Below are 72,089 nucleotides of genomic sequence, written 5' to 3' on the forward strand. Positions count from 1 at the left end.
AAGGAAGGGAAAGACAACAGGCTCAATCATCTGATTATGAAAAGCTGCAGGAGCTTCAGCAGAGGAGAAAAGCTTACTTGCAGGTTTGTGAACGACGTATATTTACAGTATTGTGTAATCATAACCATGACAAACTTTGGCATGAGGATGAAAAAATTAGATGCATGTACGGTTAGCTCTGGTGTTTAAGGGGAGCTCAGACTGTTGTAAAGCAGCGCTCTAGGTCACATCATCTATTCAGAGCCGGATGCGCAGCTCTCAAGTTACATAGGCGAGTTTTTGAGAAGGACAGCCTGCACTGAGCATCCATACACAGCAAGAGATATATATTGACCTGGAAAATCATTTAAAATATCTCAAATTAAGCTAATATTTGAGTCAAAACCTAAACGGTACCGCCTATGGAAAGGTAGAATGTTATTGTTTTATACTTTCAAGCTACGTAGGTTTTCTTACTATACCATATGACGATACATGACCTCCAAAAAAACAAACAAACAAACAGGATCTTACTCATGAGAGTCTGAGAGAAGCAGCAAACAGATCAAAAAGTAATGAATTCACAAATTACACTATCTCTTTTACCATTTCAATCTCTCCTCTGAATTTAGTCATACTTGTTGAGTATTTCATAATATTGGATTACCGAATGACATCTTGACAATTCAATCCAATCCATCCGTTTAGATCACATAGTGCCAATTCACAATACATGTAATTTCAAGGCACTCTACATAGTCAATTAAATCAAATCATTCAGACAAACTGGATAAAAAGTCTTCTAGCTAAGGAAACCCACTGCATCGAGTCAGTGACAAGCACAGTAGAGTCACAGTGGACAGTCGGCTGCATTGTCTATTTGAATTTGCAGCAATCCCTCATACAGAGCATGCATGTTGCGACAGTGGAGAGAAAAACTGCTCTTTAACAGAAAGAAACCTCCAACAGAACTAGACTCAGTGTGAACGGCCATCTGCCATGACTGACCAAGGGTTTGAGAAGACAGAGCAGAGACACGTAAAAAGAAAAGAGAAGCACTGATCCAGGAATAGTTTTGTGTTAGAGAGGGTAATGGAAGGCACGCCTGGGAATGAAACACAGCCAAGCCCTGAGCCAGTTCCCAGGTCAAGAAGATGAAAGAGAGCACAGAGTTATTTGCAGTAAAAGCTCAGCCAACAGCTATGTCTAAGAGAGAAACGGTTAGACTCTGAAAGACAGGACCAGCTGTATCATCTATAACATGAAGTTGTTAACATCAGTTTGGTGTATAAGAGGTTTGTCTTTGCTAATATGTATGTTGATCTGCAAACTTGACCTGCTTCCCATCATGTTACAAACACAAAAAGTAATATATTACATGAAATAAAAGATCAATTAAAAAAGAAAATGACGTCTTATTCAACTTACGGTTATTGTCCATCCTAATTTTATCTCTGAGTGTCATTAAAATGAAGGAAACGTAACAAGCAACATGCATTTTACAATTGTTTTGTATAGCCATTTTCTTGGAGCAAAATTATATTCTAATACTGTTTAAAGTGTTGAGCCCGAATGAAGAACCAAAGAAAAGATGAAAGTGGGTTTAAGGGAGATACCTCAGGGAAGAAAGCTCTATTCAGATGTTCTGTTCATTTCTCTAAATAATCAAATGCAATTATCTGCTGTGCTGTCTAAATCAAAGCGTACATAATGGAGCTTAAATAACACAGACCGAGGCGAAGAAGCAACCTGGGATCTGAACTCAACTTGTCACTGTGCACTGCACGTGTGTGTAACTGTGTGTGAGGTGTTGCATGGCTTCCTTTCTTTAGATATTATATGCTTTATGGATTTTCTTGTTGAAGTTCAGGTTGATGTCCGTTTCTTCAAGCTGGCTGCAAGGGACCTCAACAGCGGCCTGACCACAGGCAGGGTTTATGGAGTTGTGATCTTCTTTCTGGATAGCCGGGGATAATCCCAAACTATTACAGTAGCTAAAGCTTCCCCAGTAAAACTGTTTACGGATTTGGTGCCTCAAGATAGGATTCAGAAGGCATTCACACAATGCAGTTGCTCAGAACTGCCAAAACACATTTCCTCAAAACTCTCACCTTTTTCTCTGAACTGTAGGGGGAAAACACAACTGTCAAACTGTTCTCACAAAATTTCCTCTTGGAAAATGAAAGAGAATTGCCTCAGACCTTCTTACATCTGTGCAGAAAACAAAGACTGCCCTCGCAAACATTTAAAACTGAAAGCGCTCCACTCAGTACGTTCATGTGTTTATGTTAACTATTCTGGTCATTTCAGTTAAGTAATGATTTAAAATACACGTTCACGCGCCATCTTCCACATGAGAGACAGTTTTCTTTTTTATCTGAGAAGAATGCACAAACACACAAAAGAAACTATGAACACTCAAACACAAAAGAAACCTCCAGCTGAGGTATTCCTGTGACACTTATCCATACGGAGTATGTTTAGCTCTGCAAGCGGCACATGGAAATGAGAGCATAATCATCTGCAACTTGCCATGAAGCCAATGCTGCAGTTAGAATGGAAAAAAACTGCTCAATGCTTAGTATATGCATAAAATGACGGTCATAAAAACTCTTTTTCAGCCATTTATCCACCCTGACTGGAACTACTGGATGGAGAGGCAACACATCTCTGAAATTTGCACGCACAGTTACTGTTTTACAGAAGTCAGTTATCCTTGTTGCAAAACCCTATGCCTAGTTGTGAACATCCAACACAAAGATTTAATGTGTTTTTTTTTAATCTGTGCTGCTTTTCACATTGGAAAAAAATTACTAATATTTTTTTTTTTAAGAAATTACATTTTAGACATTGAACTCTTCAAAACAGAAGAGGACAGTTTGCCATACTGTTTTTTTTAAACTGGCGCAAAGCTACAGAGTGTAATTTGATAATACAAAAACTATTTACTCTCCAGACCTATAAATAGTGCAGTTTTTTTACATATTAATATTAAATCAAATTTCATGATGAAAGATTGCCTTAAATTAGACCTTAGTAAGCTTTAAACTGGTAAGCCAATGGAAGTTTATTTATATACAACTTTTCAGTAACAAGGTGATTTAAAATGCTGATATACTGTAAGGTTCTGCATAGCTCAGACCCAACCTTTGTGCTACACACGGTCTCCCCGCCTTCAGCACAGGATCCCACATCAGCCTCACTTCAGTTGCCAACTCTATTTATGCAAAAGCCCTAAAGAGGCTGCTTCATGAAACGACAGCAACAACACAGTGCGACAGCACACCGAATAAACATAAAAGTGAGAAATATGTCATTATCACGGTCATAAACATAAAAACAACAACAACTGTTTAGTTTCCTTCAAGGGACTGTGCACTCTCCCTAGATTTTCTCAATACGAATTTCTTTTTAATCTCCCCCTGCAAACATTGGTACATCTAGTTCCCATTATTGCTGGAGAACATGGCAAAAAGGCTCATTCGGTGAATGTGGCAGTAAAACTGTTGAGGGGAATGATGTGAGCGCGGTGAAAGGCTAACAGTCGGCTTTACCAGGCTTTCTGAAAGGAGAAGAGTCAACTTCAGTGAAAATATCAGTAATAATCCTTGTTATAACGAGAAAGGAATCATTCTAGATTACGTGTACTATAAATCATTCCTAATCGGATGTAATGTACACAGGTATTTTTGAGTCAAATCTAAAGTAAAAAAATACAGTATATTAGTTTTTTCATGGCTGCATTAGGTCACAATGTGTCCTTTCACCATAATCCAGAGAGAGCAGCACTTTGAATTTGCCAAGTCACATATTTATTTATTCTCAAAATGTCAACATCCTCTGCAGAGCCCTGTCTGTGAACTGTGAACAAATACTGACTTGATCCCAGCTCTCAACGACAGTGCCAGCCAGCCAGCCAGGATTTAAGACTTGGAAACTAGTGCCCTCTAGTGGTCACACTCTAAAACACACCCACACGTCCACAACTCAAATCCAATCTTCTAGTTATAAATAACAACAAGGAAAATCTTCAATAAAACATTCAATTGATGTTTTTTGTATAATTCTTGCTATATTGTATAATATGACATCACTTTGACAACATAATAAAAAGCTTTGATTAATTATGTGCACAAAGCATGGAGATGCAATTGGACTGAACATTGCCATTGTTCTATTATCAGCTCCTTTCAGATGGGTTTTAATGTGGATCCTATAGTCTACCTAATGAGGCTTGCCACAATTACTGAGGGAGTGGCAGTAAAAAGGGGGGAAGTCAATCTCTTCTCCTACAAATGACCAGATCAGTCAGTCTCAAACGTTCTCCGCCCGACCGATGTCACCTCACCTGCTGAAGTTATATCAACGCAAGGTCAGGCTGCCATAATCCGTTACGAGAGCGCAAGGTGATGTGCATCTTGCCCCCGGCGAGACAAATTTCTCTGTCATCTTTATAGCCCTTTGGACATAAGAGATGAAAATAGGAACATATTGTTGTCGTTATAATTAGACTCATCCCGTTCTGCTTTTGATGGCGGTGTCTTTGCTTGCAATTCAACACCATCTGGCTAAGTCGGTGCAGTCGAAAGCTGGAAGCTGTTAGAACAACCAGTCTTTATTCAGAATGCAATCATTGCTTTTGGCATGTTGGCATAACCCATTAATTATGAGCGTACCCAGTTAATGAATTAATATTTTCTTGTTATCTATTCCCAGAATGATAAGCACAAAAATAAAAAATAAATAAAAAAAATATAATAAAAATATGCTGCTTGATGAAAGTCAAAACGTTATCTTTTTGTCCATTTGCCAAAGACCACTGAACAGTTTTTGTGGCAGTGAACTTTCAGGTTATCAGTCGTGTCACTGTGTGCTCCAGCAAACAAACAGTCCTGTTAGGTCACCAATATCAGACAAACACAATGGGTCATGCAGACCTGGCAAACATTTGCTCTGTTCTTTATGCAACACCCCCCACCCCTCCCCCTCCTAAAAAGAGAGAGAAAAAATTAGCATTCAGGGTTCAATTTGCAAATCCAAATTTCATCCCTTGCATTCACTAGATGTTTAGATGAAAACTGGACCAGCTAACAAAAAGGTTTAAGCTGCCAAACTGGCAGGTAAAGCAGAACGCCTTGCCAAACCATTCAGATCGTTTTGTGTTTTCACAGTTTACACTCCATATCTTGAATATTAAGAGGGAAATGTTTTGCAAGTAGACTATCCTATAAATAGTTTTTACTTTAAAGCTTTGTATACAGTCTGAAAGATACTGTATAAAGCATCGGACAGCCCTAACTCATTAAATTCTTTTCTTTCTTTTTTTTTAGCATGCAAGGTTTCATGATTTCATCTGAAGTATTTCAAACAATTTCATCATCTCCAGTGATCATTGTTCAACTTTCTGCTGTTGTAAGGCACTTGTTAACTACCCCCAGAGTGTAAACCCGCCAGTGTAAAGTCAGATTGCACTGATTTGGTCACAGTGTAACATTTATTTCATCGACAAATGGCAGGGAAGTCGCAAGCTATTAAAAGAGGCAGATTAAAAGAAACAAAATTGTTGCTCTATGTTTTTTTTATTAGTAACTTTATTTTCTAGATCGAGTACAATGTATGTACTCACAGGAAAACATTTACACCAATATTCTTCACTAACGTGCTCTGTAATCCAAACCCCAGTTGATCATTTAAAAACCGGTGACATCTGACGGACTGATAATACGCTTTAGGATGCTGGCTTTCATTGCATATTGGCTGACGTTGTTTGTCCACAGTGGCACATCAGACATCTGGCTGCCATCTGGGTTCTGCAGTTTTTCTGCAACAAAAACAGAATCTATGAAGAAAACAAAACAGTCTCTTGGCATTAGTCCTTTCTCATCTGCTTTTGAGAAATGAAGACAATGGTAAAAGGCAGAAAATGCTTATGTGGTGTTCACTGAAGCTTGGTTCAACTTAATGAGATTACTTACATGTTTTTATGCTTGTGTAAATTCAATATAATGTTGAGTTTGTCGTGTTATGAGGCCACTGGCTACTCCATGGGACTGGAAACGACATAGCCCGGCTGTACACTGTATACTTTTAAAAACACAAGAAAAAAAATCATGTAAATAAATAGTTAAATATGACAAAGGTGTCATTTCAATATGCACAAAGAGGTAAGTAGAAATGTTTAATGATACCTCGGGGAGTTTAATCTTCACATCAATGCTGTCTGTCCAGGCAGCAACGACTGTTGCAGACACTTCCTTCTCTGGATTTCTCTCATTTTCCTGGGAGAATCCATAAAGGAACGCCATACCAGGGATGTAGCGTTCAATTCTTGAAAAAAAAAAGATTAGTGTTAAACAATTCACAGTTAAACATGGATTTTATTTGTATAAAGGGGAAAGATAAGATAACATAAGAATTACTTTAATAAAAAGTAAATATTTCTCAGTAAATGTATTTACAGTGGGTCCTTTGAGGGGAAATTCACAACAGATGTCACTAACTAGAGTAATGCACGCAAAGTAATCAAAACAAATTAGCCTATCAATGAAGTGTTGTGTAATAAATTGGAATTACACAGGGAATACCATGCTGGGGAAAAAAAATAATATTGACCTTAACTTGAGCCAAGGGAGGCCTGCAGGGATACTGTTCTTGTTTTTATTTAGTTTTTATTTTTTAAACCTGATTGAGTCATATGCACTTTTGGTTATAAATTTGGTAGGTTGGCCGCTCCTGGGAAGGTTCCCCGCTGTTCCATTTTTTCTCCATTTGCATATAATGGGTCTTAACGTGGTAAACTTGAGTCCCAAAGTCTTGGAAGTTATTTTGTAACTCTTTCCAGACTGTTAGATTTGCAGGTTTTGGAGACTTTTGTTGCCTACTTTATGTTGCTAGACAGATTCTGGTTTACCCCGTAATACCTTTATTTACAAATATGTGTTTTTGCCATTTGGATTGGTGAATTAACCACAGCACACACAAACTACTCTGATATTTACTTTTTATCTTTTATTCTTGCCGTTTCTTTAGAGCTAATTTTAGATCAGACTAATTATTGGTAGTGTGTATATCACTAAAATTAGTCATAACTTGGCAAAACTCTGGAAGCTAGCTGGCTGGAAAGTTTATGATGCTTGTGGCTTCGAGAAGTCATGACAACAGTCTAGAAGATGTTGAGTGATTTTACAGGTCTGGCAAGAAAGCAGAGCGGGGTGTGATCTGTGGAATTGACCTTAAAAAATAAATTATTCACAGCTAATTGATAGATTAATAGAACAATTGCCTTGTTGGGTTTACAGTCATAAACCCAACTTGAATCTCTTGAAAGGTGTAATGATCAAGGGGCAATATTCAGAAGTTCTGTTTGGAAGAATGAGCAAAAATCAATCAGGGACATGTAACTACGTAGTTTCTCCACAAATATTGCGTTTGTCATCAAAAGGTGTGGTATCCAACAAGTATAGTTCATAAACTTTCAATACTTATTCCCACATTATTCTAAACGGCTTAATAGAGTGAAACTTTAGTTTTGATTTCTTTGTATGTGTGGATTATTTATGTTACTAATATCTAGTGACTTTTACGTCACTATCCTTATTAGAAATATGTTTGCTAAGAAACACAATTAATTATTTCCCCTTCTCTTCATCGTACACTTATCTTCACACTACAATTTCTCTTTCTTCACACGCGCTTTGTTCTGAAAATCACCTTCTGCCAATCTCAGCCATGTATTCTGAAACGCTGTTCCATTGCACTTTGGCCTTGACTTCTGGCTTGGAACCGTTGAGATATGCAGCACTGGCTTTCATGGACACGTCATAGGTCTGACACTCAGCGCCCCATCTAACATGTACCTACAAGAAAGGCAAGAAGCTCAAAATGATAAAGAAAATGCACAAACCAGTGAACGGAGCTGAAAATATAAAGAAAGTAAAAACTGATCTGTCTTTTTCCCCCACCAACCTTTGCCTCTGCATCCAGCCTGGTATCGACACACATCTTCCAGTTGGTGTTTGCTCCGACTTGGGACACAATTAGCTGGGCATTTTGAATGCTTGCCTCGGGTGTATAGTACATAGCTGCTTCGTAACCCTCAGGCTTCTGGTTCTCACTAATGGCAAAAGCTTTGAAGTTCAAGACAGCTTCAGTTGTTGAGTTCTGGGCCTATGAATCGAGTCCAAACACATGCCATTACTGCTTGTTATGTACAGAATGTTATATATTGCAAATACTGAACTGAAACTAATATATGCTGTATGTCGCATGTGACATGTCAGATAAATGCTAATCAAAAAAATGGCTGCTGCTTTAACAAAGAACCTCTCATTTTAGAGTGATGGTGGAAGTAAAAAGCACAGCTGAGACATTTTCCTTCACGAGCTTTCTCAGGTTAAACTGTGTCACAAATTGTAATAAGTTTGGAGATTTTTTTTTAGCCTACTTCCAGAAAGATGTTGGCTAAAAAAAAAAGAAAAAAAAGAAAAAGAAAAAAAGAGAAGAAAAAAAGTAAGGAAAAAAAGGGTTAGGGTTAGGGTTATGGGAATCTCTGCTTCTTGGGGCTGAGTCAGAAGACAGATTTATACGTTGTGTTGCTTCCTGTAAACACAGTTTGAAAATTTAATGGAATCACCCACCAGAACAGGTGCTGTGATAATAACATTGTGTGAGTTGCCAAATACCTTGGAAAGCCTCAGAGTCGCGAGCAGTTGGTGCGCACTCTCTGGATGTCTGCTGGGACCAGCGTCAAGCTCAAAGTGGATTTTGTCAACAGCTTTCATTGTCTGGGCTAATAAAAGTGCACATTTCATTAGCACAGCGTTAAGCAAAATGTGCAGCATGGCCAGCAGAATAACTTGAATACTTTTGGTTTTGTGAAGATGATAGTTCAAATAATAGCTATGCCAAATCGTCTAAGAAACAGTGTTGATGAAAAAAAAAAAAAAAAAAAAAACATTTTTATATGGCTTTTATCTGTTAATTTTTTTAGGGTAAAACATGTTCACTACTTTACTGGGAAGAGGAATAGGTAGTTTGTTGTGATGAGAATTGGGATTCCTTTCATAGTCAAACCAGAGAATGCTTGTTACAGAAGACCCACTTTATCTCTTGCTTCCTGATGTCCTAAGCATGCATTAGCAGGCATTAAATACTATTGATATTACTACATTTCGAGTGGAATACTACATTTCAGAGATATTTACAAGCAATTTTTTCAAGTATCAAGTATCTCAAGTCGCTAATGGTTAAAATAAATCTAGTGCACCTTTAACCCTGTATCGCTGTAAGGTAGGAATCCAACTCTAATGTTTGCCCATAGGCCGCATCAACATTTAATCATCTTTCAATCTTTTATTATTTATCAACAGCGGTTCAGAAAATGGATGGATGGAGTTATCTTTTCATCATTTAACATTTAATTCACCATATAAAAAATACTGCAGAAGGATACTTTGTATTGTTTTATATATTAATCAAATGTTATACCCAATTCAAAGCCAAAAGACACATTTATGCTAAAAAATATTTTATTTTCTTAGTAATGACTAAGTTAACACCTGTTTTCCTCTGTCTTAATACTATCCACTGCTTTATTGTGTATTGCAATAAATAGGCTTTGGATTGTTTTCTTCTCTTATCTCTGAACCAGAGAATTTTTAAAATACTGTTGGGAAGCTATTTTCTAAATCCACATTTCTTCTCAATTCTAAATTGGAAACGTGTTCAAATTTAAGACATAAATAACAGCATCATGAACAAAGCACACTTCAGTGATTAAATAGTAAACTTCTGAAAGCAAGGAACAGGATATGATTTCATTTAAATATTGTTTTAGCCGGAAGTGTCCTAGTAGTATCACAGCTGTACAGTGAGAAAATGGTGGTGGTATTCATTGCTATAGCGCTACAGCGAACAGATTCTTATGAGCTGTAAACAGCCCAAAATCTACAACTGTCTCCATAATATATCCTTTTATAGTAAATGATGCTAGTTCTTGTACTGGCTTTCTTTTACTCTTCATTACGTGAGATCAAATCTGTTGATGAGACTCAGACTTGTCCCCTAAAGACTTGAGACTTTGACTCCAGAGACCTAAGTCAAGTCTGAAGTTTTTTACTTTTACCCCTTAAATGCAAGTCAGACTCTCAAGCTTCAGTTGCTATCTTTGCCAAAGGCAAGGTAAGGTAACTTATTAAGTTTGGGGTTTATAGCAGCCCCTGCCTTACTTTGTTATAGTATGTGATTATTTGGAAAGCCAATGAACAAATAAAAGAAAAAAAAAACAATAGCTCATGTACATCATTTCATCTAGATATTGCCAAACATATTTGTATTTTTAAAAATGCACTTACACACCTGGAACCATTTTCAATGCCATGTTGCTGTATCCAAGGACATAGTACAAGGGATATTCCTCATAATAATACTGTCTCTTCAGTTCGTACTCCATGCAGAGACCCATTCCAGAGACGGGGCACTTATAGCAGATTCTGGAAGAAGGATGCCACGTGTTGGGTTTCAGGACCTGCTTGGGCAAAATCAAATCAACAAAATGAACCTGCTTCCAGTGATGTGAGTCGTTATTGTGTTGAAAGCACTTTGCTCTGACTCAAGTCTTACGTCATCCCTGGGGTCATCAGATGGGGGTATTATCGAGGTCATTTTGGCCGAATCTGGCTCTTCAATGTTCCTGGACACTGCAAACAAATCTGACCTGTTTAAGACAATAGAAGAGATGCATTCTGATACTTGGTGTTGGTAAAACATATTCACTTTCAATGGAATGTGGTACTAAAAACTGTTTTAGATGAGCAAATATTGTTTGATGTGGAGTTCAGCTTTGCAGGACAATTATAATGTGAAAATCAAATTATTGATAGTTACCTCCCTTACATTGTTCAATGCATTCAATAATTTTATAATCATATAAAATTACCTAATTGAAAAAAGTTGTAGCTCCTCTTTGCAAGGGGGAAAGTCTAGCTCAAATTTCATTTCCGGTATGTTTATCTTGGCAGATAACTTCCATGGAACAGCAGTGGGATTCTTAGTCTTTAACTCCGAGCCACTCTGGAAGAGCTTTGTGTTGATCCCGTAGAAAACCCAAAAGTCTTTGGTGACACTACAAAAGAACATTTGATACAATGTTGAATAAGTGATTTGAAATATAAAAAAATTAATGACAGCTACTATAACATGGTTTCAGTTAGGAAAATACAATATATACCTTGGAATTTATGACACAAAACGTGAACAGAAATATATAGTTTTCTTTCATCACTGAAGCAATTAATCAGTACCAAGTTAAATAACTTTATTCGTTGTTGTAAATGTAAATATGTAAACATTTAGGGTTATCAGTCAATTTTACATAAATGCACCATTAAGTGTGTTTATATAATAGGTGGACTGACTTTCAGCTGTAAAAAAAAAGCATTGTTGAACATATATTAAAATATTAAATACATTAAACAGATGTCAGAGGTTTTGGGTTAATCAAGGAATTAACCCAAGGAATTATTTCGGCACCTCTCAATTGTCTGGGAAAAGAGTTACCAAACAATCTCAGCTGATAGTTTTGGATTTCACAGGGTGCTATACAATTTCACCTCTCTTGTTTTGGCAGGGAATGAAATTACCAAAAGCAAAGTAAAAACAATGAATTGCTTGCCCAGGTGATGTTTTTCTTACAAGCTTTTTTTTAACCAGAGCTCATTCATTGTTATACTTCACAAATCTCAACTGATCCGATCAAAGCCCATTTATTAACTGTAATAGGGTGTAATATATATATATATATATATATATATATATATATATATATATATATATATATATATATATATATATATATATATATATATATATATATATATAAAGTAAATACACAAGCAGCTTAGGCAATTTTAGAATTTTTTTTAAATACTTACTACTACAGAGAAATATGGAAATGGTTTAAATTCTTCTCAAATGGTGTTTAGAAAGACATCCACAACACACAGGTACAAAGAAACAAACTGATAATTTGAGGCAAAATTGTTTGTGCTGCACTCAGGTTTAATGTCAGAACATAATTACCCAGCAAATCCATCTGTCTCCAGTATCATTTCAGAGTTCAAAAGCTGTAGAAGGCTTTCAGTAGGTGGAGGGTTAACTGCAACTTTAGCTAGAAAAAAAGATTATAGATCATTCAAACAGTTTTGATTGTTTTCCCAGGCATGTTTGTCTTCATGTTAATTTTTGTCATTAATTTTTCACCATTAAAATTGATTGCAGTGATGGAGTTGTAATATTTGCTGATCTCCACTGGAAGACCCAGGGTTGTAGCCTGAATGTACCGAGCCTCCCAGATCAAAAATGGCCGTGTGAAGTCCCATGAGATTCCTCTCTGTAAGCTCTCAATCATAGCCTGCAGAGGGCTTGATTTCCATGAAGCGGGACTCAAGGCCTGCAGGTAACAAAAAAAGAGCGCAAGACTTCACCACCTTTTTTAAAATGTTACAAGCACCATATAGACAAACACAAGATGGGGCTCCTTCTCTTACTGTGATGATATTCCGAATAGTCTCTTTGCTCATGTCGGCGAAGAACCACTCTTGCCCTGAGACACGTGAATAAACTGAAAGCACTGGCTTGTCATCTTCCATAGTCTCCCACTTTTGAAGCTGAAAATGAGGAAGTATATTGATTACCTCCGTATAATGAAGAAGAAAACGCACACACACACACCTCAGATGTGATCTTTAGACCACTTACTTGCCTTTCAGCAGTTTATTCCTAACCGCATTCTATGGCTGTAGATTCACGCACAGAAAAAATTACTTAATCAAGCAACCAGGGTTTTAAAAGCATGAAGAGTATACCGTGGTCCAGGGTATTTGTGTTTAAGATAGTTAAAAGTCAACAGTGCTTGTGAAAGTTAATTTTACATGAGATTTAAAAAATAGTCTTATTGAAGGTGAAAATCCTATCCAGCTAACTTAAGAATTAAGAAAGCTTGGGGGTGGGGGTTATCCTATTTAGCATTAAATTAAAATGTTCATTGTTGACTGTGTAAAATTTGAATGTGATTGTTGTGTTTTATTTACTGAAGTGATACTTGAGATTACTGGAGGATGGGTGAATGTGGAAAACAACAATAGTCATGAGATATTTGTTATAGCTAATGGACTGATTGTGTTTTTTTCCCCCCAATATCTGTGGGGTTTAAAAGAGGTTTTCTAATATCTGAGGAAAAACACCACTTAAACTAAATATTTAGATAGGTTAATCTTTGGCTCTGATTTTAACTGATTGATCAACACCCACCAGACCAGATCCCCCCAGAAGTGAAGTGTACTATGGAGCCTTGACAAGTGGTTTCAGTTTACCAATCTCACAAAGTGGGATGGTCCAGCTCATGAGGTTGGTTCACTGCCAAAATCGTTAATGTTCTGTTGGTAAGCATTTTATAGTCTGCTTGTTTTTGGAAGTTAGGGTGAAGCTTCAATAAGACAGTGTATAATTTCAATTTATTGTTGTGTTACAAGCTTAACCCAGTAAAGTTATTTAAGTTACTAGTCATATAAGAAGTAATTTCTGGCGTGATCCAAAGCATTGGACCATCCGGACATCCAACACCATGTGCCAAACAGAAACAACCCTTTTTTTTTATCCGCTGAGTGACCCTCTGGCTGATTTATCAGTTGTTTGTGCCAAAACTCAGCCTTCAACAGAGCTGAGAGATGACTCTATAAACAACTATAACACCTCAAAGTAAAGTGTGCAGCTCATTCGTACTAACTGAAAACAAAAGTGACCAAAAATGTCACACAAAAACCTTTCCGGGTTTCTTGGGAAGTAAAATAGCATGATTCAGTCGAAAGTAAGGTGTTGCGAAGGTTTTGTCTGGTACTGGCAAAAGCTGACACTTCATTCCAAATCTTTTTTCACCTCTTATTATATTAAAGTTAGATATTAGATTTCCTTTTCACTTCCGAGGTTCCAAGAAGCTCTGAATAATTCTTAGACTATATGGTAAATAGCTTGTACTTGTACAGCGCTTTAGTTAGTCGGACAACCCCAAAGCGCTTTACATTACAATCATTCACCCATTCAGACACACATTCACACCCTGACGGTGGCGAGCTATGTTAGTAGTCACAGCTGCCCTGAGGCAGACTGACAGAGACGATTCGATAAGTGATTTAAGTGTTTATTTCCTGGTGATTAAATATTTCTATTTTTTTAGATGGTATGTAGATTATGATTTGTGTTTTTAGTTTCTTTGGTCACTTTTTTTTTAGTTAATCAGTATTAATTTGTGGACCATTAAGAAATGTGTGTCTTACTCTTATCGGTTTATAGCTCTCGTCAATTTTTTTTTATTGTAAATGCATTTTGAACGCTGAGAAATATACTGACTTCTCCTGCGTCTTTTATTGTGTGGCAAAGATATCTCAAAGGAAAGGAAGTTTTCATCCTTCAGACTGACTTTGGAAAGTACAGCAATAAACAGATTTTTTAATGTTATCATAGCTTTATGTTGCTCAGTATTACTACACTAGCTCATTGTGTGTTCACTCACCACACTGAAAATAGCCATAAGATCATTCATACTAAAGTCTCCTTTAAATCCAGGAATGCCAGCTCCAAACAGATCCTTTATTCCCTCTGCACGGATACCCAACTACATGACAAAGTAAGAAAGAGCATTACAATTCGTTTTGGAAGAAATGTTCAGCTACAATGCAAGTGTGAATAGATATGTTGAACACTTTACCTCCATGAGCTCGATAATCCTACCAATGAAGTGAAGTTTATCTTTTGCCATTATCTCAGAGGGAATGATGTTGTTCACATTTCTTAGCATGAAAAATTCTGATGACAAGCCGGCTAGCCACCCATCTGGATTGAAAAATTATTTAAAATTTCAGTCAAAGTTTTTGAATTTTTTTAAAGTTTTCTCAACCACAGTGTTGCTGCTCTTTTCCAACATACCGTCAAACCAGTCAACGTGCTTTGCTTTGCTGTGGTAGTAGCTGAGACGGCCAAGTCTTGGGGCAAGAATTTTCACAGCCAAACTAGAGGCAATCGAGCTATTGGCAAGACAAAAAAAAAAAAACAAACAAACAAAAAGCAAAACGTTTAAGCTTAAATTTTCAGTGAAACACAGGTTTGCTTTCTTGGTCAACTCACAGGTAGTGATTGTCTGGAGTCCTGGATTTGGCAAAACCTTCCAAGTAAGAGTATGCAAAACTAGCAACCTGAAGGTCTCTTTCTTCCAGCAGATGAGCTGTCACTGCCGACACAAGAGCCATCGAAGGCTTAGTGTCAAAAAGGATCCTGAAGGCCAGCATGCGAATCTCAGAAGGAAGGTCTTTCTGCAGGAACAGGGCCATGGTGACTTCTTGGACCTGAAAGCACATATACTGCAAATTTAGAAAAGCACAAAGTTTGTCTTCCACCACTGTGTAAGTTATGCTATCTTTTATAAATATTGTAAATAGTTGTAGGTTATTTGCTGCTCTAAGCAAAAGGTTACATTGCAGTATTTCAGACATATGCCTTGTTGTCCCAAGGACGGCACAAAAGTTAGAGTTATTGCCTTGGTACTCAGATTTTTCTAAATGTATTAGTCCATAGTAACCAGTTTTTTACATTCTCAAACTTGAATGTATTCTATTGGGATTTTATGTGACAGATCAACACAAAGCAGTGCATATTTGCAGAGTGGAAGTAAAACCATATCTAGTTTTCAAATTTAATTTACAAAAACAATATGAAAAAAATGGTGTTTGTACACCAAGACTTGGATGGATGCTCACCTTCCATCCCAGTCTTTTGCATTTTCAAAGGGTTTTGCTCCATCATTGCATGAAGTTTAGCTCCCCCCATCTTCCAATCAATACTGAGCAGTTTCTCTGTCTTTACTGAGGAAATGCATCCCCACAACATAATGCTGCTACTCTAATGTTTTACCTTGGGAATTATGTGTTCAGGTAGATGTGGATTATTTGTTTGTTCCTGCATAAAGCATTTTATATGTAGGCCAAAAAGGTGTATGCTTGATCTCATGTGCTAAAATAACCTTGTTTGATATGGTTGCTGTGTTCATTACATGGCTTGTGGCAAACACCCAACAAGAATTCTCAAGGCCTTCTCTCAATACTGGCACTTTCAAAGAGAAAGGATTAGTGGCATGTAAAACTAATAGTAATCTAGTAGTAACAGCTTGTCCCAGCTGAGCCATGGTTCTCTGGAGCTCCTCCAGAGTAACCATGGGTCTGTTGGCTGTTTCTCTGATTAAAGCTGTCCCTGTCTGGTCTGTCTGTTTTGATGAATTGCCACACCTTGGTAGGTTTGTGAGTAAGTCCTTTTGGCTGCTCCTATATGCAGTGGTTGCCATAAGAGTGCCAGTCCAACTTGCACTCGGAGTTGGCAGAACTTTTTGTGCCAGATGCTCTTGCTGATGCAACCAGGATTTAAACCCAAATCCCCCTTACTAAAGAAGCAGACTTAGCCCACTACCCCACAGAGGGACTTGGGTAAGTTTGTAGTTGTACCATATGTTTTCTATTTTCAGATGATAAGATTAAACTGCAAATGAACAGCAACTGAAATATTCAAAGCGGATGATATTGTTATATAACATAAGTCTGCTTTAAACGTTATCCTTTCCCTGTTTTGTATGTCCTTGCTTTTCTAAATGCTGTCTGTCTGCTGTTAATTGGGGCTCAATATGCATGCATTTCACAAATATATATACTTTTTTCTTCTGTTCACAATGTGTCACCTAAATTCCCAATAATTCCCAAGAGTCCTGTGGTTCTTATATCACCGCATGAAAAAAAAAAACTTCAAGGGTTCTGAATACTTTTTTCTCTTTACTGTACAATGTACCCATTGAAATAAAGCAAAATGTCAAGTAATGTTCTTACCTTGTGAGGATCTCTGGTGGTAATCAGTCTCATAGCATTGACAGCTGCACTCTGAACCCAAAGAGGCAGATCCACTGGAGTGGCAGCCACTCCAGGAAGGTAACGCATGATGGTTTTCATGCTCCCAGGGTGCCCAGCGTTGCCCAGAGCTTTCAGAGCGACAACCATTTCCTCTTTGTTCCCACTCCTCAGAGCCTCTGTTGCCATGTCCAGCAGGGGCTAGTGCAAATGTAAAACACATGTTGGGCTCAAAGATTTAAGATGACGATCAATCACTGTTACATTTCAGGAATAGAAAAGGCACTAACGGTGCAAGCCTTACTCAGTGAAGCTCTCTTCACTTCTATTAAGACAAGTACTTTCGCCTATTGGCGTTTGGTATTTTCTGATGAATCTGATTGTTTCTGAATGTCTTACCTGCACAGCAGTTACTGGACATGGTGTATAACTTGCACAGTATTTATTCACTAGAGAGCCATAGGAAAGTGCCACCGTCTGCCACAGATAAGTGTTTGATCTACTGAAGGGCAGTTTCAGGAACACCTGTAAAAATGTAAAAAGACATTTTTGCATAAAGTTTTCTTGAATGCCTATAGTTTTCTGACAGTCCAGTACTAAGAAAAGTTTATTGATACTACTTACTTTTGCCATCTCAACAAGCTCAGGAGTGACTTCAACATGATGAAAGGCCAGCAAGAGGGTTTGCCAAGCTTCAACAGGAGTCAAATCTTTTTCCTTAAACCTGGCCTCCAAGAAGTTCAGTACTTTGGCATCACCAACTTCAACGGTGCAGTCCAAAATCCATCGCCTAATAAATACAATTAAAATAATTTGAATATGACAATAGCTAATATAAGGACCAGGATACCTTAAAAATATAACAAAATAGAAAATATTTTACAGTTGACTATTTTTCTTCTAAATATTAACAAAACGGAGAGAATTGTTTCTGGAATGACCCAAACATGAAGCTGGTCAGTAAGGGATTTCAAAAAGTGAGAGGTAATCAATTGAGAAGAGGGGAGTACAGTAAAGTGGTTAAGTCCACCTACTGAGACCAGCTTCCATAAACAGAGCAGTTAAATATACTTTTATTTGCCTGAAAAATGGTATCAGCGTGGAATAAAAACATGCACGCTGAGGCGACACATTCACTGTAAATTTAAAAATGGAAAAAAAAAAAAAAAAATGGAGAAATACCGAAAAATTGTGATATTAATCAATTGACTATTCATCTATCTATCCCTTACGATATTGGTTGGCAGGGATAATGGTTTCAGCAGTTAAACCCAGACATCCTATCTTTGTAGCCACACTCTCCAGCTCCTTTTGGGAGAGCAAGTGTGCTCTAGGTATGCCCCTTTGTTGTCTCAGTACAATATGCCTCACATAGCCTGAAGGTATCCTAATCAGAAGTCCAAACCACCTCAGTTACCCTTTCTTTACTCCAAGCTCCCCCCAATGATAGAGCTGACCCTATCTCTCAAACTATGTAGGGAGCTATTTATACCTGTTTATCTGAGATCTTTTTTTTGTGGTCATGATCCCCATCTCATGACCAGAAATGTAGATTAGCTGGTAAATTAAGTCAGTTTCTGGCTAACCTCTTTCTTTACCACAACAGTGTGGAGCAGTGCTTGGATTGCTGCAGACAAGGCCCCAGTCAATCTATCCATCTCCCACTCCATATCGTCATCTTATCCAAGACACACATATGCCTGAACTCCACTGCCTGGGGCTTCGGGGTTTAATTATCCCAATGAATATCAAGCCACAAAAAAGGCAAATCTTGTATCTTGTCTTGACTTGAAAGGTATCCTCTTAGAAGCCTGCAACGGGGGGGGGGGGTTCTAATGAGCAATTAGTGATTTAGCTTTGGTTTCTGAAGCACAGTCAGACTCAAACTACGTGGTGGAAACCCAATCTAGGTGGGCCCGTGACCTGTGGGGAGGAGGATTGGGGTTGAGTGTCATGTGAGCTGGGTGGGAGGCATAGGACATATGCAGGCGGATTCCTGGTATAATCTGGCTTTCGGATGTAGAATCCTTCATTACTGATCTAAAAATATTTCATCTCGTTCTGTATACAGAAAGTGCTTACCTGTACATGGGATTGTCTGCTAGTTGCTTCCACATGCTTTCGAGTCCTTCATAAGGAATGACTCTCATGAGCTGGTACACCTTAATAGAGTCCTCAGTGGTGTTACTGTCAATGCTTTCACTATTTGCCTCAGCCAACCGCTTGATCAATTCAATAGCCTGTAAAAGGGCATACACAGCATGTCTTTGTTGAGTTCATTACACAAAGCTGTAAAAATGTACATTTGTTGTGTATAAGCTAGTATAATGTAGAGCCAGGGTTATCACCTTTGGTACTGGGTTATCCAGGTTCTGCATCAGGATTGGAATATTAATATCTTCATCCTCAAACTTGTAAACAATATTGCCTTTGCTTTCCAATGGGCCATAAGTGCTTGCTCTAGCCAAATCGCTCACACTCAGCAGGATCAAGTTCTTCCTGCCGGAGATGTTGTTTAATACACTGTTGCAGATAGAAATAAAATGTATTTCCCTGCACTTACATTGCTTGCATCTTGAAACTCCCACCCTTCACATTGAAGGGACTGAAGTGCTGTCGCTCTAGCCCGTGAGCTCTGGTGATGAGACCTCCCTCTGCTGTTGGTTTGATGGTGTAATTATATCTCATGATTGAAATGACAGAGTCTCCTCTCTAGATTGATGGAACAAAGAAACGTAAGCAGAGCTGACACAGAACCTTTTGACATGAGATGGCTAATATGAGAAAAAGATAAAGAACCTCTTTGGAAAGTTTATCCACCACAGAAGTTGCCATTCCTCTGTACATTGCTGCCTTTTCCTTGCAGTTATTCACATCCACAACCTGAGTAATGACCCAGTCCTTTGTTTCCTCATTTTCTTCAATAGCGTAGTTACTCTGACACTTGCCATGGATTCCAGTCTGCACAAAAAAATCAAAATCTATGACATCCATTAGACTTTTACCTGTCATCTGTGTGGTAGAGTAGTTCCTGTCTGAGTGGTTTACCTCTTCCAGCTCATAGATGTTCTGTGTTGTCTTCACAGTCACTTGGAAAAAACCAAGTATCCCTCTAACAATGTTGACAACTGCTGTGGAAACCTCTGCAGATGCGCGAATGTCACCAACATGTCCATTGGCATGCTCAAAAATGAATGGTTTGGCAAGCTCAGCAGCAAGACGTTTAATAACTTTTGGGGAAGGATTGTAGCCATTTTCGTCTGCAAGTCCGTTATACTCAGCAAATGACAACTCTGAGACCTTTAAACCAAAAGCAGACACAGGGAGTTATGCTTGGACCTCATGCATGAGTCAAGGGAAAAAGAAAACTGCCACTTTCATGATATAATTATTTGAAGTGGCTTTGAGCAATAATTTTCCATTGGTTCAGTCTTTTCTTTGAACTTTGGTTGTTGTTTTACTCACTTTCTTTCCAGGCCCCCTACCTAATCACGGCAGCATTATGCATTGTGGGTTTGCGAATAAGAGGGTAAAACAATATATACAGTAACGAGGTATGAAAAAATAGAAAGACTGAAGACATAACCATAGAGATGCATCATCCTACATTAGTTGATCAACTAATATATACCATGTTTTCAGCAATCTGCTTTCTGAAGAGCTGAGTCTTCAAGAGTTTACAGTACATCCTCAAATTCTTGAAGATCCAGCTCCTCAGATAGCATCTCGTACCCTAGCACCTACCCTACTTCCCTATCCCCTTTACTGGACTATCTGTTTATCTATTTCCATGCATGCCTGCACTCTATTTCTGCACCCCTGACTAACCTGATTAGTGGTCTTCCTTTTACCTTGCTTATTGTAAGCTTTGATATTAACCGCATTGTTATTATTTCAGAAGAAAGTTGCTTCGGATGAAAGCATCCACAACATGCACCAAAATAAGCAAAAGATTAGTGAAAAAGAATCCAAACTTCAAAGGAGAACACTTTGCAAAAACTGTAGAAAGATTAAAGGAGCATAGCATCAGTTCCAGTATTTTTACTGACATCTGCCCCCTCTGGTAACAAATTAAAATGACACCAGTGTTGTGCATGTGCATGGGAGAAGAATAAAAGCATCTGCTGCTGTGATTGCACGGGTCTTTTGTTTAGAGGTGTAATGTCTTCTGAGATAAGTTAGCCTGTGTTCTCTTGCTAATACATAGATTACAGAGGAGAATCAACAAAGTAGCCAGGTGAACGAGATTGTGCAGCCCAGAGGATTCGGCCGAATCCCTCTCTCAAACTGACTAATTCAGCCTATGGAGGAAACTGCAGTAAGTAGAGGGTAGCTCATTTTACAAGGCGTGCAATTGTAAGGACATGTATGAGAAAGAAAATTTATAATATTTAACTTCAAAACTTGCTCTATGCACCTTATACAGGGCCATTTTAAATGTGATATTTTAACTGATATTTTAACTTATATAATTGCATGATTAAAAATCCATCAATCATCCCTAAATAAGATGTCCCTTTCTTGCAAGAAACTAACCAGTTTTGTCTTCTATCTATCTCACCTGAAGCAGGAATGTTTGTTCAGAGACACCTTTGATCGTGGCCTTGCAGATGATTCGCACCCCGGACTCTGCCAGATTTGGCTTGCCAAGTCCAAAGTTCACTTCTCCTTCGTATTTGTACTCATAGGTTTTCTTTGGATTCAGGGAGATATCTGGATGACATGTTCAACATTAAATTTAATAAAACTGTTCTTCACATAACACCATGTCAATGTCTTATTTATTATTTGTCAATTTCAATTTATTTAATTTATATAACAAATAAAAAAAAAGACTCACCATATCGTAGGTTTTGGCTTGCTAAAAGGTAAAAAGTGAAACAGACGAAATTGAAACTTTTGTGAAGAAAAGTGTCTTCATTCAGTGACATTTCTGATTTAACTTTTGCAAGATGTGCACAATCAAAGAGTATGGATGTTCAAGTGATAAGTTAAGTATTTAAAGATTTTTTTAATCAATAGACTGCCAATTGCACTTGTATATGCATATAATAAATGCAAATATCTATTGCATCTGCCTTAAAATGAAAACCATATTAATGTTTTCTCTGATATAAACAATAATGACTTAGCTCTTAAGCTTATCCTTCCCAAATATTTTCTTTTTAGCAAGTTGTTTATATACTAATTCCAATTAGGAAGTCTCAAATTCAAAATAAATAGGAATTAAACAAATAAATGATAATGTCTTTGCTTCAACAACTCCACCAAAATCATCTGGTAATTCTGTTGTGTTGTCCAAAAAGGAAAAGGGTTTGAATCAGTGAATTAAAACCTACCAGCCAAAGCCACAAAGCAGCAAACAAGCAGACCCCGCATGGTGAAAGAGGAGTGGAGACTGTTTCATCCTGGCCCTTTAAATAACTGCAGGGCTTTCATTTCACATTCAGCCTTGAGAACAGATCACAGGCATGGATAACTGATTTAGTCTGAGCAAACATGTGTTTTTTGAAGTTAAGTCACATCAACCTGTGACATTGTCACAGTGACATGGACATCAGGTGAAAGATTTTGATTACGGTGCCTTTTTATAAACTGATAACTATCACAACTGCAACAGAAAATTAACCCCTTCTGGGTTGGTGGTTTGTACAGTTGCACGTTTGCTTTCGGATTGTCACCATAAAAAAAAAGTAATAATAGGGTTTTACTGCGCAGGTTAAATATCCAGAGTTTTACCTTTACAAAGAGACCACGCCTCTGCATGTGCTCTAAAAATAATGACATCTGATTAAAATTGGGCATGCATTTAACAGGCACTTTTTGATGTTTTGGTGGCCAATGTTTAGGAGTTAAATAACCTTTTTTGTTGCCATGGCGTCAGTTTGTGGCAGCCTGTTTCTGCAGCTCTGTAGTCCTTTTTAAGGTCTTTAAATAAATACTTTTTTTTTTACTTTATGTTTTTTTTTTTCAAAGTCTGGTTTATTTATAGGGTAAATAAGTTTAGTCTAATTTATCTGTTGTATTTTTCTGTGTTTTTTTTTTTTTTTTATTCAACAAAGTTTGAGTGGCCTTTATTTTTATGTGTGATGCTGCAAGGTCTCAACCAGGCAGACGAGCAGGACCTGGACTATATATTGTGAAAGCCACAGAATTTTTGTGTGGATAACTGTGTCAGAAAAAATCCTGAGCAACACAAGTGCTCTTCATAGGTCTGTCATGTCCTCCTTTCTCTTCACAATCTCTACATCAGACATCTGCTATAACTCAGATGTATGCTTTCTACAGACATTTTCTGATGATTCCTTCCCTGAAAGAACCAATTCATTGGTTGTATCAGGGAAGGAAGGGAAGAGGAATACAAGAACATTAATAACTTTGTGCCCTGGAGCCACCTCCACCACATCAACTGAACATCACCAAAACCAAGGATCGATTTCAGGTAGGGGAGGCACACACTGTCTCCAGTTAACATTCAAGTTATGGAGGAGGAGGTTGTATCCAGCATCAAGGACCTGGATGTGCGGCTGGACTGTCCAGACACAGAGACGGTATACACAAAGGTTCAGAGTAGAGATGGTTCTGCTCACCTTTTACCAAACTATGATGGCCTGGAGGTGTTTCACATAATGACACCATCTCAGTGCAGGACTGAACGCTGCAGTTAGTCCTTCCTATCATCAGCCATTAGACTTTTTAACGATCAGGATTAGTTCAATGCTTGGTTTCGATGTTACAAAATTGTTGCAACTGTAACACAGCAATTTCCTGTGAAGGATTAAAACATTCCCGTTGTATAGTCTATTCAACGCTGCACATCAGGCAAAAACAATTAAATGGCAGGTGCAGCGGAAAACAGCCATAAGGTTTTAAAAACAAAACGCACTCTGCCAAACGGCTACAATTTTCAAAAGGTAAAGGGCAAAGGCTGCACACAGACAGCAAAAAAAAAAAAAAAAAAAAAAAAAAAGCTTGCAGTAGATGTGTAAATAAAAGGATGAAAGGATGCTTTCCACCTACTCTTAGTTCAGGTCCTAATCCAAAATCACTTTTATGTATCATCAAAATGCTGTGACTCTCTGCTCTTAATGCCAGCTCTGAAAACCTGCCCTGACTTCAGTAGCTCCAAAAAAAAATTTTCCTCTGTAAAATACATTTCCAGGGTGATGAAATCAAGCGGCAATCACTTCAGCTGTTTAGTCTGGCTGTCTTTCAGAATGATGTTCACACAGAACAACACGGATGTGACTTGTGTGATCATACTCTGTCTGGATTATTAGAGCGGTTCCTTTCTCAGGCATCATTTGAAGTCAACTATTCTTATTTTAACATCATCCAGTAGAGGGAGCTGAGACCAGTGGTTTCTGATGCGCTTAGACAGAAAACTCAGGAAGACATGAATATAGCAATACACAGACTGAAAAGTAATTTCCACCCTTGATCTATGCATAACCAACATGCATTTGGAAATAAGTGCATTAAGAAATCATCTTCAATTTCAATCTGCTTTAGTCAAGTTTTCAATCCAAAATCCACCCTTAAAAAATAAACAGCACACACTGATTAAGATATGGCCAAATAGGAAAGTGTCCTGAATATTTGGCTGCAAATGACAACAAACAACAAAAAATCAACTCTAGACAGTTTGGAGAACAGTGCTGTGGCTCTGATGCAGGGACCATTAATTATTTCTAAATTTGCATCCAATTTTAATATAAGAAAACTATAACATGATATTCACTTGCTAAGCTTTTTTCTTTTAGAAAAAGAAAAAAGTAATATTAATTGTAATATATCTCAATAACCTTACTGTCATCAAGACGTCCACACATTATTAACCAGAATGTGTATATATACACAGTACAAACACTGTTTGAAAAGACAGAAAACCTTTATTTGTACACAAAACATTTCCTATTTTAGGCCAGGCAGGATTACCCAAATTATTTCTGCTTGCTAAATGACAAAATAATGAGATAAGTACAATGGTTTATATATATATATATCGCTGTGGCATCATTTCGATACGCTTCTGCAATGTGACAGGATTTATTTCCGCCCAGTGTTGCATTCATTCTCACCAAGATCTTGCATTAATGATGGTAGAGTCTGCCCACTGCGTGAAGCATTCTCCAGCACATCCCAAAGATTCTCAGAAGGGTTAAAGTCTGGACTCCGTGGTGGCCGGTCCGCGTGTGAAAATGATGTCTCATACTCCCTGAACCACTCTTTCACAATTCAAGCCCAATGAATCCTGAAGAAAAAAATCCATTGATGGAATAACCTGGTCATTCAGTATATTCAGGTAGTCAGGTGAGGGCATTCTTTGAGCGCATACTGTTGCTGAACTTAGACCTGACCAACAGCAGCAACCCCAGATCAGAGCACTGCCCCCCAGGCTTGTACCGTAGACAGGCACGATGGGTGCAACACTTCACCTGCCTCTCTTCTTACCCTGATGCACCCATCACTCTGGAACAGGGTAAACCTGGACTCATCAGACCAGATGACCTTCTTCCATTGCTCCAGAGTCCAATATTTATGTTCCCTAGCAAATTGAAACCTTTTTGTCCAGTTAGCCTCACTGATTAGTGGTTTTCTTAAGGCTACACAGCTGTGAAGTTCCAATCCCTTTGTTCCCTTCACATTGTGCGTGGAAATGCTCTTACTTTCACTGTTAAACATAGCCTAGAGTTCTACTGTTGTTTTACTTTGATTTGATTTCACCTAATGTTTAAGTGATCGCCGATCACAATCATTTAGGATTTTTTTTTCCGGCCACATTCTTTCCTCAAAGACAGTGGGTCCCCAGTCTCTTTCCAATTTTTTAATAATGTGTTCGACAGTTCCTAACCCAATTTTGGTAGTTTCTGCAATCGCCTTAGATGTTTATGCATGACTTACCTTTGCAGGTCAGAGAGGCCCCTTCTCTGTCCACTTTTAAAGCTCGTCTTAAAACCTATCTATTTAACTTGGCTTTCAATACCAGCGAGATCTAGTTTAAAGTGTATGTCTTTGTTTTTAAACTACTTTTAATTATAATTATTTTTATTTTGTTGTGTTTTTGGATTGTACAGCACTTTGTATCAACTGTGGTTGTTTTAAAGTGCTTTATAAATAAAGCTGGTATGGTATGGTATGGTATGGTTTATGCCTTGTGCCAACGATTTGACCCTTCTGAAACACATTATTGTTTAAGAAATAAGAAGCAAGTCATTGCACCAGTTGGGGTTAAATAACTTGTTGCCAGCTGAAATATAATCGCCCAAGCAGTAATTATCCGATGGGAGGCTCGTACCTATTTGCTTAGTTAAATCCAGGTGGCGCCTTTTTTTGTCCAGACAATATATATATATATATATATATATATATATATATATATATATATATATATATATATATATATATATATATATATATATATATATATATGTGTGTGTGTGTGTGTGTGTGTGTGTTTGTGTGTGTGTGTAAATAAATGAATAAAGCATTTAAATATGATTTGAGATTTGGAAAATACACACGTTTTTTGTGCTACTTTCATTTAATTTTATTGTCAAGCATACAGATGAGGAAAAAAAAAACAATAAGTAAGGATGCTGTATAAGCATTCTCACTGATAAACAGATAATGCAATGAATTTGTGGCTCCACAGCACAAATTTATGACCCAGCGTTTCTCATCATGTCCAGTAGATGGTGGGCTTGGCCTGTGAAATCAGCACAATGGCACGCACTGAGAGATTCTTTTTTTCTTTTGCTCTATTGAAATAAACTTAGCGAGCTTGGATGAAATGAACAGCAGTGTGCCAGCAAATGCTTCATTGACACATTTCTTTCATAATTTACTAACTAATTTAAAAGAACATAAGCAACAAAGAGGGAAACTAAGCTTTGTGAAGATAAAGGAGAACACTGAAAAGATCTTAAAATAAACTAGTTAAAAAAAACAATTGCCACCCTTTTGAAACATGTTTTTGTAAAAGACTTAAACTTGTATGGGTTTACTGAATAAAGATTCTGAAAAATGGTGAATACATCATTAGAGTCTCTTGACATAAAAAAAAGACTATTTCATATCTGCAAATGCTACATTTATCGGACATTTGTATTTTCCTCCCATTGACAAAAAATAAAAATATAAAAGCATGAATTACAAGATATCACTGAGCTGTACTGTCAAATATTATTGTTGAAGTTCAGATGGTTGAGCTTTAGCTGAAAGGTTTTCATCTTAGGTATTCAAAACAGCAGGGCACATTTTTGAAAAGCCTGTAGTATTCCTCTTGAATCTGAAAGAAATGAGAAAGGTTTGTGTCAATGCAACATAAAAAACATATCTTCTTCAGTAGCCCCCCCCAGAGTCTTGACTTGAATTGCATTGACAATCTATGGAGTGTGCTGAAGATTAGGGTGATGACAAGGAGGCCTTCCAACCTCAAATACTTGGAGCTTATCACAATTATAAGTTGGGTTGATAGTCCTAATACCAATGAAGATATAATCATAAATTATTGACAAGGGTATAAACATGTTTCTACATTAGATTTCTTAATAACATTAAGAAATCTAATGTTTTTTGTAAAAACAGAAAAAAAAAAGGTTTAATGTGCTTGGGGGATTCCTGCATCATTTCCTGTCAGAAACTAAGTAGATGAAGATGAATCATTTAAAATCTAAATCTACCAATAAAAGTATAGGATTTTTTTTTACTATATTATGATACTACACAAAACAAAATACAATTATATAGCATTAGCAAAAAATAGAGAAACAAGTATTGTTTTTTTTATCAATGCCTAAGTATTGTTATTGTTTTTTATATGTGGCATTAGGTACTGAGTAAGTATGATTTTGATTGAAAATGAAAATATTTGCAGCTGTTATTACTTTAGAAAGCAAGAAAGTCTAGAAGGAGGATTTCATGACGTTACCTTTCTGGACAGCACACAGAGGAAGATGAAGATAAACATTCCTTGGAAAGCGTTGGTTATGGTAAAAAGATAAGCTGTGAGAGTGGTTTCGTGGAGAATGTGCAGCACTCCAAAGGTCCAGGTGGCTCCAAGCACAAACAGCAGAGCCATAGCACCACGAGCGCAGGACCTGAGGGGACATTACTGATTTTAAGTAGCCTGCACACAGCGCTGCTAACCTCCTTGTTTGAGCGAACAAAGAGCCTATTTGTTACCCAACATTACTCTTGCAGGGCAGCATATCCTAATAATCTGTCAGATCAGGACTTTTTTTGTTAACTTTTGTTGTTGTTTTTGACCTATATAAGAGAAGCAGAAGTAATCCTACCTGATGTTTTCATAGTGGCTGATTTCAGGCTTTTTCACAGCGGTGTGCCGGTACACCTTGTAGATAATTACTCCAAAGGCCAAGAGATTAACCTTTAGTTTGAAACCAAACAAGACAAACACAACAAACGTGAGTCGAGTCTAATGAATATTTATCACAGAAACAACTTCTGTTTGTGGAGTTAATGTATTAAACATTTCAGCTTATTGCTGAGACATCGTTTTTTTTTTTTTTTACCAGAATAATCAAACATGCAGGACCAATGAAACTCCACACAAAGTGATTTTCTGTGCTCAGCCAACACCTGCAAAGCAACGATTGAGAAAAAGATATTTGTGTCATCGAACGATAGTAACAAACTGTTCACAGTGTGTATTTTATTTTATTTTTAATCTGAGAACAAAAAAATTATGGGTTAAAAAATATATATACAATTAGCATTCAATTTTTAAAACTTGTCACTTTTAATTGGGATTTGCTTACATAAACATTAGGCCTGACATTGTACCTTCAGGCCAAATCTAATCTAAGTCTCTCGGTTCACTTGTTAATTTGACATCTCTACTTTGATTTACAAAAATTAAAAATCATGTTGGAAGATAAAAGCCAATGGTCTGTTTTTTTCCCCTTGAAATTATAGAGCCACAGAAAACTGCAACATTATTTATTGCTGCTTACACTTTATCTGTGCCGTAATACTTTGAGCCGAGTGTTGCTGAGATGGCCACCACGACTGCAGGGCTCCCATAGCCGAAGATGTAAAAGTTCCGATGCAGAAAGCCTTTGTTGTAGATGACACCGACTACTATTAAATACAAATGAATGCCCTCAATGCACATCCAGGCAAAGGCTGCAAGAAAGAAATAGTGCAGCATCCCTGCAATCACAGAGCAGAACAGCTGCAAAGAAGAAAAAAAAAGAGACAATAAAGAGGGGGATATATTCCAAGTACTGAACGGGGGAAGTTTGTAAATCTGCGGTACACTTCCAACATTCAATTAGTGTTTAAGTGTAAAGATCAAAAGAAAGGAAAATAAAGTGCAGTGATTATTGCAGGTCCGTCAAACGGACGCTTCATGTGCCTTCACACCTTGTGTGAGTTCATGTTGATCCCCACGAGGAAGATGAACTCGGCCATGAAGAGGCTACAGCACAGGTTCTTGTGTATGGTGGTTCTGGTGCTCTGGATCTCGCTGAAGAACCAGAAGGTGAAGATGCACAAGGACAAACAGATAAGGGAGATGATCATCCCCAGCTGGGAGATGCGGGTCAGGATGGTATTGTGGGCCGCCAGCTGGGAAGCAAATGGAAAGGGAGGTGTTTCATTCGCAGGCTCATGGTATGCTGGAGTTGTAAGTTCTTGTATTTTCTGCTTGGAATCACTTCATATAACATAGACGTAGGCAGAGGCTACCTCAATATGCCGGCTTATAGACATACTGGGCTCATGGTGGTTTTAAAATATCAGAAATGTGTTCTTTTGATTTTTGAGTTTGATTGCCCTGACTTTGCTCAACCAGGGATTTAAGAAAGTATTTCTTCACAGTTTTTTTATTTTTTTTGCTGATTTGTTTACATCTGCTATTCAAATTACTGTTGTTATAATTATAAAACCCCTTACTGGTCTAAGACTCCACTGAGTGCAGTAAAATATTATTGCATGTGGAAGAACAGCAAGCCTGTGCCTTTTTACTCAAACTTCCCAGTGTTTCCATGTTTCAGGTTTAAAATGGACGTTTAAGTGGTGTAGACGAGCTAATCTGCTGTAGATATGTGTTTTATGATGTTTTTATAGTTTCATGAAGTAAAGCACATTGAACCGCCTCGCTTCTGAAATTTACTAAACTTGACCTGACTTACAATGCTGTATATAAGTATGCACACTTAACTAAAACTAATCTAAAAATGACCTAATATATTACATCCCTTATTTAGATGAAAATGAGAACTTGTCCTCAATAGACCTCATATAGGAACAGTATATTTAATTGTGTGAAGATAAAAAAAAAAAAAAGACAACACATATAGGTTTCAGTCTGAAAATTACTGCGACCTCAACGCCTGCTGAATTTAACTTTATATTCTGAGATGAATTAAAGAGGAAGAATGTACAGTGTTGTATTTCAGGGTAAAAAAAAAAATAAAAACTCACATTAGCTCTTCCAGATGACATGAGGATTGCAAAGTGTGTGAGGTGATTGCAGGAGCAGTTGGTTGCGTTGCTGGTGACGTGGAGTGTCTTGCAGCCTTGGGTGGACCAGTGGCCCTGCAGGCTGTCCACCTCATACTCCCAGAAGGCGCACTTCGTCACATCAGTTCTGGTGTCGATGGGCTTTGGGGACAAGGGAGAAGCAGAGCAGGTGTTAGAAGTCTGGGAGAGGCCTTTTTTTATTAGCTTTAGCACAAAAAAAAACAGACACAGCAGGTCTCATCCAAACAGCATTGCAAATTACTGCATCCAGTTGACTTTTATAACAAAGTGCCATAAGCGTTACAGATCATTTCAATACACAACTAGGATGTAGATTGTTCATTTATTGCATTGTTATTTTTACCTCATTAATTTACCCTATATTTACATTTTGTTAGATTAGATTAGTTAGATTAATATCTAATGTCAATGTGTACAAACTTTGAGCTCCTTAATTTCTTCAAAAATGTGTTTGTGTGCAAAATACCAAAAAAAAAGGTGCAGGCAGAATGTCACTGAAATTATTGATTGTTCATCTTTAAAGGCAATTTAAAGACACTTTTCCCTCTTCAGCATAAATCAACACAACCTTTGTTGGGTTTAAACCTCCAGGGGCCCACAAAAATAATGATATCACATTTTCACACATTTTAATTATCTAAAAAAAAAAAAAAGTAGCAGAACATTAACTTTCAGGATAATTTTTCTCATTACCCCTCCTTTTTTCACCCTATCATCTTTTTTGTGTTTCACAAGAAAGATGGTTCAAGATGTGGAGGTGATATTTATATTTATTTGATTTTAAGGTAAATCTGCAGCTGCCTGTTTTTTGTCAGGCCAAGACTGGCGCATGAGAAAGCTAATTCCTGAAATAAGAGAAATGCAAATATAATTTAAGCCCAATACTATTATGAGACAAGAAATGACTAAATAAGATTAACTTGGCTTTCATGGATTTATAATTGGCACCAAAATGATAGTTTAAAGATGCAGAAGTGAGGGCTGTGACTTATATTTTCACAGGTAAAGCAAAACCTAATGGGCCTCTGGCCACTTAAATAACGAACAAGCCAAACTCCTCCGACAGAGAGGCACGTCTGGAAAAAAAAGTTACTCTTTGCTTTCTGTGTTGTCACTTCTTTTATCATTGTGTGTGGGTTTTGAGCTGTTTGCTATATCTTGTTGATTATTTGCATCAGTCAATCATTTGTTATGTCTTTGTTATCTTTGTCTCCTTTTGTTCTTCTTTTGATCTCCTTTGTAGCCGATTTGGATTTCGTTTGTGCATCTTTTTGTTGCCGTTTGTTATTGTTATTTTGGATCTGTCTCTCGCTGCCTTGCAGTCTATTTTTGTAAATGTTTCATTTTGATTTTGAGTATTTATGTTGCCAGGTTCAGTCACAGCACATCCCTCTTTAGTTTTTGTATAACCTTTGTTGATTTACACTACGGATCAAACGTTTGGACAGACCTTGTCATTTAATGGTTTGTCTATTTTTTTTATCACTACCTCTGGGATCAAGAATTTTTAGTTTGCTAAATAATTCTAAATACTTTGGTTTCTTGGTTTTAATGTATTCACCATCTATCTACAGTACAGAAAGTAATAAAAGTAAGGAAAAGCCACTGAATGACAAAGGTTTGTCCAACGTTTTGACTTGTAGTGTAGCTAGTAAAGCTTTCTTGTCTTTGTAGTTTGTTAATGTCTGTCAAAGCTTTTAAAAAGCAACTAAAACATTAGTTTTTTTTAAACAGGCATTTAGCCTCACCGGTCACAGGGTTGCTGTAATGTGTTTTACATTTTTATATTATATTTAAATGTTTTTAATTTCTCTTTTAAATTTTCTTTTAATTGTCCTAAACTGTGTTTCACTATGAAGCACTTCATTACTGTTGCCTAAAAAAGGTGCTATATAAATAAAATGTGCTTACTTGCTAACTTGACTAGTATCTGTTTATTTGTGTCTTCCAACACTGTGTTACATTTTTGAAAATTTTAAAATTACTTTGTGTCAATTCTTTTATTTTTGTTTTGACAGGGGTTTGATTCTTGGGATACTTTCTTTCATTTTGAGTTTCAGTTTACATTATAATACAGAAAAAAAAAAAAAAGCTTTTGGCCGAGCAATAAATAAACACCTTGCAGGTTTTCACTGGTTTAATCAGAGTTGGATGATTCATGTGACCTTGAATGAGTCTGTGTGCACACCTTTTTATGAAGAATAACATAAACCAGCAAGTCGGCATTTTTTTAGGAAAAGAAATTCCTCTGTGGCGTTCTCTTCAGCACTAACAGACTCCTCCGGAGTTCATTTTCAAAGGACAGCAGGATATGAGAAGACGGAAATAACAATGTAACTGGCATCAGCACTCTGCTCATTCTTTACCTCATTGTGCCCCAGTGTGAAGGTGACATGGTCAAGTTGGTAAACGTCAGCAGGTTTGACGGCTGCTGCCATGACTTGGGAGTTGACAGTGATTTCCCCAGTTCCTGCGTAGCGTGAGTAGTCGGTGACACCTGGGTCGCTGCTCGGCTTGAGGATGTCACTGATGCTGTCATATCTCACAAACACCACTGACACACATCCTGATGGACAAAACAAGCGGAACAAAGACGAGAGGGAGTAAAACTTACTGTACTGCTGCTCAAACTTTTAGCTAGGCAGAGGAAAGTCAGTCAGCACCTCAGTTTTTATAATAGAAGATTTTCTCACAAGATATAGAGGACTGAAAGCTCTCTGGTATACATAAAGTGTGAGGACAATTTTTGTATTTAGAACAAAAAAAGAAGGAGAAAAAAAAAATAATTATCACTGTTTCTTCACAAAAACACTTAAATATGTATTCTTTCTTTTTTTACATGAATCTGTTCATCTACAGTGTTATGAAAAAAGCATTTCCCCCTAACAGATTTTTGTTTTCTTTGTCACACTCAAATGTTTCTAATACTGGACAAAGATGACATAAGTTAATGTAAAAAGCTATTATTAAATGTAAATTGCATTTATTAGAGGATAATCACTGTTCCAAAAAAAAAAAACTGGTCCTATGTGAAAAGATAATTTCCTAGCTTATAAATAACCTATTTTTTGTTTTGTTTTGTTTGTTTAACTTCATTGGCCATTCCCAGGCTTTATAACCGCCAAACCTTTAGAGTCAAGTAATTGCTTGAATATAACCTGTTTGACAACATGGAGCAGGCAAACAATCTCAGAAAGCTACAAATCATGCTCCGATCAAATGAGGTTCAAGAACAGATTACAAATTAAGTCATTTTCATGCAGAAAGTTGTGGCTGTGTGGCAACAGCAGTCCTGGCACAGTTGGAAAGTTGAAGGCTTGATATATCATATCTTAGGTTGCATAACAATATGCGTATCAGTGTATCATTGCTGCTGGATGTGGCTTTGGTGAAGGCACTTTGAGTGCTCAATGTAAGTAGTAAATACCTGTATAAGTTCAGTCAATTAACCATTTATTAAACTGGAATTTGTTACAAAGCCACTTTTAAGGCTTTTTGCCTCTTCACTGAAAGTCATTTTCCTCAAAACAAAACATTTTATCATTAAGTGAGAGTGACAAAAAAAACAAACAAACAAACAGAAGAAACCTGTAAGGGGGCGAATACTTTTTCGAGACTGTTCTTCTCTTTATACAGTTAGGGCGAGCATCTTTACCACTTGTTTTATCCTCTGGTTTCAGTTTCGGGGTTAGATCTATGTGATCTCCTCCCATTGAAACGGAAAGTTTGGTCTTTGTCTGAGAAGCATCAAAGGTGAAGAGTTTCAGTTCTGTAGAGGATTTAAAAAAAAATATTCAGTGACATCTAAATGTACATTTGAGAATAAATAATTTAATGTAACTGAGAGAATTCAGATCACAGTTGCCTCACCCATTTCAGATGCTTTGATTTGAAGCTCAGTTGGAGTTTTGTGGTTGTTGCCCAACGACAGAGCACTTTCTTCAACAACATGGAGCAGCTTGGTGATGGTGTGTTCACGCCGCTCCTGTCTCATTCTGTTCCAAGCCACCAGTTCATCCTGCTCCACCAGATTGTTCACTGCTTTGACTAATTGCTGTTTGACAAGAATTTTTATGATCAGTAACGACATGTGGATATAATTTTAATTAGCACTACAATGTGATTTTTGTTGTTGTGGTTTGAGCATGGCAGCCATCTTGATTATAATTAATTGAACAATGCAATAAAACCAATTTACAAAACTGTGTCCCGTAGATGGGTAAATATTACATACAGTGCCTTGCAAAGTTATTCCTTGACTCTTCCACATTTTGACTTGTAAGTAACACAAACATCAATGTATTTTTTCATAAAGTGGTACATAATTGTGAAGGGGAACGAAAATTATACATGGTTTTTAAAAAAAACAACTAAAAAACATAGTGTGCATTTAAATTCAACACATTTTCATCAATACTTGGCAGAACCACCTTTTGCTAAATTAACAGATGTAAACCTTTTAGGGTATGTCTGTACCAGCTTTGCACATATAAACACTGAAAGTTTTTAGTAGAGCTGCTACATGGCTCAAATGTAAGAATCTATTTTTTCATCTTTAAACCCAATTGTTTCAAGTGTTTTGCAGTTATGCATTTAACACAATTTAGCTTCATGTCTTACAAAACAGTCATTTGGTCCTTTAACTGAACAGCAAGATGCCGACTGCCACATGCAACTAAAGATATATCTCGGATGTAATTTAGTGACAGTTCTAAACAGATGTGTTACCTGCATGTAGAAGACACAGCTAAGGGTTTAGTGCTGCAGGTGGTATTCAATCCACACAGACTGATCCTATATGTTTATTTGACAAAATACAGCTTCGACATGTTCTGCCTTTTGTTAGTCTTCACTTCCTTTTTTTTTTTGATAAGCAACAATATAAATCTTCTTTACCAGCTTTGGACATTTGGAGAGTGATGTTTTTGGACAACTCTTCCTTGCAAGATGTTTCAAGGTTTCAAGGGCATCATTCTAAAACAGCAGCACCAGCCACAACACTTCTGCAGCCTCCAATGAGTTATTGGTTTGTATTTAGTTTCATAAATTTTCCCATTACCAGTTGCTGAAGACAAGTTGCCACCACTATGCTTCATGATGACAATGGTGTGATGTGATAGAGTGATGTGCACTGTTCGTTTTACTCAATACAAAACATTTTGCATGAAGGCCAGAAAGGTAAATTTTGGTTTCATTTGAACAGAGCACCTCCTTCCAGGTTTACCGTGTCCTTAATTTGGCTTTACTAGAGTGGTTTGCGAGCAAAAAGGACCAATGCACACTGCACTTTCTAGATTTTTCTTCACAAAAAAAAGAAAAATTGAAAAGCGAGTAACTTTTTTCTTCTACTCCAAAATTAGGCAAAACGTTGTGTTTATCTATCACACCATGGTGTTATACCATGGCACATGATGTAGTGGTAGAGCAGGCGTGCCATAAACTACCAGTCAAAGGTTTGGACACACCTTCTCATTCAATGGCCTGTGCTTATTTTTACTACTTCCCTGGGAACCGCTACAATACTAATTCAGGCGACTACCTCATGAAGTTCATCAAGAGAATGCCAAGAGGGCAAAGCAGTAATCAACACAAAGGTAGTTTTTTTTTTTTAAGAATCTAAAATATAACAGTTGTTTTGAGTTATTCCACTTTTTTGTTCACTACATAATTCCACAGACTTTGACTTCATAGTTTTGATGTCTTCACTATGTATCTACAATGAAGAAAGTAAGAAGAATGAAAAGCAATTGAATGGAGAAGGTACTTGATTGAATGACAAAGTTGTATCCAAAACCTTTAACTGGTAGTATATATGGAGGCTATAGTCCTTGAGGTAGCTGTCCAGGGTTTAGTTGCTGACCATGGGACCGATGGACTCTGCATGTCCCCCCTCCGCCCTCTGCTCATTTCCTTTGTGATTACTGTCAATAAAGGAAACCAGCCCTATCCCACATAAACTCTACAACAATTCAATAACAAATTAATTTAAGTTGGTGGAAAGTTCAATGGGCTGTGAATACTTTTTCAAGGCACTACAGATGTCCCATAATGGCAGTAAATTATTTCAGGCAGAATATCTTTATAGAGGGCACATGACTTCATGTAGCACCAGTTGTTTTCTTAAACCAGTTCAAAGCGTGGCAGCCTTTTCGGCAAGGCTCCAACTGTTGACTGAGAAACAACAACGGTAAACAGAGCGTACTGAAAGAGTGGAGTTGACGGCAGATGGTTTGACAGTGTAATCCTTCTCCACAGCAGCCAGTGTTGATGCGGATCGACTCAAGGCCTCAACATATGCGATCACTTCCACTGAGGTAAGTTCACCAGACGTCCTGTTGGCAATTTCTCTCAGCAGGCTTTGTGGCTCCGTGAGGTTGCTCATCTAAAAAGGAGGAGAGATTTATTTTTGACGACAGAATGACTTTGAACTTTCAGTGACTTTTAAAAGAAAGTTTAAATCTTTTAATTTTTTTTTCCCCTTGAATGGCAAGTTGAAACTTGCAGGTAGCTCGTTAAGATTTACACCAATTCATGTTCAGAAAGCCAAAAGTCTTCTTCGGGGATATGTAGTCGGTAAAGTGTGATATAATTTAATATTTTTCAATTGTCTGTTATCTATAAAACAGTATAATGGGCTCTGGGACAAAGAAGCAGTCTCTGATTTATATTATGTGCATTTAATGCATATGCAATAAATATACAGTCCTGAATTTGTCTGTCCAATATAAATTATATGATTTATAATATACAGTACTCAAAGACTGTGTCTGCAGCATGTCTAATGGGTACTGTCTAATAGGTATATAGGCAAGTAGTACCTCTCAAATTAGGGCGACATGTAATAATTAAATTATTTTGTTCTTCAATTTTTAGTATTTTACAACTATCCATTTCATATATTGTCTTATAAAACAGTTTATTTGCTCCTTTCACTGAACATTAACATGCAGACAAGTGAAGCGTCAAGCAGCATGCTTGACACTAAACGGATGCAGCGTTATATGAGGTGCCCAATTGTGTTACTTCTCCTATGGAGCTGGGACAACCAAGTGTTCAGAGCTGCAGGTAGGAATCGCAGGTCATTCTTAGATCACAGAGACTGATGATACAAGTACGTTAACATAACGTAGCTGTAACCCGTTCTATCTCTGGTTGCTCTGCACTCTCTCCAACAGGGGGCAGCTTTATCATGTCTATTTTTAACCTCCCTTGGCAGAGGGACACTTACGTTTTCAAGTGTTCTGTTGACAGCCTGCGCCATGCATCCAATGTTGTCATGGCAATATTTTTGGGGATGTTCTGAAAAACAAGAACTTCACTTATGCATGGTGATAAAGTGAGGTCTGAGAGAGCATATAACATCACATTTCTCAGTGTGCCACCGGTGCTCCTTAAAATGCCTGAAATTTTGCATTATTTTCAAGCCAATCCTCAACAAAGTGTAAAAAAAAAAAAAATGTGTTGAACAAAATAAAAAAAAAATAGGATGAAAGAAGATAAATATCTATCAATGTGAGTATTAAAGGACTCCTGCTGTGTGTGTTTGTGTGGGCTCTCGAGTTTTCATACCGACCTTTACATCTTACACCTCTCTCTGCCTGAAAGTGCTTATCGCCTGAAGTCGAGATGTAATCACGCTGACAGGAACAATAGAAAGATCCATTTGTATTATGGCAGCGTGAGTTTGGGCCACAGGCCTGTTCGCGCTCACATTCATCAATATCTAAAAGATGCAAATAAAAAAAGAGGGCTTCCATTAAAATGATTGTACGTCAAAATAAGCGACACTATCCTACTATCAAACATGCTTCTAAATAGTAAATAATAATTCATTTTGCATTTTTGGTGTCTGTGACAGCTAAACATCGATGTAGCACACTTTTGCAAACATTTTTACATCCAGAACTCGTCTGCTGCATGTTTCCCTGCATCCGGTTGGATATCTGCAGGAACTCTTCAGTCTGTAGCCTTGCAATAAAGATGCTGTGTTTTTTTCATCGTGCAAAATAAACAAAACATCTCAGATGGTTTTTCAGGGCAGCAGATGGGAAAGAAGTGGTAAGGAGAAAAAAAAAAATCCCCTCCAACATATTTATTTTCCTCTCTCCACTGAGAGAGAAAACAGTTCACACATTCACCCAGACCTCACGTCGTCGCAGCTGCCCAGTAACTGCTTTAAAACACACTTGAGTCGGGTACTTGTACTAAGGTCCTCAGAGAGTACAGGCTCGTTTAAACTACAGATCCCTGTGTGAATTTTTGCACATTTAAAGACTTCTCTAGGGATTACCAGTGCATCGGGTGCCGTCGTTGGTCTGGAACCGGGTTTCTCCGGTCGACACGTATCCAGAGACACACGTACAGTAGTAGCTGCCCTCTGTGTTTGTGCACTTGCCCTTCTCCCCGCAGATGTTAGTCACATTCTGACACTCGTTGTCATCTGAGAGAAGAAAGACAGAAGAGAAAACGTGCAATCATAAAACAGATTGAAGATTGACGACAGTAAAAGTCTTTACTAATTTATTTAAAACTTCAGAAATTTACAATGCCTTGCAGAAGTTATTGGAAGGCCTACCCCATGGACGTATTTTTTGCTACATATTGTTACATTATAAGCACAAATTTAAAGTATTGCATTGGGTTATTATATATCTCAGACCAACACAAGAAGAGTACAATTTTGAAAGAAAATGGATGGTTTTCTTACTTTTGGTTCAAATTAAAATCTAAATCATCCATTTATTCTGTCACCTATAGATAAACTTGCACCAGCTTTTAGAAGTCAGCTAATCAATAAAGTCCACCTTTGTGCAATTTGATCCGTCTTAATTCTGGAGGAGGGGCAGAGCTCAGATGGAAGAATCAGTTAACAGGACGGCTATTTGTCCGACAAAAGCCATTGTTGAAAACAATGTATATGAAATTCCATATAAAGTTTAACAATTTAGGGGGGAAAGAAGGTGCTCTGATCAGATGAGACTGAAATGAAACTTCCTCACCCTCACGCTTAATACTTTATGGGGGTTCAAATACAAATGAATGACACACTTTTCAGATTTTTATTTGTATAAAAAATAAAAGAGTTAAATAAAAAAGTAAAATAGAAAAAAACATGTATCAAGTTCCCTCCACTAAACAATTATGAGGTCCTGGGCGCTGTGTCGTTCTATTAAATAAAATCCCAACAAACTACTCTGACATCTGAGGTTCTAAAATGACATGTGAGAAAACTCAGATGATTGCTTTTGCTTGTCACTACATAGCACTATACCTGAAGAATTTAAAAACCTTTACTTTTTTAATCCTTTATTAAAAAAATGCACCCCAAACTAGAAATAAACTGCTTTATTTCCCACTGGATGTGTCAGCATCTGTACATGTGACATCTCTGCTAAGTTTTTATTGGCTTCATGTTGCACCCAGTAATAATACAGCCAATATACAGCCTCATCGCATGTGTCTTCTTTCTCATTAAAAAGCAGTTTTGACACAGGATTTGCATTTTGCTCTGCTGAGGTATCCAGATCTCAGCTCTGCCTCTTCGACAATAAGTTAATTTAGAAATATCGACTGCTAGGCTTTTATCGCAAAATTACGACCACCAACACAGTCTGCCTGCTTTTTGATCATTAAAAAAGTGATTATGATCCTCCTTAAAACAAAGCATTTTGAGATTTTTGATCGAGTCCAGAAATAGCACCACAAAGTGAAACTTGCAAAAGGTTATCTTGTACAATTACAACCTTTTAAATATTCTAAACATCAGTTTGAAATTAAGTAGGATTGTCCATGAACCATAAAAGTAATCTCAACCCATAATGTTATCAGTGCATCGTTGTACAATCAGCCATTGATAATAAACTCAGACTGTAAGTTTAAAGCCACTGAAATGTGAGACTTTTACAGGCACCAAGGGACTGCCCATCACAGCAGGGGATGCCAACACTGCTATGTACTAAGCCCCCTCGGATTTATTGCCCTCTTTGCCTGTGGACCCCTCGAGCAGAGAGGAGTTCTACACTGAGGAGACAAACAACCGACCAAGCTGCGTAAAGTCTGAGTCAAGTCTGTCGAATCAGAATTCGCCTCCTCGCTTCATCGAACAGACCAAAGCCTTTTGCATTGTTTGCATAGCCCACAAACCTAAGTTTTAAGGCTTCCTTGTCTAGTTTTCGTCTTTCAGCCCCTGGAACATGTGCATAAGCCATCCAACCAAACACTCTTACATGGCTGATGTCAGGTTTTTTTCACACTATGTTTGGTAGGGTGTTTTTTTTGCTTCAGGACAGATGTGGGCAACCTATTCTGTATGTCGGCAGCTATTGCTACTGCTTCAGCCCAGTACATCTTTGGTAACTCAGCATGTGACAGCATGCCTCTGTCTGCTTCAACCAAAGTCCTGTTTTTTCCTTCTGCAGTGCTATTTTGCAGAATTTCTTTATCACATGTCGTGTCTTTTGATGCACCAGGATCAATCAACCACTCAACCATCCTTAGTCCTTCAGTAAAACTTGCATTTTTAGCAACAAAGGCACTTTTTGATGAGTTTTCTGTATTTTTACAGGTTACATTTTTGGGTTTGTGACTTTTCAGCCCTATGTGTCCTTCTTTTCCACACCTGAAGGAAACACAAACTAAACTCTGATGATCTACTTGTGTGTGTTCTCACTTTGTTTATCTCATGTACGCTTCTAAATCTGAGTCTGACTCACAATTTATGGGGCGCAAAATAGAAACATGAAGAAGTTGAATTTGATTTGTGTACAATGATGAGAGAGAACTTTGGTAGAGCAGCATAGAGTAACAATAACAGAGCGCTGGCCTCGATGAAGCTGTTATTAATCAGAAAATTAAAAAGTTATTTCCTGATTGTTTCACTGCAGTCACATTCAGCAGGTAAACATGGTGATGGCAACACACCTCAGCTACCCCCAGCCCCACCGCTGGTTGCTGGTTTCCCTGTTCCTGTCTGAATACGCACTAAAACTGCATCCTTAAAATGAACTGAACCTGTCTGAATCACAATGAAAGATATTGCAGCTCTTTGCGTGAGCATAGCCAAGAAACTGCATCTACCACCAATTTTCCCACCAGCAGCAGCGGAGGCTGCAGCAGTGTGTCCATGACATGCGCATCAGTGCTTGTAGCCGGCTCAGAGTCACAGCACCGTGGGCAGAGCTGTTTGTGGGTGCTGCGCTATTGATACAGATACAGAGACCGTGTCACTCAGTTGAGGAGCGAGATAGAGAGACACTTTCTGATTCTTGCTAGTTTTCGTCTCCCGGATCTGTTTAAATTTTCTGCTCTGTTGCCTCTAATTCTAAACACTCTCTCTTGATTCCTCTGCTCTTTCATCACTAACTTTGACCTTAAATGTCTCATCTTATAGTTTCCCTGATTTCAGCCAATTGAGCATATTTGCGAGAATTAATTAAGTAGAGGCCACAAGCTAGGTGGGCATATACAGAACAATGTGTAGAAGAAGATAATTTCTTCTGTATTTCATCTTAAAGTGAAGCATAGAAGTTCTAAAAAAAATACATTTTTGTGTGAATACATTTTATCTATTTATTAAATTTAAAGTCTTTGCTTTTAATTTTTACAAAGGAAATGTTTATTTAAACGACCTTTATGGTGTGGGGAAAAAGCGCTGGCAGACTGCCATTACATTTTTCTTCTTGAGCAACCCCTAGCAGCAGCTCACGCACCTCAAGTTCTACTATGCTTTGAACTGGTTAAGGCAACTACAGTTTGTTTTTAAACATAAGTTTTGTTTCGTTTAGCTCTGCCATCATTCAATTGTGTTATAAGCCTTACCACATTATTGCTACGGAAGATTAATGTGGATTTAATGTTGTTTTTTTTGTATACCTTTATATCAAGCTAATGACTGACCGCTACAGCGCCCTCTAGCCTCCAGGCTAGATAATAGCATTAATAAAATCAAGGGTCCTAAAGTTATTGATTTTTACTGAGCGAATAATTCTTTGAAATGTTATTTCCTCAAATACTGCTTTGTAGAACTTAGATTTGCATTGTGAATGGGTTGGAGCACATACCAAATGTTGTTCTAGATTAGTCAAGCTAATTTAATCTCATTCCACATTCTTTAAGATGAACTTTAGTTCTCTAACTTGGATCTGCAGAGAATCAGGATTCACTAAACCATTCTGTCGATGGTTTTCAATTATTTTATTTGTCCTTTTGTTTCCTTTGTGTGTACATATTTCCTTGGCTTCTATATATTTTAAATTCGCCTAGTAGTTTAGTTCAGTTTCACTAGCCTAGTAGAGAGGATTTGTTGATTGAAATATATTGTTAATTCAGATAAACAATATTCTATAGTAGTTTTCTATGTAAATATTTATTCATGTTAATAAATTATTTAACTTGAAGAGAAGTTATAACTCCTTTATTCCATATGTGAGTTTGCTGTTGAAAGAATGCCAGTGCTTGAATCATTCCTTTCAACTATTGTCCTAATATTAGCTTTTTGGGCTGATATTCACCGGATGATACATAACAGACTCAGAGTTATTTATTAAACATTAAAAAACTTAAAACCATTTGTAATGGCACAACAGCATCTTTGGAAATTTCTTTACATCACAAAATGATGTAATTATTATTACTGAGCACCATGTGATAATTCATTGCTTTCTACAGTTATTGTTTTATAAACGACTAAATTAGATCTTAATCCTGTATAATTTGAGCTTGATGAAGTACAGATGTGTTGACATCTCAGTGCTAGTTTAGTTTGAAATGAAGCTTGGGCTGATGGCAGCATTTAAACATTTCAACTGTGGATTCTCACAATTGTTTGGCATTTTTCAATTCCATTTAGCTCAAATTACTGCCAAGGATTTGTACTTCTGTCCAGGTTTACAAAGCACCAGCCAGAGCGCAGCTTGCTGTTGATGCGGCGGCTGCTCACTCATTATAGAAAGTGCTGTTTCAGCCTTATTTTCAAATAAATCATCCATCTCGCAGTTTATTGTAATATGACCTACAGGGGCCTTTGCTTTGTCTGGATGTGATGAACACCCTCTTCCACTTTCCTGTACCTTTTGCACAGAACATGTGCGGTAAAGGAAATCCTCTATTCTTATGGAGGAGGTGACGAACACAAAGCTTTTCTGACTCTTCTATGACTCACTCTGGAATATGAGGTTGCCACCAAGCTTTAAGAAATATGAAAAAGGCTAAAGGGACATGAACACAGATAAAACAAAAGATCAGTGTACTTCATTGGGATTTTATGCAATAGACTGTCATAGAGTAGAGCATAACTGTGGAGTGTAGGGAAAAATATTGAGGTATTCAAATAAATGTAAAGATACAATTCTTAAGGAGATGATGGCAAAGCGCTTTAAAGGGAGTAATTTTAAAAAGGTCTAGCTTTTTTATCATCTGTTAAAAAGTGAACTTTGTGCACTAACAACTTGATCTTAGTTTATTTTTTTTGTATATAGGGAATTACCTGTTTTGTTGAAGAACTCAAAACTTTTAGGCATGACCCATTTTCTCATGAAACTTGTCCCTCAAAATACAGTAGGTATACTAGACTTGTGGTTTCAATTTAGTTAGGACACATGGGGAGGGGTTGGGGGCCCTCTAGCAATTCTGAACAGCTCAGATACATAACAGGAAGAACAAGGCAGTAAGGCAAGTACAGTCTTCTGAAGGTTGATTATACTACACAATACAAACTTCAAACTATAATACTAAAATTAGCTAATGATTTTGTCACTTGAAATGGTCATATTAAGTGAAGCACAAATATACACACACAAACTCACACACAGATAAAAAAAAAAACTAAAATGGAACACCAAAATAACACAACCTCTGAATGAATGAAGTATTCTTATGAAATACTTTGTTCTTTAAATAGTTGAATGTGCTGACATCAAAATCAAACAAAAATTATCAATGGAAATCAAATGTATTGACCCATGGAGGTCTTGATTTGGAGCCACACACAAAATGAAAGTGGAAAAACACAATATAGGCAGATCCAACTTTGATTTAATGTCCTTAAAACAAGTCAAAATGAGGCCCAGTAGCGTGTGTGGCCTCCACGTGCCCGTATGACCTCCCTACAAGGCCTGGGCTTATCCTGATGAGGTGGCGGAAGGTCTCCTGAGGGATCTCCTCCCAGACCTGGACTAACGCACCCACCAACTACTGGACAGTCTGTGGTGCAACGTGACGTTGGTGGATGGAGCGAGACATGATGTCTCGGATGTGCTCAATTGGCTTCAGGTCTGGGGAACCGGCGAGCCGGTCCAAAGCATCAACGCTTTCATCTTGCAGGAACTGCTGACACTCTCCAGCCACATGAGGTCTAGCATTGACTTGCATTAGGAGGAACCCAGGGCCAACCGCACCACCATATGGTCTCACAATTGGTCTGAGGATCTCATCTCTGTACCTGATGGCAGTCAGACTACCTCTAGCAAGCCTTTGGAGGGCTGCCTGGCTCCCTCACAGAAATGCCACCCCACAGCATTACTGACCCACTGCCAAACCAGTCATGCTGGAGGATGTTGCAGACAGCAGAACGTTCTCCACGTCGCCTCCAGACTTTGACACGACTGTCACATGTGCTCAGTGTGAACCTGCTTTCATCTGTGAAGAGCACAGGGTGCCAGCGGAGAATTTGCCAATATTGGTGTTCTCTGGCGAATGCCAAACATCATGTTGGGCTGTAAGCATAACGCCCACCTGTGGCCCTCATACCACCCTCATGGAGTCTGTTTCTGATCGTTTGAGCAGACACATGCACATCTGTGACCTGCTGGGCATCAGTTTACAGCACTCTGGCAGTATTCCTCATGTTCCTTCTTGCACAAAGGTGGAGGTAGGGGTCCTGCTGCAGGGTCGTTGCACTCCTATGGCCTCCCCCACGTCTCCTGGTAGCGCCTCCATGCTCTGGACACTACACTGACAGACACAGCAAACCTTGTTGCCACAGCTCGGATTGATGTGCCATCATGGATGAGCTGTACTACCTGAGACACTTGTGTGGGTTGTAGACTCCGTCTCATGCTACCACTAGAGTGAAGCATCGCCAGCATTCAAAATTGACCAAAACATCAGCCAGAAAGCAGAGGAACCGAGAAGTGGTCTGTCGTCACCATCTGCAGAACCATTGCTATATTGGGGGGGGGGGGGGGGTCTCGCTGATTGCCTCTAGTCTCCACCTGTTGTCTGTTCCATTTCGACAATAGCAGGTGAAATTGATTGTCAAACAGTTCTGCTTCTTAAGTGGACAGTTTGATTTCGTTTGATTGACTTGGAGTTTCATTGTTGTTGTTTAAGTCGTCCCTATATATATATATATATATATATATATATATATATATATATATATATATATATATATATATATATATATATATATATATATATATATATATATATATATATATATATATATATATATATATATATATATAAAGCAAAAGTGTTTGCTTTCTTTCTTTTTTTTTAAGGCAACCTTTTCTCCTCAGTGTCTGACAATGAATCAGAATAAACTTTGTCTCTTTTAGGTCAGTAAAAATGATGACAACTATTTCTGTTTGCGTAAATGCCAAATATGATTAATGGGATAAATTTACGTTTTTTTGTTTTTGTTTGGTATTTGTTTTTACGTTACTCTGCCCTGGTGATGACATCATGGCTTTTGTAAGCTTATGACCTGTGAGTTAAGCAGAAGCACCCTTATGGATAGTTTTAAAGCACCTCAAAACAAACTCAAGCAGGCAATAGAAGTCAAATGAGATAACTTTGGATCACTACAACTCTGGGTTATCATTGGTGACATTTGCATATCTCCGAAGAAGCCACGTTGAAACAATTAAATGCAAGTAAATACACCAAGGATGTGACCAGCCATTGTACTGTTCAGGAAGCATACAAATTATGAGTCCCAGAAAGTTATGTGCTTTAATACAAAAAAGTATATTAACCCCAGAACAATAGTAAAAGACCTTGTGAAGATGTTGGCTGAACTTGGAGGGAGAGTGTCATTATCCACTGTGAAACAAACCCTTTACAGAGATGTGCTGAAAGGCTACTCAGTGAGGAAGACATCATTACTACAAAACCACCGTAAAAACAAAAAACATGAAAAAAAACTAGATGGCAGTTTGCAAATGCACTCAGGGACAAAAACCTTAGTTTGTTTGGCCATAACACAAATCATTTGGAGGAAAAGGGGAAAGCTTGCAATCATGAGAACAGAATCTGGGGTTAGCTGCATCATTTTGTGTGGCTACAGGATGGACTGATGAACATCATATGAAAAGATCATGTGAAAAACACCAATTTGTGGTAATATTTAACTAAGCACCATACCAAAAAAATAGTCAGAAATTGGCTTCAGGGCAAAAAAACTCAACCTTACAGAGAGGCCATTACACAGCCCTGCTGGGCTGAAACACTGTCTTTGAGACAGGCAGGCTAGAATCTGGACTTAGTTACAGCAGTTTTGTCAGGAGGATTGGATCAAAAGCTAGTCTTCGCAGCTCTAAAATGGATACCAAAACATTTTGACCCCAGTCATACAGTTCAAAAGGCAATTCTGCTAAGGAAATGCATGTAAAAGTTCTGGCTATGAAGAAAGTAATAAAGTGTTCTCCAACGATGATCTCTCTGCATGTTTTGGCATTTAGCAAATAAAAATTATTGATCTTGGTTTAAATAAGGAAAAATACAGTATTTACTTCACCTTCAGAAACTGTGGCAAGAAAGAATTGTTTTTGGAACAGACTTCTCTGCAAACTGTGAGACTATGCTGGTATGACCAAAAAATCTTTAAATTATAGTCATAGCTTGTGAGGCCGACATGCTCCAGGTTTCCCTAAGCACAACATGTTAACCCCCCCCCCCCAAAAAAAAAAGAAAAAAAGAATATTGGATGGATGTGTGTATCTGCGCTCACCATTGCAAAATGCTATCCCATCTCCCGTATATCCGTAGTTACATAAGCAGATGGGGCTCGATCCATTCTTGGACTTACATGTCGCATGTTGGTGACAAGACTGACAAATATCAAATAGGCCTGTGTCCATTAGACTCCAGAGCCATGCTGCAAAAATAAACAGGAAAAAGGAAACAATTAATAATTCACACTCACTAAGATATGAATTCTTTTAGTAAGAAAATATGTTTTTCTCCGAACATATGTGTGTCTCCAGTGTAACAGAAATACATTTCCGATGGTTTTTTTTGGCATTTTGAATGCCATTTTCAACACAAACAGTTTTCGCAAATTGGAGGAAAAGAATACTGTCTGAAAAGTGAGTTCAAGTACAGATCTCTACCAAAGCTACTTATATGTAACATTAAGACCCCATTGTTAAAGATTTGATTTCAGTCCTCTCTCTATACATAAAGCTGCTATGCTGCAATACAAGGAAGCTCACTTACCTATGAAAAGTAAACGCTTCATTGGTGAGTTGAGCGAAGACTCCATACCTACTTTGGGTCTGGATAATACTTTGAGTCCAGAAGGCGGTGGGCTGGCTGGTGACGTACACAGTTTCCTTGCATCAGTTTTCCTGTTTCCCTAAACCTGGCCCTTCCTGTCCTGATATTTAATCTGCTAACAAAAACAAGCAGCCTGGCCCCTTTTACCAACCAGTCGGCTACAAATACTCTGTTTCACGACTCTATGTTACTTTACAAGTCAGGAGAAAAGGTTTTCATGACATTTCTTCACTTTCTTGTGAGGCTATTTGCAGTTCAACTTTGCGTTGCCATTTTGGTACCTTCCTAGTCATTGTTCTCACTGGAACACATACAGAAGGCTAAGTAAACACGGGCCAAAACAACACTGGCTGGGTTCACTGAAGGACGACCCCCTCCCTTCCGCAAAAGGACGGTTTACAAATTCACACACGCACACATTCCAGCGCGTCCAGAGTGTCTTTCAGTATCCGTCTCAGTGTTTCTTAGACAAAGGTCTGAACGGCTGCATTTCCTGTAGCCTTTTGCTGCAAAACAGCAACTCAATTTTTAGCTCCTATTTTTATCTTTTTGTTTTTGTCATGGCTATTGTCGTGTTAATAAAAAACAAAAAAACAAATTGAAAATAAGATACTTATTGGGGAAAGTCTCAACTTATCATTGGTCAAATTCCAATTTATATTCAAAGTTTTTATTTGGATGACATTTCCTTTATGGAGTCTGGTCTTTTAATACATTTCCTTTTAAAACAGCAATCTATTGAAGAAGCTATGTTCCATTAATGGAGCCGTTTAGCGGCTATGCAGTGTGCTGTTATCCACATTTCCAAACACACTGCCTTAAAACAGGATTTATTCCTATGTCCAAGGCCAGAGTAATTGTGACATTGTATAAAAAGGCAATATAAACAGAATTTTCAGACCCTTTGTGCTATAGTCACATACAGAGTGTGCCTTTGAAGATAAGTGATATAGCAGTGCTTTCTATTTTTGGTTCTTTGACATCTGTCATGGACTAATGACCCTTTTCTCTGTCAAGAAAATGAGCAGGACTCTGTGCTATTTAGTTCTGGCGTGCTTCTGACCCATCAAAACAAAGTTTTCCCTCTAGGGTAAAAGCCTATTTCAATGGAAGATATTTCCAGTTGTGCTGTTCTAGTCCACCCATCAATAGTATAAATTGCTGTTCTAGTGGAGAATCCAACTGGCACAGCAGATACAAAACAGGTGAAAATTAACAAAAAAGTGAGAAAGTGACAGCCGTCAAATGGGAAGAGTAGCCATTCAGGTGTAGCTGAGGGTCTTTTCAATCCGCCTTCTTCTCTCCGGCATACAAACACATTCATTGATGAATAGTTTCACTTCAAAGATAAGTTCTTTGCTGACTGTATTGCAATCTCTGGAGGCGGTTTGAATTGCTTAGGCAAGGCGTTCAGTTTATTGCTGAGAAAGGCAGCTGCTTTGAATGACACCATTAGAATTGCTCCGAATTAGTGTCCTGGGAAAGTGTTGGGTGAAAACCACATTTGAATGTCTCGCTCTGACACACTCCTGGGCTGTAAGGAAGGAAGTGATGCTGCCTAGAACAAACCTGGACTGATTGCACCCTTCCTCCTCCGCTTTTTTTTGTCTCGGAAAATCTCTCATTTAGCGAGGAATCTGTGAAGCCTACAGGAGCATGCTTGCTCCACAATGACATTGTAAGACATCTAACAGAAAAGCTTGCTTCAAAAGTCTGCAGGCAGCCTTGTGTAAATGTTTCCTCTTTTCCTTTCCACTCTCATGGATATGGAAATTTCAGATCCTACAGGTGCAGGCTTTTCTGCGTCTGCGTGTGTTTAAGCAAAGGAGAAGTGTTGTTTATGCTATTCAAGCAATATTGAGATTTGCCATACAGAGTGGAGCGCAGAATCTATTTTGACACTTTTGACATATATTTGTTCTGATGTTGGCCTTATGCTCTGCCATGATAGGAGGACTGAACTCAGGGGCGCAGATGGCAGAAACTGTTTCATAAACAAGGAACTCTTGAATATTTCACTACACAAGCTTGGAGAAACAAACTATGCTTTCTGCTCGGGTTCACACATGTCAACTACTAGGTGTTTGCATGTGTGTGGGTGAATGGGGTGGTGGTGGTGGGCGGGGGGGGACTGCTACATGAAATAGCTACTTCAAGTAAAGACCCTGAACCTACTTAAGGGGGAGTACCCTTATTAAAGCTAGGGCAACCTCTGCTGGCATTACTGACAGGGAGGGTGAACGTGATTTGAGTAAAAACACAAATTTATACATTTTTGTTTGTCAGTGTTTTGGGTAATTGAAAGACAAAGTATCGAGACAATCCCCTTAAAAGCCACCACAATTCAAACGTACTGAGCCATGCGGGCTGAGTAAGGGATACCGTTTATTTATTTATTTTTTGCCACCTTAAAAATCGCTCTTCTTTTGGACACCAAAAGCTCATGAAATGTATTGATATAGCAGGATAATCCAGAGTGTCAGGTTGTTCACAACAGAGGGTCTAAAAAAATGTTAAAAGCATTTGCAATGCCACAAAAAAAAAAGTTTTCTGCTAATAGATTTATTCATTGTATGTTTTTGACACATGTGATCGTCAGGACAGGATAGGTTTTCTTAAATGCAAAACAATGATTTCATCAAACGATGGTTTGCATCTGTTAAGGAACATAACAAGCTGGTCCCACACCAAAAAAGTTATTATCCTCAACCCATTGTAGGTCTTGAACCAAAAACGATTTTTTGGGACAGCTGAGTTCAGTTTCAATAGCCACACCCAGCCCAGACTCCTGCAAGTACCTGTACAGGTACTGTTATCAGTGTATCAACCACCCAGACCACTACGGTCTTCTGGCTCCAGCCTTCTCTGCATACCTAGAACCAGAACCAAACACGGAGAAGCAGCATTCAGTTCCTATGCTCCACTGATCTGGAACAAACTTCCAGAAAACTGTAAAAGTGCGGAAAGCCTGAGTTCCTTTAAATCAAGATTAAAAACACATTTGTTTAGGACAGTTTTTGACTGTTCTAGTTAAACTGTTCTACTGAAACATCACTAGTTCAACTTTTTTAGTCCAACTGTTTATTGATGTTCTATTTTGTTTCTACATTTTATTCCAACTTGCTTATATTCTGTTTATTTATTTTCCTGTATTTTAATCATGTAAAACACTTTGCATTGTCTCTGTAATGAATTGTGCTATACAAATAAATTTGCCTTGCCTTGCAGTCATATAATTACTTAAATAGAACCTGCATGGCAACATGAAGTAGGCTAAAATATCTTAAAAAGCCAAACAAAAGAACCCAGAACATCAAAAGCATTCCAGACCTAATTTGCCTCAGTTCTAGTGGCTGTTCATGATTCAACAATAAGAAACTTAGCAAAATGGCATCTGTGCCAGAATTCCCAGGTCAAAACTACCACTGATCAAAAACAGCAAAGGCCCTTCTGACATTTGCCAAGAAATATCTTGATGATCCCCAAGACTTTAAATATTCTGTGGACTTACGAGATAAAGACAGAAACATCAGGTATAAAAATAAAAGCATTTCAATATAAGAACATTACATTGGCAGCCAAACACGGTAGTAGTGTGATGATCTTGGGGTGCTTTGGTTTGAGGATCTGTACAACATACTGCAATTGATGTAATCACGAAATCTGTTCTTTTTCAGAGAATCCGGAAGGAGAATATCTGGCCATCAGTTTGGTACGTTAAGCTCAGGAACACTTGGGTCATGTAGCAGAGCAATAATCTAGATTTTCCTTTAAGTCATGTCATGTCCTATCTGAACAAGAAATGGCATACTCTGCACCTCCCTGTTCAACAGAGCTAAAGCAGCATTCAAAATGCTGCATCAAATTTCTGCCAAACACTGGTTGTGTTCTGCAAGTCACAACAATCTACTTTATATTCCATATGAGTTGACTACGAAGTAAGGTGGGAAAACCGGAGCCCCTCATTTCAAAGTAAATGTTCACGTCTGGCTAAAATTTCCCAAATCCTCTAGGGGGAATGTGTTCTGAATGAACCAAACATATTTTGGGTTTCACTTCCAAAAGGTGAGTTTGACCCAAAAACAACATAGATAATTCCCAAGAGAGCACAGTGAAACATTGTGGTGGCAGCTGCTTTTCTTGAGATAGAACAGCAATGTATATAGAAGTGGATAAAGACGTGAACATTTCTAAATACTGAAATCAAATCAAAAGGCTTTTCAACCGAGTATTAGTGTAAGGACATGTGCAGCTGCCAGGCTATTGACCTTTTTTCCTATTCCAACAATAATATCACGTCACTGTATGAGAAAAAAAAGTTTTGAATGAATTGGGTTGATTTGATTCATCATGGGTGTCATTTGTATACATGACAAATATGTGTACATTTTTGAGATCCACTGTAATTGAAACTTTGATGATTATGGACAAGGATGAGTATTTTCTTACATCTTGCCTGTTCCGCTGGATGTCTCTTAGGCAGCTGGCTATGTGGCTCCACCTTTGAGAACAAGACAAACTTCTCTATCACATCATGTAATACAATACATGATCCAGAAGTTGCATAGACACCATCACAGCACCATCCAAGATGAGGCTTTTTTTTGTAAACTACTAATCCATAACTATTTACAGTATGTAAATAGTTATGGATTAGTAGTTACAGTAATATATCAAATTCATAGTTAAAAGTGTTGAACAGAGAGTTATTGTATAAGAATTGTTCCTGCTTAACATTTTCAGGAACAATTATCAACCCATCTCACAATAAGTCACTAAAATCCAATACTGAAAACATCAATCTCGGATGCCCATCCAGAATTGTCCCCGTGCCAGCCCAGCAGGAGGCTCGTCTTCCCATATTTGCAGCTGTTATGACTGCACCCCCACCCCCACCCCCCTTGTGTCCTAATAATTGTGCTAATGTTCTGCTCATCACTTCCTGTCAAATATATTTGTGTGAATTCTCATGATGTTCTGAATTACTGCTTATGTATAATCCTAGCTGTCTAGAAATTGGTATCTTTTCTGTTTGCTTTTGGCAACATTCAGTTCGTGTTTGGCTGTTTCCTTAAAATCATTATTTATTGCAAAACCACAGATTTTTCATCAAGAGTTATATTTATTATATAACGAAGAGTACCATCTATTTTGTACATGGTGTCGGGATTTGATAAATTAAAGGAAGTTGAGAAAAGCACTTAAGAAACCCAAGAGGAGAAACTTGGAAGTTAAAATGTGGGATTCTATAGAAACACAAGCACCAAAATGGTAGATGCATCAGAAAGAGAAACAGTTAAGGTACAAATGGGTTATTTTAGGGACAAAGAAGCAAGAACAAACAGGGAAGTCCAGACAGCGTGCAGATTAACACACAGATAAACATTAGAGATGCAAATATATGTTTAAATGTTTAATGATAAAGTAGAAAGAGGCAGCGGAAAATACAAGTGGAAAGTGGTGGTCGAGTTTGGAGTTTCCGGTAGCAAACTACAGTGAAACTCACAAAAGGCAATTCATGACGCGATTGGACATATTAAACAAGCAATATTTTTGAGCAAAGGCATGATGCTGATTGAATCAGTCAAAAGAGTACAACAGCAAAGGATATTGAAAATGAAGACACCGAATGAAGTCACAAAAGTCACATTCTAATTGTAAGGTTAGAGAAGTGATTAGTGGAGTTCCATTAGAAATCAGTATTGACAAAATTAGGAAAGAAATTAATGGAGAAAGACCAATGGTATTGAAACATCTTCCTACAAGATGTCAAATTAGTAGATAGTCTATCTGTGCTGTTACAATTTGAGTAAGATATGCCTCAAGAGGTTATGATTGGCCGCATGTGCTTTAAGATTGAGGGGATATTTACTTAAACCATTGCATTGCTTTAAATGCTAGAGAATGGGGCATGTGACAGAAAACGATGGAGAAAATTATTACAGAAAGAATATGTAATGTAGATAGCTTCCATTACATCAGGAAACTTGATTATTGATTGAGTTACAGTCCAAACAGTTGCATTGTTGTATTATTTTTGTTCAGACATTTAGGTGTACCTTCTTGAGATGCAGGGGGACTGGCCATCCATTCTGTGTAAAGGAAGTGTCAATATATGAATGTCAATTTAGGTTTCCTTAAATTTCTAGATGTTTACTTTCTTGCTTTGACAGAACACTTGTTTAGTTGTAAGCACCTACCTCTTCCTGGTTTGGCTCCTCAGCAGGGCGTGGCAGCAAAAGGGAGAAACAAGCTGCAGGTGCTGCTGAAAGCTCTTGGAGCAAACCATTTGTAAGGAGGGTAGAGCTTTAAGGAATTATGTTTGATTTGAAGTATTATTTTGATTGACTTTAGATTTGTTTAGTTGGAATGATTTGTATTTATGTAAATATTTGTTAGGTTTCATTTACTGTTTTTTGGGTGTTATTTTTGTGTAAGTATGGTTGTTTATTATTTTCTGATCATCCCCTTCATTGGGTCATTTTAGCAAGACACTCAGGGTGCACTGCTATAAAAGGCAGACGTTGTTGGTGTTGTTCAGTGTGTGTGGTGTGTTTGGTGCAAGTCCTTAAATAAAGCCACCTCAAAAGTTATTCATGGTCCTGCCTCTATATTCAACGTGGAGCCTCCGCTGGTCAAAAGCTAACAGGATAGCATATTACTTAGAAATAAATATAGTTAAATGTAATTAAAGGCTAAAAAGGGTACTTCACAAGACATATCCCCTTTAAATTTATAAATATATCAATATCAAATTTGGCAAAAAGCTAATTTTATATGGTTTATTGCACAACCAATAAATACCAAAATACACTTCATTCAGATGATGTGAGTGAAACAGCCTTTGTTTTGTGCCAATTCTGTGTTGAGACTTGACTTTGAAAAAGAGAGCAATTCCTAAAAAGATGGGGTGCAATTTACAAATGAATTTCCTTCACGCTCGACTGCTTCATAAAAGCATTTGTCCTGACTCAGATTGAACACACTTGAGTGATCCTATCCATATTCCCAAATTCTTTACCAGACAATGTTTTCCATTTTCTCAGAGAAAGAAGTCACACATTTCCATGTTCTCAGGTGCAACAAGTGTTACTGATTGGAGCCTTTTTTTCTGCCACCAACCTCTTGTTAGGTTACCAACTGGAACAAAGTGACACTGGAAAGCGCTTGTGCTCTTTCAAGGAGAAAGGGGATTCTTACAGAGGTGACAAAGCTTTAGACTGCCACTTCTCAGTATTACACAAAAATACAATTGGGAATATTGCATGGAAATAAAAGTAACTTGATCAAGTTTAAAGAAATACTTTTAAGGTTAATAAATTCATTAGTGTTAAATTCACAAAATCATTTTGTGGGATTAATTATTGACATTTCCAGGAAGTTAACTTTTACAAATAAAAGAGACTTGTATATTTTTCAGAATTTAAGATATTTTTTTAGAATCAATGTAATCAGTGTAAGGCCATGGAAATAGAACTTCTAGAATATTCTTATGTTTACATTGTTAATATATAGTTTAGGATTTGTAATGTTAACTGTTGGTTGATGTGCTCAAGAGCTTATTTCTTGTTTGAATTTCTATACTTTTTGTACTGTTTCATAATTTTTATTATGAAAGAAAGCCTTATTGATTGAGTTATCTAAACTGACTAAATGAAAACATTTATTATTATAAATGTTTTTTTTTTTTTTTTGCATCATATTGATTTTAATGTCTACTTTAATCTGAGAGAGTGAAGAATATATGAAGAATTATTTCAAAGTCTGGGGACCACTTGAACCTTTCAGCACACAGACAGCCACAATATGGCTCTAGTGTAAAACTCAATTTACCATTTAGCAGCTTAAAAACAATTCACGGTTTTCAGTCTGCAAAAGTTAGCTCTGAAAATGCCGACCAGGGGTCCGTTCTTCGTACGTTGCTTAAAACATCCAAGATCAAATGAGACATCCAAGATGATTTCATCCGGCTAATCATGATCCGGCTAATTGGGTTCTTCGAACACACCTGTTGTTTACGATTAGCATGGCTGGATTGAGTTATCTGAGATAACTGCGCGTTCATGCGTTTGTTTAAAAGGGGAAATGTATCGATAGTAGAAACATTGATCAGCAGCGCTGCTATTGGCTGTTCAGCAAAGAACGCCCACAGTTTTTCTCCCAGCAGAACACGAGCTTTTAATGGAGGGTTATGCTGAATTTGAGTCATTAATTAAAACACCTCAAAATCTGTTAAAGCCAGGAGAGAGGGCTGGCAAAAAGCAGCAGACAAATTAATGCATAAATACTGTCCATGGTAGATGTTTCTATCACTTTCTACAGCATGAATTTTTGCATTTTAATAATCTCATATTTACTTTGTTCTTTTATGTCAGAGCCTCCACAGGACCCACTAGAAGGAACAAGTAAAAGTGAAATTCATGAATATTCTACAAAATGGTAGCCTTTCATTATTACACTTTATTTTAAAAAGGCACTTGTTATGTCAAGACATCCAAATTTCAGTGTCATTCCTTAGACACGGGAAGTAAAGGACACGTGCAAACTGGGAATTTTAACAAAAAAAGCTTTATCCATAAAAAACGAAAATCTTCCTTTTCCAAGTCATCCACAGTTTACACGGTAAAACTGTATTGCTCCGTGTCTAGATAATCCATCCATAGTTTTTTTTAATACAATATACGGCTCGACAGGAAGCAAGCCTTTCAAAGTAAACTAAACTTCACAATAAAATGGCCCGAACAACTCTTCTTACTGAATATGATAAAAATAAAAAGCAAACTATCATACAAATAACTTAAATATTTTAGATTTATGGCTCCAACACTCCTTATTCCTCTTCAAAAGCCAATGTTAAATGATGTGTTTGTCTGTTTATAACAGCCACCAAGAAAATCTCTCTACAATTACACTGTCGCGCTGCTCTAAAGGATCCTGTCTATTGCGCAATACGTGATTAATTCGAAAAAATCTGCAAATTATTCTTGCACCTTCCGCAACAGGTTGCTGTCGTAAAAATGGACATGGCTACGACAGACTTGCCTATCTCCTCCGCTTATACAGCTGTGATCTAATCTTGTTTACATGAAATAAGCCTGCTCTCGAGCAGGTTCAAGCTGGCGCACATGTTGCTATGACAACAAGTGCAGGATGTCTTTCGAAGAACCAAACGATCCAAGATCATGCCAAATCGTCAACAATGAAATCCTGCTAACTGAGTTAGCGACGTACGAAGAACGGACCCCAGCAGTTTTTTTTATCAAGGCTTTGGATGTCTGGAGGTTTCCCTATTTTGATGACTCAACAAACCAAATTGGATGCAAAGAAAAATTTAACTAAAGTAAGATACACAGTGACTGAGGAAAGATACAGTAATGGAGGAACAAAAAAGTTTTACAAAACTTTAATCCAAAATAAACAAATGTATCACAGCATACAGTATAAACAAAAAACAGTTCAGTTGGTTAAAACCTACACGATATATTGTGTTGGACTGGTCAACCAATCAATTACCCTCAGGTTAAAATGAAAGAATTGTCACGTTTGACAAGCAATAAAAAAAATAGATTATATTATTTTATCTAAAACAAATACTTTCAATTTATAGAGAGATCAAAAATATCAAATGGTAAATGGATTGCACTTGTGTCGTGCTTTATCAAGTTTGAAGACCCCAAAGCGCTTTACACTACATTCAGTCATTTACACATTCACATGCTGACTGTGGTAAGCTACATTGTAGCCACGGCTCCCCTGGGACACTGACAGAAGCCAGGCTGCAATACAATCAGTGCCACCAAACTATATGACCACCATCACCACAGCAAACTTCTTGTTTGCTGTGGTGATGGAGAGGGTAGCAGAAGAGGTTAGACAGGAACCTCCATGGGCCCTGATGTTTGACAGATGACACTGTGATCATTGTGATCTCCATCAACTTCGAGAGATGGAGATTTGCCCTCGAAAAGAATGAAGGTTAGCGGTAGCAAGACAGAATAGGTCTGTGTGAATGAGAGGGACCCTCTGTGTGAATGAGTGGAGCCATGAAGTTACATGGAGCAGATAAAGAAGGTGGAGGATTTTAACCACTTAGGGTCAATAGTCCAGACTCACAGTGAGTGTAGAAAAGACGTTAAGAAACATATCCAAGCAGATTTGAATGGGTGAAAAAAGTGTCATTTGTGTTGTGTGATTAAAGTGCATGAGTGAAAGTGAAAGGAAAGGTGTACAAGACGGTGGTGAGACCAGCAATGTTGTATGGTTTAGAAACTGTTGGAATGAGGGACAGAAGGATCTGAAGAAATACAGATGCTGAGGTTCTTATTGGGAGTGATGAGGATGGATAGGATCTGGAATGAGTACATCAGAGGAACAGATCATGTCAGATATTTTGGAGATAAAGCCAGAGAGGTCAGGCAGACTGGGATGGTTCGGACATGTACAGAGGAGGGACAGTGAGTACATCACTGTACTCACTGTACAGTGATGTACAGTGAGTACAGTGATGTACTCAGTGATGTACTCACATGCGAAAACTTGGAGAAGCACTCCAAGTTTTCAAAAAAATAAAATAAAAGCACGAGTTTTACACTTTGACATGAACAAGAAATCAAGCTGTGTTAACTATATAAAGAAAATGTAATGGACCCTGAGAATCTGGAGACCCGATAATTCTACCAACACAAGAAGTGAGTGTTTTAAAGAGTTTATTTTAAATAAACCGGTGTCGCTGGAACTGGAATGACAGGAACTCGTATCAGGATCACTGCAGAGAGGAAAATAAGTTTAGTGGCTAACTCAGTGAGGGTGACAGAACACTGAATAAACACCACTTACATTGGGAGGTTGCACTGGCTCTGGGGATTGATGCTGGTGGCTCTGTCTGGAGGATTCGGATGACTAGATGACTGATCCGAATCTTGTAACCGCTAGGCAGGGCAAGCACTAGCGAGGAAGTTGTTGTCAGTTTAGAGGTCATACACAGGGAGACAGCCCACTGGGGAGATGTTTTCGGGAGGGCTAGGTGACAGGGAAATCCGGGATCCAGGTGAGAGAATTGGTAACAGAAATCACAAGCACCATGCAGACGTTTCCAAGCACGGCAGAGACAGGAGACAGGTTTAAAGTCCAGGCTTGTGTCGTACAGGGCAGGCAGGAGAATCCAGGAAGGGGCAGAGGCAGACAGGCTTGGTTGAAAAGCAAGGCATGAGGTCAGTGTCCAGAGATCTGAAGCCAGCGGGATTATCTGACTGGGGCAAGGCAGACAAGAGAAAAACAGCATCGAGACAGGTCAGTAACATCCGGTCAATACAAGGAATGCTAGATGGTCTACTCACAAAAAGGCTTTCACGAGTCTGGTGGTTACACACTGGGAGAGCCAAGAACATATAGTGCTTCTCCCAGGTTCAAAAGTAATCAGAGCTGCCCCAGGTTTAACTACTCAGTTTGATTGTTGGCGTCATGGGACTGCACATAGCAGCTTCTCAGGCAGGAACAGAACGGAATAATTACAGAAAATTCCACATTTTTTACACTAATCAACTTTGAGACTATAGCAGGTTCGGTAAAGCCCTGTTGTGAAGGCTAACCCAAGGTTGTTGATCGTGTACAAAGAACATGCTTTGAAAACTTCACAAAGCTAGAACCATTATAAGAAAACTTTGAGAAAACAATTGTTGCTTTTGTTAGGTCTTATCCAGATGAACTTGACGAGCAGCTCTTTACCCTGCTGGACCAGCCAAAAAGGAAAGTTCTGAATCGTTGCTAAACTGGGCTTGACACGTAGTTTTGCTTCAGATCGAAATGTTTAAATTAAGTTTTTAAAAAATTATTTTTCTTTATAGTTCAAGTAAACTTGAACAATTGTACAAAACATTTAACATTTAAAAATATTTAAACTTTTTAATTTTAGAAAATTAAAAAAATTTAACAATTTGAATAAATGCCATTTAAATGAATTAATTTACATACAAAAAAAACCCTAAAAGGCTTTATTACAGTGTATTTACACATAGACATTTTCTCACGGATGACCTCATACACCTGCCATTCACACTCCCAAAATGACTGTGTTATGATGTTAAAACCGGCATTGATAGGCCCTGGCATGATGTTATGATCTAACCTTTGGTGCAATTGATTTATTCAGAGCTAAAGGTGAAGCCATTAGTTTCTGCTTCGAGACCCCTCTGTGAGACCGGTTCTGAATTTATAAAATTTCAAGGAGCTCTGATAATTTAATTTGGAGTGCCCTTTTATAGGTTAGGTCACCTGCAGCGAGCCCTGCAAATTGAATAAAGAAGAGTAATAGAAAATAGCATGTCAGGTGGGCTCCCTGCTTATAAAATCATTAACAACAATGTGTCTTTTCTCATAAAGGAGCCCATTTATTTTGAGGGGGAAATGTTATGAAAGTGTAGGGAGCAACTCAATTTATTTTTCATTAGGAATTAACTCAGGAGAATCACTGAGAGGGTTAATAGCTGCTGGTGTACATCAGCAGTGTGAACTAATAGGTTTTCAAAAAGGCTGTTCCGAGGACTGTTGTGCATTTTTGAAATATTGCTCGCTGTTAAATTAACGTGCCTTTCTAGTAAGTTTGTGTCAGCACATGTGGCATCAATGATGCTGGGCTGAGAGCAAATAAATACCTTTTATGAAAAGCATTTATCTGTTTTATAATGTAATTTTGCTTTCTCAGTGAGGAAGAATGTGTTTAAGGTGGTTTTACTACATGGATGATGTAGATGTAAATCACTTAAAAAGAATGTTCAAGTTCCTCAAATCTGGTGTAAATACAACACTGTGAAAAAGTGTTCTCACTTTGTTGCCACCCTCTCATGTTTGAATTGATGAAACAAATTTCAGTATCAGAAAAATAACCTGAGATATGAAATGCAATTTTTAAATTGTGATTTTATTTGTTGTCATAAAAAAGCTATCCGAACTAGTATGGCCCAGAAATAAAGTTAAATCCCCTTTGTTAAATCATGACTTAATTGTAATTAACCACAGTTTTTGTAAAGCTGAATTAAATTTTAGTATCCACACCCAGCTCTTATTAATACCTGACAAGTCAATTAAATAGAATCTGTCTGAAAAACGTGAACTAGGCTGAAAGAGCTCCTGATCCCCCTTATTTAAAGTAATTCAAGAACAGGTTAGAAAGAAGGAACATTTATTAATCTGTAATTGTTATAAAGCCATTTTTAGGCTTTGTAATTCTGGTGAACCTTAATAAGAAAGAAAAAAATGACCAAAATTACTCCAAAAGCGCATCAACAATACATCTGGGAGATCACAGCAGCACATCTAAGCACTGCAGGTCTCATTTCCATTAAGGCCAGTGGTCATGATTCAACAACAAGAAAGAGACTGGGCAAAAAAAAAAAAAAAACGGTATCCATTTAAAAGTTAGAATCAGTGTGCAACAAACAAGAACAGAAAGACTCATTTTACATTCACTAAATAAACATCAGGATGATCCCTAATACTTTGGGACTGTGGATTCATGAGATAAAAGCTCCTTTTGGAAGGTGCGCATCTCATTACATCTGTTTGTAGCTGAAGGTAGTGTGACGGGCTGAAGCGCTTTTGCTGCTTCGGGACCTCGGTGACTTGCTGTAATTGATGAACACATTGATTCAAGCCTGAAGTTGCTGTTATCTCATCTTGCTTCTCATCTTGGTAGGTATGCTGATATTTTGCAAGCCATGTCACATTGGTCTAAATGTGGGGAACTTTTATTACGCTACCATTGTAAAACGTTTGTTCAAAGTGGAGATCAATGAGTGGAATTCAGTGTTCTCAGTGCCTTAATCAGATACATAACCTTTCTGAGATGATGTTGTCTTGTTTTGATCTTATTACTTTCATATTAATCATCAGCGAACAATTTGGAAATATAATTGTAAAGCTCCATGGGTGCCCCCAAGTGGTCAAACAAATATTGGGGTGAATTAATCACAAGCAAATGAAGGCTAAAGGGCTGCTTTCAGCTCCTGTCGTCCTACATCACTTGATGAACAGCACAATGCGAGATTAACCAATGTTTATATTACCCAGTTACACATAGAACATGTGTTCAACCTTTATTTATGTTAGTGATGGGGATTTTCTGCTTACAGCCAATGAAACCATGACATTTAAGATTTGAATATTAAATCAGATCAATCAAAACATTTTACTATACAAATGTGGGCTTAAAGAAAAGTTTGTTTGTACAACCTGGCACTGAGGCATGGCATCCATCTCTCTCCTGGCCTCCCTCTTCCACAGAATGATGACCGCAACATATATATATCCTCCTCATGACAAGAGGAATTTCAACTTGAAACCTGGCCCCATGATGTCTTGTGATGATGATGATGAAGAAAGCAATAAGTTTCACTTTTTAACAAGTTCTTTTAATGTGTTTGAAATGTCAGACATGACATCACACAAATTATTCAATACCATTTTAACTTCTCTCAATTCATCAAATATTTCTCCTTGATTTTGCAGAACAGCAATTCAACAGAATTCATAAATACCCATTCTCTTTCAGATGCACCAATAAGGTTGGGGTGGATCTCGGTGCCCATCGCCCCCTTGTCTGGACTCTTCCCTCTTTGACCCTCCTCACCACCTGACAACTCAAGAGCACCCAAGGAAACAAATACAGCATTTTAGCTTACTGGGCTTTCGCCTCTGATTTAAAGATTAAATGAAATAGCAACAATCAGCTGGCTCATACAACACACATGGACATTTATGAGGTACTTCACATTGACCATTTATGTTTGAATGACATGCAGAGGGCAAAAAATGAGGCGGAATCTGGTACGCTAACATTGATGTGCAGCTGTGATTTATAAAGGGAAATTACTTGCTGGTATGCGTATGCATAATTCTGGATTTTTTTTTTTGTTTTGTTGCCATACACCATTTTTTCGGCTTTTAGCCGTATGTACACTTTGAGTATAGATCCTACGCAATATTTTATAAATGAGACTTCAGGACCTTTAAACTGGGAAAAATCAACCTTTATCTGAAAAGAGGACTTTGGACAACAGAGCAAATGTCCAGTTCTGTTTTCTTCTGAGCCCAGGTATGGCTTCTAAGCCTTCTTGGCATAGTATCTGGTTTAGGAGTGGCTTGACAGGAGGAATGCAACATTTGTAGTGTCTAGGATTTGTCTGTGCGTAGTGGCTTTTGATGCACTGCCTGAAGTCTCAGTCCATTCCATGCGAAGTTTCTTTAAAGGATTTTGTTTGACAATCCATTTTTTGCATTACTGGTGCACCTATCCTAAAACACTTTTTCCTTCTGCTCAACTTGCTATGAATATGCTTGATTACAGCACTCTAAACAACCAGCTTCTTTAGCAATGACTTTTTGAGGCTTTCCCCCCTTGATAGAGGTGTCATTATCTATGTTGACATGCACAAAGATTAAAGATTAGGCTAAGATGTATTCAGATTAAATAGTCGGATTGTACTGTTTATTTGGGCACACAATCAATCCGATCATAATGTGTGTGTACATGCACCTGGCTTTATTTAAAATAGAACCACTCTGACATGCACAGTTAACAAATTTCACAAAAAAAAAAAAAAAAACACAGAAGAAGTACTTCCGTATTTGCTAAATAACAAAAAATAGTAAACAAAGTAGTATTATACAAGTTTGTTTAGTCTTCCGAGTGCCCAGGGTAGACTTGCACGATGTTGTAATTATGGTTGAAATGTTTCTGAGTATGCACCAATTTTGAGCTCTTTTAGTTTTTCAAACAAAGGTTGTATGGGGAGCCCCAACAGTTTTGCTTCCTGATGTATTTCTGCCGCTCACAACGCGGAAATACGTCACGTTTATGTCGGGGGCACGTGGGTCAGTTTGCCACACTCGGAATAACTTGAGCCTGACAAACATTTACATGCATGTTGATCAATCGGCATAAACCACCCCTCTGATTTGGATTATAATTTAATTCCGACTGAATTTAATCTGATCACTATGTTCCGATTGGCTTGTTTACATGACACTTTTTTATTTTGATCGGCCTTTTATTCCGGTTACTTTTGTCCATGTAAACATAGCTAGTGACTGTCGTATGAAGATCTGTCAGCAGTCTTCCACATAAATGCGTAGGCCCAACACACTTAAATTAAATGACTGAATTACATCAGTATGCAGTCAAGTTATCCCGAGTCCTGCTAAGGACCTGCTTATTTGACCTATGTGTGTTGAAGCAGAAGGGACATATTTAAAAGTTGCAGGACACAGCTTCAAGGACTGGATTGGAAGACTCCTGGTATAGGCCATGATATAGCCATGACAAAACATTTACATTTAAAATGTTTTACTTTTTTTTTTTTAATTGGCGCTATGTAATATTCTAATTTCATGATACATTGGATTCTGGGTTATTTTTATTTGTAAGCCATAATCTTCAAGATTGCAGGAACTGAAGGTTTAATGTATTTAAATCTGTTTAATTATTTTATATTATACATGATAATTACTTTCTTAAATGAGTGAAAAAAATATGGTGCTTTTTCTCTATATCCTAATTTTTTTAACGATGTACTTTTACATTTGTAAAATGTGAGCCTAAGTGACTACTTGTCAAATCTATATAATATATGGATTTGACAAGTAAATATAAGTAACAAGTATATATATATATATATATATATATATATATATATATATATATATATATATATATATATATATATATGACTAAAGAATGCACACATATAGGTTACACTGGATAAAAAGGCAAGGGTGGATCTGTTTGACAGAAAAGGATGGTTAAAATAGCAAGAATGGTGGCACAAAAAAATAAAAGGAAACTCACTGAAAAGAACATCGATATATAGGGCCCATATCTTGCTCAGTGGAAACTATTCCTTGAGTCAAGAACCAAAGCATTGATCATTCTGACAGATGCTGTGCTTGTGCAGGAGGAGATCGAGATTTACGTCGGAAAGGATGAGACAGAGTCGTGATCCAAGGGAGCTGGTCTCCCTTGATGGAGACGAGCAGAAAGAAAGGCCCACTCAAAAATCAAATGCAAACATATCAAAGAACAAGCATGCAGAAGATTTAATGGTAATTCTCAAAGCAAAGGATGAGACGAGACCGTAAATAGATGATTGATTGTGGGAAATCTGTATAACATTATATACTTCAAGATGACAGTCAGTTAAAAGTATATCTCTCACTGACCAAGCCCCTTTAAATCAAGAAACCATGGATTTTAAATTACATAGTGAGGAAGCTGACACTTGTTGGTATGAACTTGAAGCTAACTGAGTCTTGTGTTGATTGAGCTTTACATCCATGACATCTAATTTGCTCTAAAGATTCTAATTAGTTGATTAATTTTAATCCTACACCTTTATATTGATTACTGCTTGATTTCTAAGAATGCCTGCTATCGCAGTAGTAGAAAAGGTGGGATTTATATAAGAAGCAATGCTAAGAACATTACAAAATATATATCATAACCTTTATCCAGAAAAGCTAGTGGAATTATTGAAAATGCTTTTACCTAAATATTTATAAGGAAAGCTGGACACACACACACACACACACACACACACACACACACACACACACACACACACACACACACACACACACACACACACACACACACACACACACACACATTTATACAAACATATCTCAGGTGAGCTGGAACAGACTCTTGTCTAAAACGTGGAGGACAGACAGGGGGCCCAACAAGGACCAGGTTTGGGAACAACTTTTACCATCACACACTGGACTTCTGAAGGGTATTATACAAAAAACTGTGAACTAAAGGACACATTTTATATTAACATAAAAAAGACATATGTCCTTCATTGTTTTGTAGGATTCTATTTGTTACACGTTTCTTAAACAATGCTTAATAATTTTTGTAATTAAGTCTGTGCTTTTGTTCACATACATGTTTTCCTAAACTTCCTGAAAGTAGCCGTACCTAATTTAGTCAAAGCAATCGATGGTAATCCTGTTCAGAAACACTTTTTGTTAGACTGGGTAAAATCATCCCTCCATCCTGAAAGTAGTCAATACATTAGGGACATTTGTCATATTTATACCTATTATTTGAATTTATTCTCAGCTAAATTTAAAACATAGTATTTTAAAAAAAGATAATGTGAAAAAATTATATATATATATATATATATATATATATATATATATATATATTTCACAAACGAACATGGCTTATGTCAACCTCGTGATAAAGCAAAAGTGTGAACAAATAAAACATATAGACTTGATAAATCAAAGAGCTCTCTGTTTACCAAAATGATTGGCCTTGAGCAAATTCTGTTGATTTTCTTGCACACATGTACAAAATGCAACAAAGAGAACATAGGATTTATGAAAAAATGTGACAGGAGGCAAAATAAAGATTTTACATTGTTTCTTAACTCGGTAAACTGCCTGATCGTTGGATCATTGTATGCATTTTATGTAAAGCTGCTAAGATTTTAAAAAGTCTTTCAAAACCCTTTTTTTCTTCCGTAAAAGCTACTTAAATTAAATATTTTTCAGACTGAACATTTGGTAAAATGTCAATAATAAACTCTCTTTTGCCATTCTTTCTCCTATATATAACATGAAATTATTGAATAATTACGATGAGTACTAAAATTTCTTGATCTTCCCTCTCAGTCATGAAAAAACTGTGAATTAAAATACTGAAATGAATTGAATAAAAATATCATTACAAACTAATGAGTTATATTGGGGTGTTGGAGGTGGCGGTGAGATACCAAAATGGACAGTACCCCTTACACCGGCCTCATGCTGGTAGCTTTGTTTGGATTCTGTCAGAACAATGCAACAAGCAAAGCCAAATCCTCTCCATCCTCAACAGACTTCCAGAGAATTCCTGGAGCTCTCAGCATGACTCGGGCTATGTACCCACGGGAGGTAGAAAACCCTGCCTAATCCATTCAGTGCTCTCGCAAATATCTAAATTTCGCCTTTTGGAACTTCCGAAGATTACTGTCACGGCCTATGTATAGCTAGACAATTAGCAATTATTGTAACATCACATCTTTTTTTTAGTAGGCCTGGCATCATATTTGTTTTGTTCCAAAATTTATTGTTCTTGGGATATTTACTGAGTATTGACTATGCACTCATTGAAGAATTTCTAATAATAAAAAAGCCTATATTAAACCAGGATGCTCCCATTTAAAAACATCTTATTTCCAGAAAATTCTAGTCAAGATGGCATCGTAATCATACTGTTAAACTTTTTCAAGTGAAAAAATAATCGGAAAATTCCATAAGTTAATAAAAAATTAAGATGACAGATGAAAAGTATTTTAAATTATAGGTAATTATAGGTAAAGTAAAAATAATGAAATTTCTTTCGGTGCTGTTTTAAGAAGACCCTTAAAAAATATGAAAAGGAGGGAGAAGCATCTCAAAATGCAGTTTTACCAAATCCTGCTTTCACACCCTGAACCTTAAAAGTATTTTGAACACAATGTGTTATCATAAACACCAATGTGACATGACCAAATGTTTGAAATGTAAGTAGGTAAATTAAAAGAAACAGGTGAATTTTCCTCTGTCAAGATCCTATCCAGTGATTCATGCAAGGTACAATAATTTAGCTAAGGGTCTGCATTTGTTACAAAGCCCTGCATGATATGTTTAATCCAGTCTTTTCAATGGAGGTAGAAGCATCCATAGAAATAACATCGCCATAGTCTAATACCAAGAGAAAAGATGTTTGCATTAGTTTTTAAGGGTTTTCACATTTAAGACACTTTTTAAACAATATCAAAAAATTATTAGCATTTGTATTAAAAAATATCAACATAGAAATCAAAGAATAATTTGGCATCTACCCAAAACTCATGAAGCTAGATTTCTATTCTCATGCCATCTAGTTTTACAATGGAAGTTTTGGTCCGTGAGGCAGACACCCTGTCTACTTTTAAGACTAATCCTAAAACTTTCCTTTTTGACAAAGCTTATAGTTAGAGTGGCTCATGAGCTACCTCAGCCGTGACATCATCCAGGGAAGACAGATCACCCACTATTACCATCTAATGTAGGACAGATTACTGGATCAATGTGTGCTTCTGTGCTTGTCTTGTTGTGTCTCTGCTCTGTCTTCTGTAACCCCAGTCGGTCGAGGCAGATGACCGTTCATACTGAGCCCGGTTCTGCCAGAGGTTTTTCTTTCCCGTTAATGGGAAGTTTTTCTTTCCACTGTCGCTTCATGCTTGCTCAGTATGAGGGATTGCAGCAAAGCCATGGACAATGCAGACGACTCTCCCTGTGGCTCTACGCTTCTCCAGGAGTGAATGCTGCTTGTCGGGACTTTGAAGCAATCAACGGGTTTCCTTATGTTGGAATTTTTTTAACAATCTGTATAATCTGACCCAATCTGTATAATATCATTGAATTTGACTTTGTAAAGTGCCTTGAGATGACATGTTTCATGAATTGGCGCTATTTAAATAAAATAAAATTGAATTGAATTGAAAGACTTACCTGTGACAAAGTCGAGCGAGAGTCACAAGTTTAGTCTTCATCAAGTTAAGAATCAATTTCAGTTTCAACAGAAACGGCTTCAGTGATCAAAAAGCTTGCCAAAAAGCACTTCCCTGCCTGATTTAAAGATGTTGCCGCTGCATAAATGTGTCATCTTCATAAAAAATTATTTTAACTATGGAGCTAGTTATAGTATATCAACTTGGTTAATAACGTGGCATATTTGCGTTTGTTGAATGGTGCGAATGACCATAATGGGTGATTATTTAACTAATGTTTAATCACAAGAACTGCTATTTAATTTATTAATTTGTTTGGTACTCTACAGCATTTTAAACATACAGCTATTTAACTAGATTTAAATAATACAAAAATTGTGTTCTAAATATTAGACTGCATGGATCATTGTGTGTATCAAAAAGAATATGACAAAGATAATTAATAAGCGGGGGCTTGGACATTTGCAAATAACATTTCTTAAGAAAATTATAAAACCCAACGCCTGGATTCAATGATTGAATAAAACTCAAAAAGTACAACTTATTTATAGTAAAGTGTTGCATAAACTCCATGCATATAGATATGAAAGTCAAAGTACAAAATATTTAGGCCTCCATTTACTCCCATGTAAACAAGAGGTATTGTAATGGCAATAACAAAACTGTATTATGTTTTTATGCGAGATGTAGCTTCAGTTCATATTAGTAACTTGACTAAAAAGTTTTATGTTTATCTTTACAAAGAGAATAACTCTGCTACAAAGTGCATCAGTACCATTCATTCATTCAATTGTTTTACATTTCAACGTAAAACACTACGTCATCATTTGCTTGTCACAAATTATTATTTCACAAATTTTTTTTCCCAAGTCAAAACCAACTGTGATTTTGACCTTATTTAAGTTTGAACAAACGGAACTGAAAAACTGTGATGGAGTTGTGCCCTGTCCAGGGTGTACACCACCTCTCAACCAACAGAACTGGCTCTAGAAACCTTTGGGATGTTTGCATAGGACTTTAAAAAAAAAAAAATTATTATTCTTTTTTTTACTAAATTTTAAAGTGAAAAACATGCCTTAAAATTTCTGTGTGCCTTGTATGTTTGTTTTGCTATCTTAAAATAATTGCTAATTTAATCATTTTATGCTATGTTCAGCCTCCTATTCTCTTGGAGAAAGAAGAAACATCATATTCTTACTGCTGTAGACGAAAGCTTTCCTCTGGACCAGTCATATGGGAACAAGCTCTTTCACTCATTTGTCTAAATTTCCAGGCTTGTCCAAACCACATTTTCATTTTCAATCCCTCCATCCATTACAGACAGATATCCTTCTGCATGTGCTATTGAGTCATACTTTTTCAGTGTGAGTCTTCATTAGTAGATTTTGCTGTGTAAGATGTGATTATAATGTGAGACTGAGCGCTGGGTCCACTCATGTGGGTTATTCATGTTTTGTGTGAATTAGTGTAGCGCCTCTGTGGTATGTTTCATTAAGGGTTCACTGTTTGAAGAATTTCCACACCAAGAGAAGATGCTCGTGGCATTATAGGCAATTCTGAAGAGGAAAAGCCTCTCTTACCTTTTCCTAGGAAGCTCACCCACCAGGGAGGCTGTGCTAATAAGTTCCCAGGGCTAACCCCAACCTGCGTTCAGCCTCATTCCTTGTTGGATAAAATGAACTAAGCATGCTTTTGCTCTCCCTAACAACTTTTAAAAGAAGAATGAATATTCTGTTCTATTTGTGTAATTAAAAATAAATGAATGATGAAGTGAAAACAGAGTTTAATCATACTTCTCCCAGAGTGTTTGTTCAGGTCCCTCCCCACTTCAAATTAATAAGGATTAAATAAATTGCTTCTGTGAAGCCCGGGCCATTTCTGGTTATATTTTCACAGCTTAAATCTGAAATGGAAACGTGAAGCAATTATAACAATGTCTAATATCACCATTATTACACAGAGAGCCTTCATTTCACACAGCTTAGGCACTCCGGTCAATGCAGGTGTGCTAAAAGTCACACAGGATTTTGTTTTTCTTTCTGTCTGAAAGAGGGACTTGTGTTCACTTTAACCTCTCTGAAGAGTGCTTTGTGTGCTCACTTTACCATGTTTTTTTTTTTTTTTTTTTTTTTTGCTCTCTCTTCCCTCTTCAGCTGTATCAGAGTTTCAGACTGTCCAGGAACAGTCACTCAGTCTGCCTTGCTGACACACAGGAGAGCTTTTACAGACCTCTGTGATTTGTCGTGGGGAGCTTGAATCTGAAGAATTCACCATGGGCCCTGAAAAGCTGCTGACAGCTGTCATGAAATAGATTTTCTTTCTGCTTAGAGAAAAAACAAGATATTTAACCAACTTAACCGCTAACTTAACTACCACGTTGCACTGGGATATTTTGTAACAGTCTTGCTGCGTTTTGACTACCTCTGACTTCTTGTTACTATTTTGGATGCTTTTAAAAAAACATCTAATTTGGTATATGATTAAAACAGCTTCAACAGGCCTGATTTTAATATTTTAATAATTGTGGAATATAGGTTCTGTTAAAGATGATAAGCAGTCAATATCTTACCCATTGTAGATAGTTCTCTTGGTGTCTTAGGTGAATCCAGGTTACTTGGTCTCAGAGGCTGACACCATGCTAGACCTAAAGAGCATCAGACAAAAGTAGATTCCTGACATTTTTTAAAAGGCTCCAATGTCCTGAACTACATAGCAGTTTGTAGAAACACTGCTTTATTCATCTTTAAACTATTTCCATGCTCATATTGGACAATTATTTACACATAAGTTGATTATTATTTACACAAGAAATTGAGCTAGGGAACCATGCACCCCGGTCAAACACATACAAAAAAATTAGTATAACAAAACATTTAAGACATTTCTGGTTCATATAACTACCTAACAAAAAATAAATAAAAGTGGTATTAATTAATTAATCAAAATCAAAAATTAAAAATTAATCAAAAGAGCATTCAATTAAACATAAGCCGCAGTGTTGCTAACCCAAGTAGAGAGCAAGTCTTCTGGTGTTATCTGAGACTTTTGGTGACTCTGGCATGACATCTCAAACTTGTTTCATTCCTACTCTTCTCAGAGGGTAAAACACTCACAGGTGGCCCAGTCTTTATGCAGCTGTTCTTCCAACTGAAATCAGAGCAGCTAATGTTCGTTCTGCTGCATCTAAACTGCAAGTGAATTATGCATTCTGTTGATAGTTTAATTTTCTGTGGTCTGTTTAAGTTGTTGATGTATAAAAAACATTTTAAATGTTATGGTTGACAGTGTTTATGCTTTATTAAGACTTGTTGCAGGCTCATAAGTGGACCATAAAAACAGGAGGATGATTAGATTCAAACAGGCTTAATTTTAAAAAGAGCAACAAAAACCTAAGTAACTTTGCAAAAGCGTACCTTCTGGTTTTCAAGACCCCGGATAAAGGAGGGGAGCTATTCAGTTGTAGTGCTAAACATATTTCTGTTGTTTTTATTGACATATGTTTCTTCATTTATTTCTTCTTCCATCGGCATCACATGCATCTGCCTGATTGTGCAAATTAGATATTGACCTTTAGGACAGCCAATTGCTACTTCCCTCACTATCAAGTTGGCAGCACTGGTAAGTCTTGGTACATGTTTCACAC

The 72,089-nt window shown here is 37.4% G+C and overlaps 2 protein-coding genes across 4 annotated transcripts; both read right to left on the reverse strand.

The window, feature by feature from the left end:
* Positions 1-5,539: 5,539 nt before the first annotated feature.
* vtg3 (vitellogenin 3, phosvitinless) lies at positions 5,540-22,341 on the reverse strand. Of its 2 annotated transcripts, none has more exons than XM_012866020.3 (27): positions 22,256-22,341; positions 21,757-21,777; positions 21,478-21,629; positions 19,965-20,216; positions 19,716-19,877; positions 19,480-19,628; positions 19,265-19,415; positions 18,999-19,156; positions 17,541-17,706; positions 17,316-17,441; positions 16,899-17,117; positions 15,157-15,374; positions 14,959-15,056; positions 14,741-14,865; positions 14,546-14,647; positions 12,525-12,644; positions 12,238-12,427; positions 12,058-12,145; positions 10,916-11,101; positions 10,600-10,693; positions 10,336-10,504; positions 8,661-8,767; positions 7,945-8,145; positions 7,690-7,835; positions 6,168-6,306; positions 5,955-6,063; positions 5,540-5,800 (listed from the first exon to the last, which is right to left on the reverse strand). In XM_012866020.3, the coding sequence occupies exons 1-26, from the start codon at positions 22,293-22,295 to the stop codon at positions 5,977-5,979; spliced, it is 3,666 nt and encodes a 1,221-aa protein (XP_012721474.3). In that variant the 5' UTR covers positions 22,296-22,341; the 3' UTR covers positions 5,540-5,800; positions 5,955-5,976. The 2 variants fall into 2 exon arrangements, with proteins under 2 accessions (XP_012721474.3, XP_021173943.2); XM_021318268.2 differs by having other exon boundaries at positions 5,540-5,818.
* A 4,071-nt stretch (positions 22,342-26,412) lies between these two features.
* On the reverse strand, positions 26,413-48,193 carry adgrl4 (adhesion G protein-coupled receptor L4). Of its 2 annotated transcripts, XM_012866067.3 has the most exons (16): positions 47,868-48,193; positions 47,380-47,526; positions 38,719-38,868; positions 38,002-38,151; positions 37,657-37,727; positions 36,631-36,810; positions 34,299-34,482; positions 34,084-34,197; positions 32,795-32,994; positions 30,369-30,548; positions 29,307-29,510; positions 28,895-29,115; positions 28,454-28,520; positions 28,217-28,308; positions 27,850-28,018; positions 26,413-27,207 (listed from the first exon to the last, which is right to left on the reverse strand). In XM_012866067.3, the coding sequence occupies exons 1-16, from the start codon at positions 47,911-47,913 to the stop codon at positions 27,145-27,147; spliced, it is 2,238 nt and encodes a 745-aa protein (XP_012721521.1). In that variant the 5' UTR covers positions 47,914-48,193; the 3' UTR covers positions 26,413-27,144. The 2 variants fall into 2 exon arrangements, with proteins under 2 accessions (XP_012721521.1, XP_021173955.1); XM_021318280.2 differs by lacking the exon at positions 36,631-36,810.
* Positions 48,194-72,089: the final 23,896 nt, after the last annotated feature.

This window comes from Fundulus heteroclitus, chromosome 9, assembly GCF_011125445.2.
Source record: "Fundulus heteroclitus isolate FHET01 chromosome 9, MU-UCD_Fhet_4.1, whole genome shotgun sequence".
Taxonomy (NCBI): Eukaryota; Metazoa; Chordata; class Actinopteri; order Cyprinodontiformes; family Fundulidae; genus Fundulus; species Fundulus heteroclitus.

Coding starts and splice junctions, on each gene's coding strand:
- vtg3 (XM_012866020.3), bottom strand. CDS start 22,295: ATGCGGGGTCTGCTTGTTTGCTGCTTTGTGGCTTTGGCTG. Junction 19,629..19,715: donor TGGATAAACTTTCCAAAGAG/GTTCTTTATCTT, acceptor CCATCAATCTAG/AGAGGAGACTCTGTCATTTC. Junction 10,505..10,599: donor CTGATGACCCCAGGGATGAC/GTAAGACTTGAG, acceptor TTGCCCAAGCAG/GTCCTGAAACCCAACACGTG.
- adgrl4 (XM_012866067.3), bottom strand. CDS start 47,913: ATGGAGTCTTCGCTCAACTCACCAATGAAGCGTTTACTTTTCATAG. Junction 29,511..30,368: donor TGTCATCTGGAAGAGCTAAT/GTGAGTTTTTAT, acceptor TTTGCTTCCCAG/CTGGCGGCCCACAATACCAT. Junction 28,309..28,453: donor CTGCATGTTTGATTATTCTG/GTAAAAAAAAAA, acceptor TTCAAACTAAAG/GTTAATCTCTTGGCCTTTGG.